At 33.3% G+C, this 53,791-nt stretch overlaps 2 protein-coding genes across 3 annotated transcripts; both read right to left on the reverse strand.

Moving 5' to 3' along the window:
* Positions 1–1,016: 1,016 nt before the first annotated feature.
* On the reverse strand, positions 1,017–11,454 carry CLECL1 (C-type lectin like 1). 2 transcript variants are annotated; one of them, XM_074326034.2, is made up of 7 exons: positions 11,412–11,454; positions 11,104–11,318; positions 8,743–8,829; positions 7,062–7,160; positions 5,016–5,185; positions 2,455–2,567; positions 1,017–1,787 (listed from the first exon to the last, which is right to left on the reverse strand). In XM_074326034.2, the coding sequence occupies exons 2-7, from the start codon at positions 11,183–11,185 to the stop codon at positions 1,673–1,675; spliced, it is 666 nt and encodes a 221-aa protein (XP_074182135.1). In that variant the 5' UTR covers positions 11,186–11,318; positions 11,412–11,454; the 3' UTR covers positions 1,017–1,672. The 2 variants fall into 2 exon arrangements, with proteins under 2 accessions (XP_074182135.1, XP_019569040.2); XM_019713481.3 differs by having other exon boundaries at positions 11,104–11,429.
* A 12,091-nt stretch (positions 11,455–23,545) lies between these two features.
* Positions 23,546–31,251, reverse strand: LOC109435536 (early activation antigen CD69). The gene is made up of 5 exons (XM_019713477.2): positions 31,094–31,251; positions 27,415–27,537; positions 26,217–26,416; positions 25,750–25,853; positions 23,546–24,628 (listed from the first exon to the last, which is right to left on the reverse strand). The coding sequence occupies exons 1-5, from the start codon at positions 31,155–31,157 to the stop codon at positions 24,520–24,522; spliced, it is 600 nt and encodes a 199-aa protein (XP_019569036.2). The 5' UTR covers positions 31,158–31,251; the 3' UTR covers positions 23,546–24,519.
* Positions 31,252–53,791: the final 22,540 nt, after the last annotated feature.

The following is a 53,791-nucleotide window of genomic DNA, read 5'->3' on the forward strand; positions in this document are numbered from 1 at the left end:
AAAATATAGTCAATGATATGGCAATAACTATGTGTAGTGCCAGGTGGGTACTAGACTAGTCAGAGGGATTCTTAAATTATATAAATGTCTAACCACTATGCCATACCCCTGAAATTAATATAAAATAATATTGAATGTCAACTGTAATTGAAAAATTAAAAAGGTGAGGGGAAAGGTGAAGGGCAATAAGTGGTCCAAATTTACAGGTATAAAACAAGTAAGTCACGGAGATGTAATGTGCAGCATGGGGAATACAGTCAATAATAATTGTGATAGTATGGTATGGTGTCAGACTTGCTGGACTTATCATACTGATCACTTCTTTGGGTATATAAGTGTTGAACAACTATGGTGTACCCCTAAAACTCATATAATGTTGTATGTTAGCTATATTTTTAATAAAAATCTTAAAAATAAAAAAAGGATGTTAATGAAATTTTTTTTTATATGTTGAGTTCGAAGTATCTGAGGTTTTAGATTTGCTGTATTAAATACACAGTATGGTATATAAGATTGGTGATCTGGGCTAGACATATAAATTTGATATGTATTGATTTGTATTTGGTAACTGAAACTGTCAGAATGTAAGAGATTAGCTGAGGATACAATGGAGGTAAGGTGTAGAGAACATTAAGACTGAAATTCCAAAAATACAGGTAAGATGAAACTGGTGATTAAATATTTGATAATTCTGATGAAAAAATACATTCAGCATATGTACTCATTTTATATAACAATTTTTTTTCTAGCACCCTTCCCGCACCTATGAGAAATAGTACTGTAACCATAAGAATCATAAATGAACACACACATACACACATACAAAGCTCTCTAGGACACAAATGACTCTCTGGACTACACTATTGTTGCGTCCAGCGCAACACAGGCAGTGAAGGAACGAGAAGCGGGCAGTTTTGGGTTAAGTTTTAAGAAAGAAAGAAGCAGAGATTTAATGCATTTAAATCTCAGAAGGCCAGGGGGTCTCCCAGCCTGAACAGAGAGACTGGAGCCTCGAATTGGGCCAACTGGTGGCTTTTATTGATATTCACATAAGGAATTAACATTATCTATTCCACGGTCTGTGAACCTCATACATCATTTTACAAAAGTGAATCAAACCAATTATCTTTGTCCCCAGGCAACCAAAGCAGAAAGTCTTGTGATGACTTAGGTGAGATAGTCACCTCTCTGGGGGGCAAGTCTCTCACTTTGTAACAGTCCCGTTCAGATAAGTGGAGAGAGCTGATATTTATTGCCCTCATGACTTCTCTCACAATCAGGTGAGAGAGGAAAGCCAGAGTCAGCAATGGCTTTTCCCAGGCAGGGGGGAAGGGGAGGCAAGGCTCTTTCCCGAATCTTCTAAGACAGCTCACTGGGGGTCCCCACTCGGTTCCACCTGGCTTGAGTTGTTCCCCGTGGGGAATCTTACTTGTCATTGGCTGCAAACCATCTTTTGGAGACCAGACAGAGAGACTTGAGCTGTAAAACATTGAGATAAGCAACGTCCCAAAAAGGCACAGTCTCACAGACTTTTCTTTCCACAAGGAAAGACATGGGGGGACAGCTAGGCTGCTGTGTGACACACCTATTATCTGAGTTCAAACTTCATGTGATGTTTTTCAGTCAGAGAAATGGAGACATAATAAATCCACTGTTTATTATGCAGAGTGGATTACAGTTGGCAAATCCACTGTTTATTATCCTCACATTTTTTTGGAGCTATGCCAGTCTGAGATACCTGGGCACATTTCATGTTCCGGGTCCATTGCTTGTTTTGTGTTGAAAACCTATAGAAAGAAAGCAAATGATTATCTTTACATCAGCCAGGAGCATATGCATATGTCCAGAGACTAAAGAGGATCTCAGAAAATATTTTATATTTTTTAATGAAAATATGATCATTAAAACAATTTAAGCAATATGCAATGATATGATAGGTAAAGTAATTCTTCCCACACTCAGTTTTATTTCTCAAAAACTCTATCTAGAGAAGTTAATAGTTAATGAGTATTAGTTAAAATGCATATGGATAATGCTTAAATATCAACTTTGATTTTTTTCACTTAACAATTATTGATCACTGTAAGAAATTCTTAGAAATGTGTATTTTGTGAACGAAACTTGCACTCTGATAAGAGAGTTTACATTTGCTGATTCTCCCCTTAAATAAAATAATAAAATAAATAGATAGTGACACCAACAAAAAAATTGATAATGAGGCAGCAGTGGCAAATCCCATTTCACACGTAAATCTTCTGAGTGGCTGGAGTAAGATTTCTTTTGTTTCTTAACTCTTGGTGTGAACTATTTTATGTGAATATTTATCTGATTATAAGAGTTAGTCAGGAAATCAATACTGGTTCACTCAGTTCAAGTCCAACAATATCAGACAGCTCTTTGTTATCACACAATATGGGATTAAACCACAAAAAAGCTAAAATCCAATAAACTTACAGACGGGAGTCAAAAGAGTTGTTGTCCACCCAGTTCCAAGATAGTCCTCCAGATGGAATGCTCAAGCCAATCCAAAAAGAGGCTGGATGACGTAGGTGCTGCCATAGGAAACTCTAAAAGGAATAGGACATGTTTTATGAAACAACTGATTGATTCTTATTGATACAAGAAAGCTGTCTTGAGTGTACTTTCTATGAGCTTGGCACTGCACTAGAAGCTGGGAATGACCGGTGAGTCAGACACTTCATGTTTTCTGATAGATGATTGTGGAAGTTCAAACTACTACAATGTGAGGACAGCTAAAGTAGAATTATGTACAGCAGTAGTAGATACTAAGGTTGTGGAGTCAGACAGCCTAATATGAGTCCAACTCTACTATTTATTACTGTGCATCTTTGCAGTTATTAAATCTTCTTACTTCTGTTTTCCCCAATCTCAAACTCAGATTATGATAGTATCTATCTCGAAGAACTATTATTGTTTTGTTATTTAGTAATATTATTAAACACTGCCTGGCACATAATAAATATTCTTTATATAAATGTAAGTGATTGTTATTAAATACAGGTATGAAATAATACATAAAAACAAGAGAATATACAGAAAAAAATTAAAGAAAAAAAGCAATGTCTGACCTGATGTGGTAAATATTGTTCATAGTTTCCTAATATCTCTTTTCTACAGTACTGTAACCCTTGAGCCAAAGTATATGACCAAACATAATAAAGGCTACATTCCCTAGCCTTCCTTTTGGCTAGGTATGGCAATGCTGCTGACCTAATTTCTGACTAATGGAAGAAAATGGAAGTGATACTGAAATTCTAATCAAGCATTTAAAGGGTAAGGCCATATCCTTTCATTTGTCATTTACTCTTCCCATGATGACACATGGGTATTTTAGATGGACTAATAATCATTTTTTTGGAGTTATTTAGCTTTAACTTATTTGAGAACTGGAGAAGTATTTGCTTGAAACTTATTTTGTTTCTTGGAATAATTATTCTCCTGTGATATAGATTTTATCTGACTTTTACTTGTTCTTTTTCGGAGAGGTTTAGAATGGAAATATTTATGCGTAAGTCCTATGCTGACTCCTATTAGATTCTTATCTATCCTAGAAAGGGAACAATTATGTCTAACCCATTCATTTGCTTAGGAATATTATAAAGAGTTATAACCGAAACTGGAGAAAAAATGTTTCCATCAAAATACATTTTCTCAGTCTACTGTTCTCCAAAATCTGGTTTATTGATTGTCTAAGAGACATGTCTTTTCTGCTTTCTAGCATTCTTTCCTTTGATGGCGAGGAGGAAATAGGTAGGTTCTTTGTGAAGTTTTTCATTGCACAGTTTCTTTATGCAATGATTTGTTTTTAATTCATTTCAGAACCTGCTTCCTTGTCTTGTCTTAAAATTGACCTCTAAAAGAAGAAAAAAGGTCTCTTTTCTATTCTTAATCCATCCTAGATTTGGTTCATATTTGAACCAATTTGAACTGCATCTGACAGAGTCTCACAATTTGGTATTTGGTGTTATGCTACCGTGTTTCCCCGAAAATAAGACCTAGCTGGACAATCAGCTCTAATGAGTCTTTTGGAGAAAAAATTAATATAAGACCCAGTCTTATTTTACTATAACATAAGACTGGGTCTTCTATAATATAAGACTGGCTATAATATAATATAATATAATATAATATAATATAATATAATATAATATAATATAATACTGGGTCTTATATTAATTTTTGCTCCAAAAGATGCATTAGAGCTGATTCTCCAACTAGGTTTTATTTTCGGGGAAACGCAGTAGTTACACTCAAGATAGTTTACATCTCTTTTTGTGTTTCTTGGTGTTGTGGATTTCTGTGAAACTTGGAAGGTTTTTCTTTTTTTTCTTTTTCTTTCTTAGAAATTTTAACAGCTGTCCTGTTGTATATCACCCCAGAGGGCTGTTCAACCAGGATTGTAAAGCACCACTATTCATTGGTTTTTCAGAAATGGAGCCTTTGACATATAGCTTGTGATTCCAACATCCCAATACTGAGGCTGAAAATCCTCATTTGATATTTGCCAATTAATGTCTACATTAGACTTATTAAGTATAAGATTTAGTGTCCAACCTTCATGCAGCAAAAATTCAAATTTAAATTTAGCCAGAGTTAGCAAAATAGTAGTTCTCTTCAAAGAACAAAATATTAATGAGAAGAACTATGCTGTATTTCTTTTCTCCCAACATCATCCTTAATTTGTGAGCGTTGCAATACACATGGGAAATGAGATAAGATATTTTATGTCTCACATTTTAAGATGGAATCTGGTATGCAATGGGGGGATCCCTTGTAAAGAATAATTTAGGTGTAGAATTCCAAATAAATTCCTCTGATCCTTTGCCAAACAGAGGCCTCATATAGTCATGTAGTTCAGTGATTCATTCAACCAATATTTTATAGTTAATAGCAATGTGGTTTCAGAAAATAATTTTACAGAAATTTTCAAATTTGTAGCACAAGAAATGCATTGTGATTGTGGGGGATGCTATAATCTCTGTTTTATATCTCACCATATCAATTAAGTCTTGAATCACCATAAGGTGTGAATTTTTCATTGCACAGTCATTTTTACTTTCATTCCAAGATTTCCTACGTTCAGCAGTCCAGTAACATTTCCCCCCATGTAGTTTCCAGTCATCAGAGGGGCATGACTTATGAGCGTTTGAAGAGTTGGAAGAAACTGGGAGAAAAAAGGTAATTAAATTAAGTAATTAAAAAAAACTTAGATCTGTAGCCCTAGTATAATTATACAAAAGTGCAACCGTGTGTTCATTCAGTCATTCATTCATTCATTCATTCATTCTTTTTTCTCCATTTAATTAATTCTCTTAGAAATATATCATGTTCTCTATGAGGGGCAAAACACCAGACACTATGAAAAAAAACAACAAAACTTCCAAGCCACAGGGAAATAAATTTTACAGGAAAAGTAGAAATTAGAGATTTTATTTAGTGGCCACCAATGAACCAGATGCTTTAGAAGTTATATATTACATTGGAAAAGTCTTTCTTGGAAAAATTTTGTGTAATCGGTAAAATTCAGATAGGTTAACCCTCCCATACACAAAAGGGTCTTCACATCCAAAAGCGTGCTGGTAGCAGATAGTTCTCATTTATAATATTTGTCAGTAGATTTAGATGGTGACACACAGGCATCCTAGATATGCGAACAATTTATTGTCCTGTCAAATAAATATTCTTTGAAAACACACACATATGTACATACACACAAGACATTGGAGAGTGAACAAAAACGGCCAATTTTGGAGTTGACACTTGAAAGGTATGGCAAGGTAAAAGTTGCCAATTTTTACAACTTTTAGCCTAAGACAGCCAATGTTGGTACCATGTAGAATGAATAAAATATAAGTAGACACTCTGTAGTATTTCTAGCCTGGATAACCAGAGAATAGAATTCGGGGAAACAACAGATGTTAGAAATGAAGAGTGAATCCCATAAAAGAGAAAACATAAACCTTTTTACCAATTTCTGCATGTAAAGTTTTCCAAGTCCTTGTGTGTGAAAGCTAGATTACAGCTAAGGATCAAAGAACTGAGTTGAGATTTGAGCTGCTGTCCAAAAAAGCAGAAATTTAAATTTGACTCAAACTATACCAAGTACCTGCTAAAACAGAAAAATCAACACTTTTTGGAGAAATATATCAGAATCCATAGACTTCTCGGCCTAACTTTCACAATGTCCAGAGCACAGTATCAAATCATTTCACATAAGAAAAACCAAGAAAATATGACTAATTCTAAAGAGAAAGGGAATCAATGCAGCCTATCAGGAAAATGATGCAGATGTTAGAATTATCAGACAAGTATTTTTAAGTAGCTTTTATAAATATACTCAAGGTTGTGAAAGAAAACATGCTTTTAATTCATGAAAAGATAGGATACTTCAGCTAAGAAATATAGACTATAAAAAAGAACTACATGAAATTTAGAATTGAAAAATATAATACAGCATATGATATACAAAACTTCATTGGATAAGCTTAAAAGCAGAGAATTAGTGGAAAATCTGGTTAGTGAACTTGAAATTGTCTAATATAAAACAAAACAAAAATGAAGTTGAAAAAGAATACAAAACCTCAAGGATTTGCAGGACAATATAAACATATCTAACATACATGAAATTAAAGTCCTAGAACCAGAGGAGAGAGTAAACAAAGCAAAAATAAGATAATGGCTACAGTTTCCCCAGATTGTTTAAATTAATAAATTTATACTTTCAAGAAGCTCAGCAAACCCAAAGCAAGATAAATATGAAAAAAATCATATGTAAGAATGAAAAAGTTAGACTTAAAACCAAAGATAGAGAAACAAAACTGTTACATAAGCTCATTTTTCTCATTTGCCTTTCCTCACTCTTCCGCTGTCACCCGCCCAGAGGGGTTTTCCCTTGCCTTTTACACATAAAATAGAACCTCACACTCTATACCTCTACATACTTTGATTTTTCTCTACTTCATTTGTCTGTACCTCACTGCTTAGGTTTGGTTACTCAATATAAAATACTAAAAAAAATAGGCAATATAAAGTAATGTTACCCGTTGGGGTGATTGATCCAGATTCACTTTTCCCAGGGCAGTATTTCTCTTTTGATTCATTATCCACTTCATCACGTCTTGCAGATTTGAAATGGATAACTAATGAAAGAAAAAAAAAACATATTTTCCTAATTAATTACAAAGCACAAAACCACTGGGTTCTAGTGACTGTGAGAATTTCACTGATGTGGAAAATTTGTAGTAAGTTAAATTATTAAAATTTATGGGGAAAACAACATTTTTCTTAAGATTTGGACTTACTTTTCACTTTTTATTAATCTTATTAATGTTAACTTGAGGGGGATTGGAAAAATACGACCTGGGATCAGAGGGATACTCACTTGATATTTCCCCGCCCTGGAGCTTTCATACTTATTTTAATAAACACAAAATAACCAGCTCTGGATATAAGTCTCATTTAGGTAGTTTACGTTTAGTGAGTTCCTGTTAATTATATCAGGTGTCACCTGATTCATTGACAGGGGATTTTATGTTTTGGTTTCGTTTCATGATTCTGTTCCTTTCGAGATTCTGCATGTAAAGGCTGCATATAGAAGGGTAGGGTGAGCCTTTTTCTGAAATGAAGAGGATATCTTTCTTATGGCCATTTAACTGAAATTACTTTTGGTAATTTATACAACTGAAATTACTTTTGGTAATGTACACAATGGTTTGTATTAAGCAATTAAATCTATTTTAGTAACAAACAAATATCTATTACTAACAAATTACTATTTTAGTAACAAATCTATGACCTTAACATAACACAAAGAAATATAAAAGAAAATTTTAATGCTAATTGTTTTTTTATTCCCTCTCCCTATTTTTAGAGCCTCAATTAGGCCACTGATTAGTTATTTTAAATAGTCAAAAATTTACCCCTTTGGGGTTTAGATTGTTCATCTCTATCAGAGGTTTGACCTTAACTTCTAGAGCTCTTTCCAGTTCTAGGATTCTATCACTCTGCCTATTTACTTATAATTAAATAATAATGATTCATGATTACTATCATTGGCAAGGGTTCAGACATGCTTTGGCTTGTTCTAGGGTTTAGTTATCTGGAAATCTAAATTCCTTTGGATATATATACTATCTGTATATTACCTTGGTTCTATAGATATTCATGAATAACTTTTCTCCAAGCATTTATTCAATAAAATATCAAAGTATTTGCCATGTGAATAATTAGATTATATTCAGTTATGTCTAAAGTACATGAGTACAATTTCAAAATGGTTGTTTGAATTAATTAATTAGAAACAAATTTCTCACTTATGGATACAAGATTGATAATGCCCAAGAGTACTTAATAGGAATATTTTCACAGAAGTACACTTTCTAATTTTATTTGCTTTCATCTGAATGTGGTTTTAGAGAAGCTTGTGCATAGCCCACTATCAAACTGCACTGGGAAATCCATTATGTGATCTTGATTATAAAATACATGTAAATGTAATCTTGACATCTCTTTTCTTTACTGATGAACTGAATTTATAATATATACTATGTCACATGCTGAAATTCTATGGAAAATCTCTAATTTTAATTGTGTTTCAAATTTCACACTTTTTGTGAAGTTGCACTGTACTGTTTAGGAATCACTTGAATAACAAACACAATTACAGCATGTCATGAAAGAATAATACCTTGGGATAAATGAACAGTATTGCCAATTACTTACCAAAAATGCTGAGCACAATTACTATTACAAGGAGGATAATGGTCATTGCACATCCAACTTTCAGGAAAATTCCATGATGGTGAGAATCTACAAAATCAGACAGATTTCACTAGTAAGTCCAGTAGATAATTCTTTAGGTGGTGAGAGGTGGGAAAGGGCTAAATAAACTTTCTCAGTTCTGCTCCTTAGTTACTTTCTTTTGAAATAGACCCAGATTCCTTTCACACACACACACACACACACACACACACACACACACACACACACACACACACATTTGCTTTTCTAGTTTGTGAAAAAGGGGACCAACAAATGAAAAATAATTACAGTATATCAGTTTCACTAGATATGTAATATCTAATACACACATATGTATGATGCTGAGAAAGTAGTAAAATAACAGATGTTAAAATATAATCAATTACAAAATCAAGTGTCAAGACTAATTAACCTGAACATTTATTTAGTGGAGTATTATTATAGAGTGCTTTGTCATATGTTCAAATCATCATTATTATTAGGTAAAACATTTTTACTGGAACTTTATTAATTCTCAGAACATAAAAGTGTCCATATATTCATCAGGTAAAACAATGAAAATTGTGCCAGTCACAATAATCATAAGAAAAAAGTGATGCTACCTCTTCACATGTGTTTAATGTAAAAAACTGAGGTTAGAGTCCTAAAAACTTACAAAATAAAATTTCACATTGGGTGAAAGAACTGACATAAGGGATATTAGGTCACTTTTTTTAGGACCCTGAGTAAGATTTAAGAAAAGCATGAATGTCTGAATCTTAGCCTGGGATATTCTCATTGGAACATTCCCTGATATTCTTCATTTGTATTCTTTTTTTTGTTTTCATTGATATTCTGCTAAATCTCATGGTGATAGCCATCTTTGTTTTATATCTTGCAGAACCAATGAACTTAAAATATTTTTGAGTATCTAATAAGATCCATTTATATATTCATCCATTTATACATTCCTTCACTTACCAAGTATCTATTAATGTCTTTTAATGCACCTAGTACTGTGTGAGGTGCTTGGAATACAAAGGTTAAGAGATTAGCAAGATGGTTTCAACACATATGAGGCTCTAAAAAGGTAAGTAATCTTTATATGCTTGTGTTTCCTCATCCTTAATGTTAGAATATTGAACTAGATAGCATTAAAGATGTCCCCAAATCTCTAAAGCAAGAAGAGTAAATTTCTATCCTTAAAAGGAAATTAAATCAACTCTCCCCCACCCCCCAAAAAAGGCAGAATCAAAAATATTGGTTTTATTGCTTGAACTGAGTGAAAATAACCTCTAGAAAAATGGACTAATTTGCATGAGATTTTTTAGGGGTGGAAGAATAAGAATGCAATTCTAATCCATGTTGCTTTTCAAATTAAATTCCTTCATCTCAGAAAGTAAAAGCACCCAGTCTAGGGAGAAAAGAAAGCAAATAAGCTTCTACTGGTTCAGTTAGAGAGGTAATGTTTAAAAATAGGAAATAACATGCTCCTGCAACTAAAGAAAAACATGCATCAGATTCACTTGATAACTACAAACTTAAAAATATAAAAGAAAAAAAGACATTCTTTGGAAACGTAAAAAAGCAAAACAGATTCGTTTCACAAGGGCAAGTGCAATGAAGAGACTAAATTATTGAAATATTTTATATAAATTTTATAACACAAAAAAAATTCTTAACCCAGAGGAAAGAATATAAATGCAAAATGGAAATTTCCCTAATGCTTCAGGGAATAGAAAATACACTGGATTTGAAAATCTGTCATTTTTGAGGTGGTATGTGATTAAGGTACAATGTTATCTTTAGCGATATGCCTAACTCTTCACATTCCAAAAATATTTCATTATTCAGATAGTCATTAATTCTAAACTTTATGAAATAAAATACTAGCATTTCATGTCTCCTTAAGTTAACATTTTTATACTATTAATATGCAAATATCAAAAAGATAAATAACAATGTGAATAATTGCCAGGGATATTTTCTTCAGTGTAAATGAATTTATCATCTTAGGAGGTCAGATTTGATCAGGGAGTGAATAAAGCTGTAGAGCAAAAAGGGGTCATGAGTACAGATGTCACTGTGTGACATGAAGGTTCACCTGGAGAAATATAAAGAAGATAGAGGCTATGAAAAGCAAAGTTCTATATATTAAAACTAAAGTTACAATTAGCTTTATGAATATTTTGTTTCATGAAAAAATTCACTCTTATTCTTGCATTCAATAAGTTTTACTTTGAATTCAGTTTCCTATTTCCAGTAAGACACAGACACAGGACAGAAATAAAAGAGATTTAAAGAAAAATATTAACTTTACAAGGAGTCTTAAATCCAACTTACCGGATGTTGGCTGTGGAGATGAATGTTTTAAAGGAAAAGCCCTAGCAGTTTTGATATCAGCATAGACTATATCTTCAGTCATTGCATATATTAAAAAGGCAGGAAAACCACAAATGATGAAGACCACTTAGGGAGTCTCGTATTCCTGCAAAAAACTTCTATTAACTAAGTTGAGACAGAAGACTTCCTTCTGCTCCCCCAGGTTTGATGTACTTCTACGAATAAGATAAAAAGGCAATATGTTCAGTGTTATCAATCAAGGTAATAGATTGTTGAACGCTTGCATGTTATGGAAGAAAACTACTAACCATACAGTAATTACTTGCTCTTTGGTTAGTTTTTTGTTTAAATTTGGAATACTTTCATAACTTTCAATATATACAGATGATATTGCATCACTTTCTTCTATAAACCACTTCCTCTCTTCGTTCAGCCGTACCTCTGACAGAAATGTAACCATCCAAAATTTTCTCTAAAGTAGAAAGCAATTCGGGAGGGTCAAGGAAAAGGAGAGATTTTCTTTGGGATTGTAACCCTGAGGCCTCTGTTGGAGCAGGAGGGGCATCAGGGATGATAAGACAGATGGGGCAGGTCTGAACTGTTGCTGATGTTTGAAGACTTTGCACAGGCTGACAACACAGCGTTGGGTCGTCAGTCTATTTGTTCAGGTGGGGTCCCCGCAGCAAGAACCACATTAACTTCTGGCCTATTTTTACTGGACCTTTTATGGGGATGGCTTTTTGGCTTTCTGAGCTCCCTCTCTGTCTCAGGTCTTTCCCACAGCCTGTCCCATTCCTGGGATTAGTCAGTTTCTCCCAGATCCTCAATGGATGGCCCAACAGCGTAACTTGTACCACAAGTCTTGTACCACAACTGGGCTCAGCATGGACATCCGTGTCCCATACCAGGTTTTGGGGGCAGACTTTAATTCCTGCAGTGAATGTGACCCGATCCAGGCATTTAAAGGCAGGGACATAGATGGCTTGTCTCATTTCCAATTCCCGAATTGTTTGTTGTACCTCTTCTATAAATTTCTAGGTTCCCATGTACCCAGAGGGAGGTCCCTCCCTGGGCCAAACCTCCCTGAATAATTCAACCTATAACAAAATATGTACCTTGAATCGCTTGCTCCCCACCGCCATGCAAGGTGTGTGATGACAATGCCCTTCCAGGTCATAAAATGCTACCACACTTCTTCTCCCCATATCCCATAGCCTCCATAACCATGCCTGAACACTTGCCCCGGACTTTTGCTGGAGCTTGGCAGCTGTATCAATCAACTAACTCAACAGGAGTATATTCTTTCATCATGAATGTTTCCTGAATTGGTGCTGCTCAGCTGGCTGGGGTTGTTATTGCTGAGTTTTTTCTTTCCTTTGCATTAGGGCTTGAGGGCATGGGACGTTTAGACCATTTCACTGTCAATAATCACAACATCCTCTTCTTCCTTCTCCCCACTTTCCCAGGGATCCCACCTCTTAATGTCACAATTAGTCTTTGTCACAAGCTTTTGGACCTTAATCCATGGCAATGTGTACCTTCTTAGGTTTGCAAAGCAGCTTACTAAGGTCTCCAGCTTATCCTGCTTTCTCACTTGTCTGTCAGCCCTGAAACTAGGAGACTAGTGGACAACCACACAATCTTCTCTAATCTTAGCTCTTCTTCCAACTTCCTGATTTCAGTTTCAGTTTCTAGTTTGGTTTCAGTGTTCAGCTGAACTACCCACAGTAGAAACCAGACCACTGTGGCCATCATCCATTAGCTTCTTAGGTACAGTATGCTCTGCACAGTCGCTTAAATAAGTGCATTAAAGCATCTGGTGTTTTCGGTGTGACCCTGTACTCATGTGGCAATCCATGAACATCTAACGTATGGGCCACGATTCCCCACATAGAGGTTGATGTCCAGTTGGTGACTTCCCCTGAAGATGACTCTTTTCCAAGATTCAGTTCATTGGTCTCCTGGCTGGCTCATCAGTTTTTAGTTGACAAACTGGTCCCTGTACACAGAGAACAAGGAGAGACTGAAGAAAGAGGCAGACACTCCAGATTGATAGGGGGCAAATTTAGTAAGCAAAGGAACTTACTTATAAGACTTATCTTGGGCAACTGAAAAACGAGTAGATTTTTGGACCTGTCCACCAGAATCCAGTTTATATAGAGACCTTATCTGAGTTCATTATGTATTCAGTCCAGATGGTCTCAACAACACCTGATTCTCTCAAGACTCTGTCCTTGGAACAGCACTCACTTTGGAACAATATAGGCAGAGCGTACATTCCAATGAAAGGAAAGGAGGGTGAGGAACCTGGAATTGACCAGGTCAAGCTTGAGGGTCAACCAGTGGTCGCATACTCTTGCTTACCATCTCTAACAAAGAGACATTTTTGTGTTTAGAAAAAGTACTTACAATAGTAATGTTTAAGGAGTAATGGTTAATAATAAATCGTAAGCATTCTTAAGAAGTTTGACAAGTTCCCTTTCCCCACCAAAATCTTTAAAGTACAATGCAGGAAAATAGGACACAACAGCACAATAAAAGATTAAAAGTCAATAGTGTTAAAATGTCAAAGACACAGAATAGACAATAGTATATTAAGTAACTATATTTAGAAAGGAGTCTAAGAAAAGGGAAGTTTTGCAAATAAGAGTGTCATACAGTTACGAAAAGGGGAAATATGATCTAAAATAAAGAGTAACATTTTAGCTTACAAGAACCATGCAGCCATTAACTTCATAGTCACATAAAGAAATTGATGCTTAAGCTAAAGTAGAGGAAACCAATATTCTCTAGCTAGTAAGTGATGTGAAAAGTAACTCAGAGACATTAACTTAGTTGTCAGCACAGACAGTTGTTCATATTAGGGGCAAGAGATTTTGGTCTAAAAGATATGATATAAAAGAGTGAGGGAAAGAGAGAGAAAGGGAGATAGGCTACAGTTTTCATTATTTAGTCTGACATGGGTTTTTATTATACTTGTGAACTTGAAATACATTTTGACTGAATGTAAAAGTTAAGCTTGGTAATCATATTTTCTCTTAATTTTAGTGGAACTTTCTGTCAGACGATATAATTGTTATTAAAACATACAATATTATTCCAGTTTCTGATCCTGTGTCTGGGGCCTAATTTTTCTATCTGGAAACTTTAAGAATCTTTAATTTATTTCTTGAATTCTGAAATTCCATAGTGCTGTGTCTTTTTGGTTATTTTCATTCTTTCTGTTTGGCATTCAGTGGAACATTTTAAACGGAAATATACTCTTAACATGTGAGAAAACTTCTTTCATATTTCTTTCATAATTTTCTTCCAATTTTTATTCTAATGTCTTTTTATGGCATCACTTTTAGTGAGATATTGGTGCTCTTGGGTTGATATTCTACTACCATTATACTTTTTCTTCCTTTTCAGTCTTTCTTTTTAGATTCAACTAGCTAGGACAGTTTCTCAAGTTTTTCCTTCACTCATTTTATAGAATTTGTTTTTCTTAATTTATTTTATTATAAGTTTAATTACCAAGCGTTCTTTCTTGTTCTTTAAATTTTTTTCTGGTTCACAATTTTTATTTAAGTAATGCATTTTTTTTCTCTACTTCTCCCCCTCAAGGTTATTAATTATAAAACTATTGAATTTTTTTTTGTTCTTTGTCATCAATATTACTGTGAACTTCCTCTTATATGTGCTTGCTTTGGTCTTTATTTTTTAGAGCTCTACCTGGATGGCCAATGATCACTAAGTGTCTATTAATATGTAACAGTTAGCAGTGGGAAGCTCTGTGTCTGGGACCAGTGGACATCACTTTGGATGTTCAGGTAGAGATTGTTCATATCTTCTTAATTTCAATATTTTTAGGTCTTTTATACTGGTCAGTTTTCTCAAAGAGTAATTCTCTATTATGCTAAGTGAAACAAGTCAGACAGAGAAAGACAAATACCATATGTTTTCACTTATATGTGGAATCTTAAAAAAAAAAAAAAAACCCAAAAAACAAAAAACAGACTCATGGATACAGAGAACAGATTACTGGTTGCCCAAAGTGGCGGTGGGAATGAGTGAAATGGGTGAAGGTAATCAAAGGGTACAAACCTCCAGTTATAAAATAAATAAACCATTGGGATATAATATACAGCATGGTGACTATAGTTAATAATATTGTGTTGTAAATATGAAAGTTGCTCAAAGTTCTCATCACAAAGGAAAAAAAGTTGTAACTATTATAGTGATGGATGTTAACTAGATATGTTATGGTGATCATTTCATAATTACACACATAGCTAATCATTTTGTTGTACATTTGAAACTAATGTAATGTTATATGTCAATTGTATCTCTCTAGCTCTAGCCAGAGAAATTTCTTTGTTTTTAAGAGCTCATGTGATTAGTTTGGGACTACCCAGACAATCAAGGATAATCTTTCTACCTGAATGTCTGCAACATTAATCACATCTGCAAATTCCCTTTTGCCAGGTAATATCACATATTCACGTTTTTCAAGGTTGTGGATATCTTTTGGGGGGCCATCTTACCTACCACAGATATCATTTATAATGGCATTACACATGTAATATATCTAGGAATAAATTCAAAGATACATATAAGACTTCTTGCAGGGGTTAAAAGACTTAATAAAGAATGTTAGTTTTTGTCAGCTTGGCTTATCAATTCATTGAATCTCAACTAAAATCTCAGCAGATTTCTTGCAAAAATTGTGAAGACAATTTTAAAGTTTTAATGGAAAAACAAAACAGTCCAGAATAATCAAGATATTCATAAAGAACAACAAAGTGGGGAAATGTTCTCCACTAAAAATCGAGGCTTATTATAAAGTAATGGTAATTAAGATAATGTAGTTTGGCAGAAAAATAGACAAATATATCAATAAAACAAAATTGACAGTCTAGAAAATGACTGTGCGTACAAAAAAACTTGATTAATGATTATAGGGACTCTGTAGTGCATTGGAGAAAGGGCAATTTGCCAAAAGATGTTGGTACAACTAGGCATTTGTTTGGAAAGAAGTATAAATTTACCCATGAACCATACACACACAAAAATAATTCAAGGTGGATTATCCATGTAAGTATGAATGAACCAAAAAACAATAAGCTCTAGAAGATAGCAGGAAAATACATGATCTCACGGTAGGAAAATATTTCTTTAAAAAGATAGAAGTACAAAAATAAAGAAAATGCCTACCTGTGTTACCTTGAAATTAGGCTTCTATTTCTCAAGAGAAACCATTAACAAAATGACAAGTTATAGAGTTGGAGATATTGTAACACATGAAACTGATAAAAGAATCTTTCTACCATCTATCTATCATTTATCTATCCATCTCTCTGAAAACTCACACAAATCAGTAATAAAAGACTGAAAGAAAGATATTCAAGAGACTTGATAAAGCATAACACAAAATATAATAGGCAAATGAATAATAAACCTACGAAAAGATGTTCAATCTCAGTAGTAATAAAGGAAATGCAAATGATTTAAACTACAATTAGATATCTCTATACACACATTAAAAATAGCTGAAAATCAAAAGGCCAAACTGTCAAATTTTGGCAAGGTATATGGAGCTACAAAAAATGATATACAATTGATTGGAATGCACATTCCCATCAAAAAACCACTTTGGAAATCTATTTAGGATTATCTATTATAATTAAACACACCTACACAATATGATGCAGACACTTAGGCAACAGAAATTAGTACATACATATACATTGAGAAGGGTACAAGAATACTAATAGCAGCATTATTTGCAATAGTAGAAAACAGGAAACAACCTACAAAGCTATCAATATTTCCTATTCATACAAACAAATACTATATAGTAATGAAAAGTAACTATAATAATAAAAAGTAACATAAGAGCATGGATGAAACTCACCCACATAATGTTGACCATGAGTTTAAACTTAAGATATTATATTGAAGGAAACTAGACACAGATAAATACACACCACATGATTCCATTCACAGAGGGCTCAAAAAAAAATCTGAAATATCAATTTCAGAAATTAGGAAATATATATCTTTATTTCTGTGAAAGACAAAAGGGGTAGAGATTAAGAAGAGGCAGGAGGGTGTGTTTAGTGCTAGCAATGCTCTGGTTCCTGATTTGGGTAGAGGTTTCACAGATGTTTGCTTTTAAAAAAAATCACTGAACTGTACAATTATATGTCAAGTACTTTTCTGTATGTTCATTGTATATATCATATATATATACACATATGTATGATAATAAAAAAAAATATATATATATATATACATATATATCATATCATATATAATAAGAGAACTGTGACCTTCAGGTCTCAAACACTAGAAATTCTGAGGTATGTCAGCTTACAGTAATATAGTGCTTTAGCATATACAAAGTGCGTTAGCATATATGTACATATAGATGACCATGTACAAGTAACTTTACATGTATTATTTTAATTAGGTTTTTTATTTATAACAAAAGATATTGAGAAATGTGGTTGGGTGAAATCTTATCAGGGTTAAGTTATTTTTTTGTAGGCTACAGATATTTCTTTTATAATAGAAAAATATGAAAGGTATTGTTGACAGAGTGTTGACTATTATTCCATTCATGAGTCTGAGATTGAGATATTACTGGTCATTACCCCCCACCACAGGATATATTGATGTAAAGAATAACCAAGATATCCTTTTTCAAAACCAAAGTGCATTTTTCTTTGGAGAAATGTCTGTTCAAGTTCTTTGCCTACTTTTTAAGCATGTTATTCCCTTTTATGTATGTATGTATGTATGTATGTATGTATTTACTTATTTATTGCTATCGAGTTTGAGGAATTCCTTATATATTTTGGAAATGAACCCCTATCAGACATATGCTTTGCAAATATTTTCTCATTCCATGAGTTGCTTTTTCATTCTGCTAGTTATTTCCTTTGCTGTGCATAGCTTTTTAGTTTGATGTATGTAATCCCATTTATGTAGTTTTGCTTTTGTTGCCTGTGATTTTGGTGTCACATTCAAGAAATCATTGTGAAGACCAATGTCAAGAAAGTTTTCTTTTAGGAGTTTTATGGCTTCGGATCTTGTGTTCAATTTTTAAATCTATTTTGAGTTAATTTTTGTGTATGGGAAATGATAAGGATTCAATTTCATTATTTTGGATGTCAAAATCCAGTTTTCCCAACACCATTTATTCAAGAGACTATCCTTGTCCATTGTGTATTCTTGATACCCTTGTCAAAGACCGGTAGACTATATATGTATGGGTTTATTTCTTGGCTCTTTATTCAGTTCTATTAGCTTATATGTCTATTTTTATTCCAGTATTGATTACTGTACCTTTTTGTATTACATTTTGAAATAAGGAAGTGTGAAGCTTCCATCTTTGTTCTTCTGATTTAAGATTGGGTCTTTTCTCATTCCATATAAATTTTAGTATTTTTAAACATTTCTGTAAAAAAATATCTAGGGATTTTGATAAGAATTACACTGAGTAATATGGACATTTAAATAATATTAATTCTTCTAATCCATGAACACAGAATACCTTTCTGTTCATTTATGTCTGCTCTGATTTCTTTCATCAGTGTTTTAAAATTTTCAATGTACAAGTCATTTACATCTTTGGTTAGGTTTATTTCTAAATATTTTATTCTTTTTGGTCCTGTTGTAAATGGAATTATTTTCTTAATTTCTAGTTCATTGTTGGTGTGTAGAACTGTAACTGATTTTTTGTATGTTGATTGTGTATACTGCAACCTTATTGAATTCAAAAAGAGGTTACATTTCATGTTGTTCTTCGCACAACACACACACGAACACAAGTAAACTTTTGGAGGTGATGGCTATGTGTATTACCGGAATTGTGGTGATGGTAACACATATATTCAAACTCATCAAATTGTACACCTTAATTATGTGCGGGTTTTGGTATAAAAATTATACCCCAGTAAAAAAAATAAAACAAAACAAAATAAAAATACATCTTAGGTATTACTGTTTTGGAGTGCAGATCATTTTCTTTTTGGTCTCTATTGTTGGGCATAAAGTAAGCACAATATCTCTATAATAAAATACAAAAACCTGATTAGATTATCCATAATACTCTGTTTACAAAGAAAACAATCAATTATTCTCAGTCTAAATATATCTCTGGACGAAGAAAGGACAAAACAAAACAAAAAGTGCAATGATTTATCCAGCCACTAGATGACACTGCAGCTTGTGAGTGGCCACACTTTACATGGGCAGAACCAAAAGATTTAATTTAGCATAGGACAGATTCTTGAAGCAAACGCATTTTCAATATTTGTAATTGATTACTAAAAAGTAAAGTTGTACTTTAAATCATGTAATTATGTTTTTAATGATCCTATATTTGTGTGTATTTAAAATAAGCTTTTCTTATTAAGAGTAAAATAACTATTTGTCATGGAATATTTTGAAACTATAAAGAAACATAGAGAAGAAAATAAATATTACCCATACTCTTACTACTCAGGGGAAACCATTGTGTTACCTCTGTAGCTTTTATTCCTTTCAGCATATAGACACACACAGCATATATTTAATATTCATGGAATGGAATCATAGTATGTATTATTTTATCTGTCTTAGAAAAAATAGTTTGAGTATTCTCCTATATTCATAAACATTCTCCTTTGTTATTATTTTTTGATGTTATCATATGCCACCATGTAGTAGAATCATATTTATTTAACTAAATTTTTAGTTTTGGACAATTAAAGTGGCTTTTGGCTTATCACTACTAAAAAGAGTCCTTTGATACACATTTTTATGAATACATTTTACACATCCAGACTATTCCTTTAAAATCCACCCCACCCCACAAAATAGTCACATCAAAGGAAATGCGTGAATCTTTTTATGATTTTTATAAACATTTTCAAACTATTTTCCAAAGATTGAACTAAACCAATTTATATCATCACCAGCAGTTGTTGGAAAATTTTCTTCAAACATTTTCTCCAAAAATTTTTTAGCAATTTAACTTCAGTTATGATATATTTTCATATGTGAAAATCTAGTCACATTTATAAAAATTGAGAACAAGCTTAGAAAAATCACTTCTATGTTCACATTATAAAAATTTTGAATCAGAAGATTGACTATAGTGTATAACTTTTTTTATTGGTTCTTTTTACTGGTCTTAATATTTTTTAAATTAAATTTATTGGGTGACAATGGTTAGTAAAATTACATAGCTTTCAACTATGCATTTCTATAAAGCATCATCTATATCTCATTGTGTGCTTACCACCTAGAGTCAGTTCCCCTTCTATCACCATATATTTGACACTATTTAGTCTCTTGTACCATCCCCCATCCTCATAACTACTAAACTGCTGTCTGTGTCTGAGTTTTTTGTTTCTTTGTTTGTTTGTCTTGTTCCATTGTTGCCTTCAGTTCTATAAGTGAAGTCATATGGTTCTTGACTTTTTCTGTCTGACTCATTTTGCTTAGCATAATAATCTCAAGATCCATCCATGTAGTTGCAAATGGCAGTATTTCATCTTTTCTTGTGGCAGAGTATTATTCTGTTGTGTATATATACCATATCTTCTTTATCCAATCATCTATTGAAAGATTTTGGTCGTTTCTATGTATTGGCCACCACAAATAATGCTGCAATGAACATTAGAGTACATGTATCTTTACAGATAAATGTTTTCAGTGTTTTTTGGTGGATGAATACCCAGGAGAGGGATTGCTGAGTATTATGGTAGTTCTATTCTTAATTTTTTGAGGAAACTCAAGGCTGTTTTCCATAGCAGCTGTGATTACATCCCACCAACAGTGTATGAGGGTTCCTTTTTCTCTGCAGCCTATCCAAAACTTGTTATTATTTGTCTTGTTGATGATAGCCATTCTAACAGGTGTGAGGTGATATCTCATCGTGGGTATTAGAAACAATAAATGAACACAGTAAAGTTGCTGGCTACAAAATCAATGTACAAAAATCCAAAGCTTTCTTATATATTAACAATGAAATTTCGAAAAAAGAAATGAAAAAAAATTTCTTTTGCAATTGCAACAGCAACAACAACAACAACAAAAATGCCTAGGAATAAACTTAACAAAGGATGTGAAGGACCTATAAGACATTTAAAAAAACTATAAGACATTTAAAAAAAAATTTAGAAGACACAAAGAAATGGAAAGACATTCCATATTCATGGATTGGAAGAAGCAACATAGTTAAAATGGCCATATCACCCAAGCAATATACAGATTTAATGCAATCCCCATCAAAATCCCAATGGCATTTTAAAAAGAAATAGAACAAAAAAAGTCATCAGATTTGTATGGAATCACAAAAGACCCCGAATAGCTAAAGCAATCCTAAGAAAAAAGAACAATGCTGGAGGTATCACACTCCCTGACTTCAGCTGATACTATAGGGCATCAATAATCAAAACAGCATGGTATTGGCAGAAAAACAGACACACAGACCAATGGAATAGAATTGAAAACCCGGAAATAAACTCACATAAATATGGGCAGTTAATTTTTGACAAAGGAGTGTATAACATTTTAATGGCATTTTATCCTTTAAAAAAATACTTTTCATTTTATTGAATTCCTATAATTCTGTGAAATAAGCAGATGAAGTATTATTTCCCTTTCCAGAGAATGAAATTGAAATTATGCTGAAAAGCAAAATAAAACACAGACAACAATAGATATCTTCAGCAAGTATTAATATAATTATCCAAGGTAAATAGAGCCTACTGATTTAACATTTAAAAAAAAATAGCTAAAAGCTTGACTACAGAGCAAATAAAGGCTATAGCTGTAATATACTTCGTTATCACCCCACATTTTCCTTACCATAGTCTTCATCACCACCATAATATAATTTCTTACTTTACTATTTGTTTTACAAATAGAACATAAACTCCACTAGGCTAAGTTTTCTTAGTATTTCAACCCTGTTGTCCACCACAGTAGTAGCTGCTTAATAATAACTCACTGAATAAAAATGTGTAAAAACCCCTCAAAAAATAGATAAGATATGCTACGTCGATATAGACATGTTATGTAGAAATGCTGCTGTTTTGCCAGTACTGGAAAATTGATGACATGGTGCTCCCCTTTATAATAATCATCATAAAATGTAATACGTCTTTGGAGTTTTCTTTGAGCCAAGTGCTGTTCTAAGTCCCTTCTCATATATTAACTCATTTAGTTTCTAGCTACTTCTAAGTAAATTTCTAACTATTTCTAACTTAAACAGCTGATCAATTAGTGAGTGGTACAGATGAAACTCAGGCAATATTTCTCCCATGCTCTGGCTCTTCACAGCAACAATTTCCACTTAGACATTTCATAGTACATGCATCACAAAACATTGTTTTCTAGCATCACTCAGGAGTATATTGTTGTTAGTTGAAGCTGAATAATATTGAATGTCAACTATAATGATGTATAATATATATAAATATATATATTATATATATACATATACATGTATATATACATATATATATACACACATACAGTCACTGGATATGGAGTAGAGCATGGGGAATAGAGTCAATTGAATTATAACAGCTATATTCGATGTCAGAGGGGTAGTAGATTGGGGGGTTATCACTTTGTGAGGGGTGTAAATGTCTAACCATTACATTGTTAGACATGAAACTAATTAAAAAAAAGTAGTGATAGTATATTAGACCTTGAAGGCCATTTGTTTCATTTTACAGCAGTGGGAACTGAGGGACATGGAGAGTAAAAAACTTCTGTATTGTTTATCACTAAGCAGTGTCTGGAATTCACATTTCTTTTCAATATGCCATACTAGTGACAAAAGTTTAAAGATACGACATACAGCATACATTTCCAACTTGCAGAGAAGGAGAATATTGAAAAATGCATTCATAAAATAATTTTGAAGGTATAGATTTTTCCTTGACTGAAATATATCATGAAAATTATGTAGTACCTTATTTCTATTTAATAAATTATTTTATTAAATAACTAAAATATGTATAGCATTTCTGAATTGAACAAGCTGCTTTCAGAAGCATCAGTTATGAGGATCAATTGTCCTCTTAGTGGAGAGAGGATGAGATCATAAGTAGGTTCTCATAAAATGACGTTAGGTGTCTCCCAATTTCTCTGTGATTCTTCAGTATGAGAGTGATAAACAACAAAGAAGAAGAAAATAATAGAGACAAAAACATTTTAAATGACATAAATTCCTCTCGATTAGAATATTTACTGAGCATCCACTATTATACAGAAAAATGGATATGGCCCTTTTGGAAACACACATGAAAATAATTTGAAAAGTAGAAACCATGTTATAAAGCTAAGGGTTTATGATAGATAAGTTCTATAAACATGTGATAATATCCTCTTTTTTGATTTCTAGTATGATATATAATTTTTAGTGTATTTTAAAGGAATGAACACTTCTTAGAAACCATTTTGTTGATTTTACTTTTATTTTAACATACATAACGCAACTTATAATTACACTGAATATGAAAGACAAACAAACAAAACACTTTATTGCACTAAGAAATACTTCACATGAAGTACTGCACATGATAGAATTGATTAGGAGAGGCACAGACTTATAATCCGATAACACTGGTATTATTCTTGGTTTGAACAATACAGAACTTTTCCTAATGGGGAATTGTCACATCATATATTGCACAATTTCCAACACTTACCTGTTTTACAAGTATTCCTCATATTTTTTGGTTTTGTCTTTATGTTTTTAAAACACTGTGTATAAGGTTTTAAAGGCAATTAATTATGTACCACTGAAAAAGACAAGTCTACATTGAAGAAGTAAAAACACAACAACATAAATACATGGTCATCCCATTCTTTTGTGGGGAAAAAAATGACAACATAACCCGGCAAACTTCTCCAAAAAAGAGAGAAATATTACAAAGCTTAGTTTCATAAGCATTTGCCCACTTATAAATGTTCTCTGTGTTCCCAGTTAAAATTCTGTTTGTTCACATTCAGTTTTTAATACCACCATCTAACACCTTCAAATAGTGCAAATGCATGAAAGGCACTCATTGTTGGTAGTCATTCAACAATAAATAACTCTTTACCTAGCTATTTTATTATTTCTGTATTTGGAAAAGTATAAAGTGCATTCAGAAAGTTCAAAGTCATTCTTCTCAGTCTTGAACATAATTATCAGTCAATCTGTGATGTTTTTAGCTCATGACAGGGGTATTCCTCATTGCCGAGATTCCTGAAATTTCTCTCCCTTTTTTCCACAGTCTTATTTGGAAGAAAATTTCCAAAATAATACAAAGTTTGTTCACAAAGTCTTTGTGGAAAACGTCTGACCATAGAGCAGCATCCATCAAAATAAATTTCCTTGAGTTCCATATGATAGTATTCTATAATCAAATGATTCATTCCTCATTATTTGAAGGGTTTGCTACATATCCAGTGTAAATTCTTTCCACATTCTGTACTGCTGACCTCTGTGCTATTCAGAAATGCACAGTTCTCAGATCCTGTAAGATTGAACCTGTCAAATAATAAAGAAACTGAGAATTATTTTCAGTTCATTTTCGTTTAGTTACATGAGAATAAACTGTGGTGGCAGAGGCCTCTGCATATTGTGTGTGTGTGTGTGTGTGTGTGTGTGTGTGTGTGTGTGTGTGTGTGTGCTGAGTAGGAATGTATGAGGCAGGTCTGCCAGTCTAATGATCATAGATTAATCTGGACAAAAGTAGACAAAGATCTAGAGGAACAGTATGTGGAAGGAAGGTGCAAAGCTAAACTAAGAGTGAAAAGCTCCATTTATTTGGTTGGCATGCCTCCAGAGGAATGAATTTTGGTCATTTTTGAGGTCACAAACCCTTCAAGAAACAATTCTCAGAAAGTATACACATTCAACAATTTTAGGGGGATTATGGCCCCTGAAGCTCATCTGTGGAGAGGGTACCATAAGACACATATTAAGAGTTCCTTTTCTAGAGATCTGAATTTATTCTCTGTATCAGTAATTAAAATAAAACTATTTCAATAGCTAGAAATTTAACTCTGAGTTTTCTGATGACAAAGATTTATACTAAACTTATAAAGTGTCCTCAACTTTAAAAAATGTAGTTTAATTATAGGTAATAAAATAAAGTCAGCATTTTTAATTTCAGGGCAAGATTTTTCTCAGGTTCATAGAAGCCTCTTATTAGGTATAAAAATATTGTTCTTGAAGGAAAAGAAAAGAGAATATTGCTCTTTATCCTTGTGGAGATGAGAACTGGGAAAGAGTAAGAGGAAATTATTTTCCAAAAATTAGCTCATCAGTAAAACATAAATATGAGATTTGAAATATTGGATTTTGTTTGCATCATCATCATTTTTTCTAGAATATTTCTGAGTCTATTATTCACATGAAATTTGGCTGAGATCAAATTACTAGAAGCATTTATTGTATGAATTCCAAATAGATAAAAAGAACAAAATGATAATATGAAATCCTTTCTTAAAAGAATTCCAAGGAGTATAAGCATACAAAAAAGGTAATTAAAGATCTGCTTATAAAGAGCACAACCTTCGTATTGAACAGTGCTTTGACAGAAAGAAAGGAAAGTGGTTTCCCTGAGTTGCCAGCCTGGGGAGCATAAAAGACATCTTGAAATTTACCAGTTATTAAACTCTTTGCCATTTGACCACTTCCATGTCTGTTCAGCTTCTTTTTTCAGCCCAATCCAGTGTTCAGCTCTACCCACATATCGTTTTAAAAAGATCTTGAAGAAAGCAGAAAGGACATGTGTATTAAACAATCCCTTTGGGGACGTATGTAATAAATCTTCAAAAGCAGTTTCTCAAAAGCTGCATCTGAAGAATGTAGCTAAGCTCATCATTTATTAATTCTATATAGGATCAACTCATTTGGATATCTGGCCTTTGAAAGTAAATATTCAAATCAAATTTACAAGATTAAATTGGGACTTCATTTTGACTGATCATACGGCTTCCTGTAACTAAATATTCCTACATGGAAGACATGTACAACGTCTTCACTTAGAAGGAAACAGAAGGAAACCACAAAGTAGCTAAAAAAATAAAATAGCAATATTTTATGAAATTATTTTTGAATAATACCTTACCATGTCCTTTTCTGAATCAAAGAGAGCGAGAGTAGCACCATGTTTGAGGCAAGATTTGTGGGCTAAGCTCCAGCTCCTTGTTAGATTGGAAATATAGTAGCATTTTCTCTTGTATCCAATCCAGTCATCCGGGCATGAAGAAACATGGCCGCTTGATGGTACTGAGGACATATATTGGACTGGACAATTGTATTGGCCGACTGTAAACAGAAAAATCATTTGTTTTAGTAACAAAAGAAACTAAATACCCACAGAATGCAAACCTAGTTCAGGAGATGTTGTGCTGTGCTTGGTAACAAAGTAAAGGATGAAAGGCAAGAAGGCAAATTCTGAGAAGAGAAGAAGGCAAGTTCTCATCTTATCTGATCTGCCATTGTGCCTAACTGTCATTGTACAAGGTATAAGAAAAAAGAGGGTGGCTCTTTGGCCATAATATCAGAAAGTGGTAGGAAAATAGGAAAATCTTAAAAATACCTTTTGACTAGAAAGGGTAAAGTGCATTATAAATTCTAAGTAAGGTTTAGAATCTGAATGCAGAAGTGAAGGAATTTGAGGATACAGTAGATAAAACACTATATTGGGAGATGAAAGATTTGTACCGCCAGATGTTTCATAAAATTGTGAAATTTCATGTTTGTAAAATACACAAATGATTTTTGGTATAGCTGTATATTTTGAATACCATATGACAATTAACTCTCTAGGAGCTTATAGCTATATTCTTAATTATCCATAACCACCATTCTGTGGCCTTTGAGATAAAAGACAAGAGACTGACCAAATCCTGATTAATCTATGGCTTAGATATTATTTTGTCTATCAACAATGAATGTGAAACCCACATTTTCTTTCAAACATAAATATTAATTTATGTAGAATCTAAATCAGCCCCTTTCATTCCAGATTTAAATGTTTGCTCAAATGTCACTTCCTCCCACAGTAATGTATAAGTCATAGACAATTTAAAAAGTTATAAAGAAGCTCTCGAAAACTCAAAAGTATTATATTAAGTATCCAAGGAACTTGGAATTATATTTAACATTTTTTTTACTAAATAATCAGCCATGTATGATGTATGGGATGATCCTAAATTAATCAGAATTTCTGATTAATTGGATCGAGTGATTCCTGGTGATTTCAGCTGGGCATGAATGCTTACAGCAAAGAGACTCAATGAATTCATGAAGTGCAGACCTACCTGATAAAGCAATGAGAGCCATGATTAAAACAGTGATGATGACCACATTCAGTACAGCACATGGAACAGGAACTTGAAGGGACCCTTCACGATGTGTTGCAAAGTGAGAGCTGGTGGCATGATCTGAAGAAAGAAAGCTGGTGGTGAATTCAGGCATACTACAGAAGTCAGATAGGGACATTTGATATTCTCTTGAGGCACTTAAATTATAAAAACTAGTTATGAGTCTCCCTATCTTCTTACATACAATTTATATGTTAACTTTCCCCAATTTTTGAGTGATTTTGGATAGTTTCTTATTGGCTAGAAATAAAACAATCCAGGCATAATAATGAGAACATAAAATATCTTTCTAATATGTGCACTTAGTAGCTATGATCATTCTACATATATCATAATTTTATTGTTTTATCATAAGAACTTTTATTAAATACCTGATTACCCTAAAAGACATGTAAAACATCCTAAGCATAATTCCTTAACTTCTCTGTGTTTGAGATGATAAAAATGGAGATAAATGTGGATAGTGTAATAAAAAATATTGAATTAATACATAAATATCTATAAATAGCATGGCTGAAAAAAAAAAAAGATTGATAGTACCAGATGTGAAGCAATTGAAATTTTCATATATTGCTGATGGGAGAGTAGAATGAAAAAAATACTTTAGAAAACTGTTTCTTAAATAATTAAAGATACACCTACCCTATAATTCAGCAATTCTACTGCTATGTATTTTCTCAAAAGAAATGCAAATATGTCTTTAAAATGCTTTGTATAGGAAGGTTCATAGCAGCTTTATTCTTAAGAGCCAATTCTTAGAAATAACCCAAATGCCCATCAGCAGGAAAAATGGATAAACACATTATGCTATATCCACACAAAGAAATTCTACTCAGTAACCAAAAAAAAAAAAAAAAAGTTGATTGTAAAATATCCAACTACAGTTACACACTGTATATTTCAATTTATCTGACATTCAAGTAAAGATGTACTAAACTATGGTGACAGAAATCAGAAAAGTGATTGTTTTATGTGTGTAGGAAAGGTAGTTTGAGTGGAAAGGAACAGGGAGGGGAAACTTTCTAGAGTGATGAAAATTTCAAATATTGATTGAAGTTGTAGTTGTAACTCATTAAACTACATTTGGGATCTATGCATCCCTTGTATGGATATTCTACCTCAATTATAAATGACATGTAAATGGATAAAATATTTGAATTTTTGAAGAGAAGTTAAAATAATAAAAGAAACATAACAGTATTATAAACCAAATATTGGGTGGAAGTTTCATTTATCCTCTGTATAATGTTGAAACAAAGTAAGAATCTGATTTCACCAATAAGAAATATTTTTATAGAAGGATTTAGAATATGAATATAATGTGAATCACGAATCTTAGTCACACACACAAAAACTGGAAGAATATCTGTTTTAGAATATAAATAAATAATTGAGAAGAGAGAAGGGGATTTTGCGACTCAGAGTTTGAATTTCAGTTTTTGCTAGGATGAGCTATCAGGAGTTTTACAATTTGCCTCACAAGAAATATAGAGTTCTCTATTGTGTTCTCTAAAAATGAAATGCAAAATTGCTACTTGAATGATATTAAGATTTACCATAAAAAAGCCTCACAATGGAAAAATATCTTGTCTTTCAGTATGGATGACTTTCATAATTAAAAGAACGTATCTTGAAATGCATGTATTTTTGCCTTAAAACACTTCTCTAAAGTTAAACTGAGCAAAGAGATGTTGCTTTCTTTCATAGTAATTTACCATGTACTGGATCTCAGCATCAGCTTTTGCTTCTTCTGGGAATTGTCTTTCCTAGTGTAGATCTGCATTTAGATTTCCCAAGAGATGCCTTTACTTCACTCCCACGTAGTTCTATTTCTTTCAGCTTCTCAAAACTAATCTTCCCTTTTTCACTGGTATACAATTGTCACCAGAAACAGACCTTGGTAGATAAGGTAGCAAGTTCAGAGCTCTTTGTCTAGTTTCACTTCTCCTCATGCTGCTTAGTTAGACTCAATGCAGCTCTCAATCCTGAGCCAGTACTAACTCATGCAAATACCTCATGTACTCCAAAGCCTATGTCAATCTGTTGGCTGACATTGCCCATTATCCAATGGATAAACTGTGGGGATGATTCTCAGATTATATTTTATATCCATTAGTGAGAGCTATTGTTACTCAGTTTGATTTATCACCTAGGTAACAAAACACTCCCCCAACAGTATACTTCCGCTCTGATTATGGGCCTTGTCCATTAACGGAGAAATTGAAAATAAACCTGCCCTTACATATTGAGTTACCTAAGGGTGATGCCTAATGATTGTCCATACAAATGAATCAAGGGCAGCATAAACTAAGCATTCAATACAAAATTGGGATGATCTAAGGAAAAGTTAAGAATTCCTGAATTAGGTCCTTCTTCTTTCAACTATGCCCTCTGTTTATTTAGTAGTTTTATTATTATAATTGTTGTTCTTTTTAGCACCTCATCTGGGCCATAAAGTTATGGTTACCTAATTACCAAAAAATTTGTGTGGCTTGCACTTGATCTCCACAAGTGATTTTTTGTTCTTAAGTTATAGATGGGTTTATTGGAGGTAATTGAAGCTTTTCTGATGCAAAGCAGTCTAGTAGACACATACTCCAAAAACAATGCCTTCCTCTAGATTGTTTCAGCTCTGCTGTTCATAACACATCCCTTTAATACTGTATAGATTTCTTACAAATAAACTCCACTTCCTACATGCTAGGTTTGGGGGGTACCTCAATAAGTAGAGAGGAAGAGGCATAAATGAAAAAACTCAAGGAAGTCTCACAGAAACAAGTTAAAGGAAAACAATGGAAAAATTCTGGTAATAAGAAATAGAATAGGTCTATGGATAGACTAGACAAATAGAAGAGAGGAAAAAGTATAGTATTGCTAAAATGATCATATTTTGATGAAAAATAAAAGAAAGAATAATGTCTCATTTATGTAGAATTTGAAGTCAGTGATTGGAAAGGTGAGAGAGAAGGATGAAATGGCACTAAAGAGTTCTGTAAGAATACAGAGGCAGAAAATGTCATTTTCAAGAATTGTTTCATGACATTCTCCTGATAAATTATTGTTGGACGCTGTACATGTTTAGATGCTCATATGGCTGCTTTCTCAAAGATTGGAAACCTTCATTTCCAGCAACTGGAAGATGCTGTCATGAGAACGCAAGATAAGGCACACAGGAAGCACACAAAGATACAAGGTGAAGACAATCAAGAATGTAATTGTTTATGTGGAAAATAATTTTTGTAAAGAGAGGCAATGCTTCCTGGAGGATGGACAGTTGGATATGGAAAAATGATGGAGAGTGTACTGTGCAAGTGCAGGGAATTTTCTAGTTAAATCTGAAAAATTGAGATGGAATAAATTGAAACAAAGAAACAGATCTTTGAATATCTTTTAAAATTCTCCTTTCTGTTTCCCTCTAGTCTCTGGAATCATATCTTCTCATATATGAAGAAATATATAATTTTTCTCATTTTCTCCTTTATCCTGACTGAAATAGGATATAACTAAGTTCTTGAAAAGACAAAGCCTCATTTTCTTCCCGAAGTATTGTTATATATCATCTGTTATAGTTAGATAGGTAGTTATTACCAGTACATAAAAATAAGATCTGACTTACTTTGTTGTCCTCTCTCCAGATGCAAGGAGCTGTTCTCTGTTAGGGAACAATCTTCTGAATTCATCTTTATTCTAGTCAAGAATCTCTGGTTAATCTCAGGTAAAGCCAATCTACAGTGAAAGTCTTTGCTGGAGCTCTTGCTCAGTGTCTGAGCCTCTGAATATCTCAGCATTTATAGTCAGTTATGTCGTCCCCACCCCCTTCCTCTTGCCTTCCAATCACTCAACTACTCCAGTTCGCTTTAATTTATGCTCTAGTAGCTCAGACAATTTACAACATGTTGTTGTGGTGAGCTACGGGTTTTCCCTGCTGTCTGAAATATGCTTTCTCACAACTGTAGGTGTAGTATGCAGAGACAGATGGGATTTTCCCAGAATTGGTGACATCCTTCCTTAAATTTGTAGAAAACAAAACATAGTTATGGAGACAGCATATCTAAGTAAAGAATTAACAGTTAGGGATTCTTATCTTTGAGATGGAAATAATTTGGAGAGTAATATTTCCCTGGAATCCCATTCATTCATTTATTTTACTAATATTTATTGAACATCCACTATGACCCTGACACTGTTTGGGGCTAGATAATTTATCATTGAATACAAATTTTAAGATCTCTATCCTCATGGATCTCTCTTCAGTGTGGAAGAGTTTTCTTAGGAAGCTATAAATTGGCTTTCAGAAGTTTGTCATTCATGTCTTCCCTGGGGACTAGTTTTTTTTAAGGTCTCATTTGGTAAGTAGCTGCTTTAGTGCAGGAAATAGAAACCCTGTGGTCTGGAACTTCCTTTCTATGTTCTAAAATTGTTTATCTTGAGTTATCGCTTTCATTTACCTCCTGTTAATTTTTTGTCATACTTTACTGTCATTTAGATCACTCTTATTTCCCCTCAGTTGTATTTTATTCTGCTGTTTTTTCCCTATCTTCTGGATTATTTTTTTATACTATACCTCTGAAGTTTAAGACATTTGGTATATAATTACGATAAAAATACATTGCCATGTCAATATCATCCAGATCAGTCATTAAGCTCAACACAAAGTGAATGTAGAACACCCACGTATGATGATTTAAGGAGGGGATCAAAATGCCACTCTGGTTAATAATCTTGGTATGAAAATTTTATCATTAAGATGATTTCTTTAGAGTAAAAACACTCTGTTTTCAGAATAAAGCCTTTGTGAAAATATTATGCTTAGCTGGATTGTAAATTATCATCAGTTACAGGTTAGTTAGGCCATCATATTTATTTGTTTACCTAAGACATGAAGAGGTACATGTTGGTCCCAAAGGCTATATTTGCTTCCATTCTATTTTTCAGTCAATTTCCTAGTGTGTTTTCCAAATAGCAGCTAAAAGTTTTGTTATAATTAAATGACATCATTTTGGTGAGATGTTCAACTCTTCCGCCCTTCTATCCTCAAATGCTTCTTATCAAACCTTCTTATAGTTGAGGAGGTCCATGACCTGGCCCCATTTTCCCTATTGGCCACTTCTCTCTCTAACAGTAACTTCTTTGCTGTCTGACAAAAATCTCAAGTATTCTCCCACTACAGGGTCTTTGCTTTTTCTCTAAAAGGTTCTTCCTTCATCTGCTTGCATGTCTTGCTCTCCCTTTAATTCAACTCACTGCCCAGAGAGGTCTTCCCTTGCCTTTTATATGTAAAATAGAACCTCACACTCTATGTCTCCACATACTGTTATCCTTCTTTCCCTCACTTGTCAACATCTGATATTATATTATTGCTTGTCATCTATTTTCCTTATGAAACTATAAGCTGCTTGGGGGCAAGGCCTTTTTCTGACTTGTCCCATCTGTCCCTAACACCTGACGTAATAACTGGAACTTAGTATATACTCGGTACAAACTTGTTGAATGAGTGAATAAATAAATAAATATGAATTAATGAAATAATATATATAAAAACATAAAAGTTACAAAATATAGAGTGCTACTTGGAGAGGCTTGTGGGATTGTAGGGCTCAGAAATATATGACTTTACACTGTCACTGGAGAGCAAGTGCACACTTGAGTATTCCTGATGAGTGCTGAAGGAGTTCAGTTTAGTACTTAACGGAATAGCTGATGCTTTTGCTAATTTCTTTGGGTTAAAGCAACTTAGATCTTTTAAGTGTTTATTTATCCTTCTACAATTGGGAGATCTGGGTTCATATCCACACTCTGACACTAATTTTGCACACTGTATTGTGAAGAATGCATGAGATAATATCTCTGCTATAAATCTGTAACGTTTTTTGAAATCGTCCAAGTCTAAGGGTGGGGTGGAGTGGTGGGGAGGCGAGGGAGGGAGAGAGAGAGAGAGAGAGAGAGAGAGAGAGAGAGAGAGAGAGAGAGAGAGAGAGAGAGAGAGAGAGAGAGATTGAGAATCCTTATACAGCAGCTGATTGGGCTAACATAGAAATTATGGTCCAGTTATACCATGTACTTTTCCTGCTGCTGATTCCCATGTAAGTGTGGAAATTAATTTTCATAGCTGGACACAAACTAACTTTGAAGTTTGAATATTCCAGAAGTTAGGCAGGTTAACATAATGAAAATAGTCCAGTTTTTACAGAGAGATAATCATCTCCCACAAATTTCCCTCTACTCCCTATAGGCCAGCTATGTTGACCTTCATTCTATTCTTTGAAAAAGCTAAACTTATTTTTACTTTATAGGGTGTTTTCTTGCTTTTGTTCTCCCTGCTCTCAGATTTTTCCAATTTTAGTATATGCGCTGCCGAAGCGAGCACTGATTTTTCATAGCTAACTGTTCTTGTTTATATTCACTTCACATGTTCCACCTCACCAGAACTTTCCACCTGTATAAAACTTCCTATTAGTCACCATTTATTACCTCACTCTATTCTTTTAGTTTATAGAACATATCATCATTAGAAACCTTGTAGTTCATATATTTTATATATCTGTATTGATATATATGGTTTTTAAAATCATCATTATTATTTATTTCCCTACCTAGAAAGTAAGGTCTTTAATGTAGGAATATGGAATTCATGTTATTCAACAAGGAATCTCTAGAACCTGTAATAGGGCCTAGAACGTAGGAGTTCAACGGGTAGTTGTTGGGTGGATACATGACACAATGTATGTGAATATCCACTCAAGCATTTGTTAACTGTGAGCTTTGGGAAACTTACACAGCTCCAGGGAGCGTTGGCTTTATCTGTAAATGAAACTATTAGTGTCCAACTTATACGTTTTTTTTGGTGAAGAAAACATTATAAATCAGAAAATTAGTTTTCTACCATAGTGACTGGTATATATTAGGTATTTAATGATATGTAGAGAAATAGCAGTTTGATACAAGTCATGAAAAGGGAAAGTTCCTCATTTGATGTAGTGCACTAAGAGATAAAACTGAGAAGCTGCAGCATAATTTCTGATATGGTGCAGCATGGCTCTAGTCTGTCTAGGATACAGACAGACAGAAGAAGCTGCAGTCTCCTACAACCGCCTCTGACAGCTTTCATGAAACTAAGATACTTGCTTATGTGCTCAAGCTTTCTTGCTTCTTCAGCCCCAATCAGGTGGATAAATATTACATATATATATATTTATACCGGAGGTGCCAAAAAATGTATACACACGACTTGTATTCATCTTTTATTCTCAGTATATATGGAGTATTATAATTTTAATACATTTTTTCCCCTTTTTTAAAAATGTATATTTTCTTGGCACCCATTGGGCACAGAAACATATCTAGAGATCGGACTGTAAGAAAATAAAAATCTTTAAACATTATTAAATTGATCAAAATCTGTTACCTTTGTTCTGAAGTCATTTTTCTCTATCTGTCTTTATGGGAGCAGCCAGTATTTTGTTGAAATCAGCACTTGTGTAGTTGGGAGTAGGCAGACACTGCAAACATAAAAACCAATCAGATTCTCAGGAATATATGTTATCAGTAGGCCTACTAGGTATCCACTCGCCCTCATGTGATTCAAGTCCTCTACAATAGCCTAAACTTTATTTCAAAATGAATAAATTGTTCATTAATTCTCTATTGTCTCCCACAGTCATTTTTCAAAGTGTAAGAAATCTCCCTTAGATTTGGGGAAGCAGTCAAATTTAATTCCTGTAAAGGTGTGAACAATAATAGGGGTTGCCCAACATGGCCCTGGATGACACCCGTTGTCCTGATATAATTATTAAAAGCATGTCATTTCACTTGCAAGAGTGTCTTCCTGTCACAATAATTTATTTGCTCACATTACTAATCAGTGTTTGTTATATGAAAGAAAGCTATCTCTACATGTGAAATTATACAGCAAATAGGACAAAGCAAAGTGTAGAGGGTCAGGATGCAGTGTGGGAGAGATTTTGGGGTCAGAGGGTTTTTCAATTGTCCCTTATTCATGTAAATATGGAAACAAACTTCTTTTGTGGTCAGCCCTGAAAGATTCAGTTCTCTAAAGCAAAGAAACACATGTATTGAACTGAAGAAACAAAACCAGTGCATATAAACTCTTTTCAATCTTCTTATAAAACACACATGGCAATAATGTATCCCTTTCAACTTTTTCAGAGATATTTTATGTCTTACTTCATAAATTATACATCAAAAATTAAGGGATAACCACAGGACAGAAATTAGCATTAACATGTGATAGTTCAGTTAAGAAAACTGAGGCTTAGAGAAATTAGTGGACAAAGTTGGAAGAAGCCACTCAGGACACAGAATTGATCAACGCCCTTCTCCTTCATGCTTGTTTGACCTTATATGGAGAATCCGGGGGAAGGCCCCAGGAAGGAAATTAAGTAATGTGAGCTAGAAGCAAAGTGATGCAGTGAAGACAGGATATACGGTCCTTATCAGGCAGCAGCTCAGCAGGATGCTTTTCGTGGCACCTGTCACAGAAACCGCAAACTTCCGACCTAACGCAGTTTCCGGACACAACCTGTTCACCTTTTATTTTTTTTATTTTTTTATTTCCTTTCTCTTTCAACAGGTGAATTAGGTTTCTGAATGGCTTTTCATCTTCTTGAGAATCAAAGCTTCAATTTATAATGTTTTTATCTTCTAATAAATTAATATGAATTATGAAAATTGGTAAAATTTATTTTTAAATCACAGATGTGTGTGTGCTTTCAGTTAATTATCACTAAGGGCCAACATAATCGAGGTAGCCACAAGTAAGTGGGGAATTTCCAATTCTAAACACTTTCCAATCTTCTTTCCTCTTTGAATTGATTCTTCGAACTTTCTAATTTTCCCCTTGAGTGGAAGATCTCCTAAAACACAGAAATGAGTTGGTTTGGAAAGTATGAGCTGGTGTATTTCTTCTTCCTGACTTGAGATGGTAAAGGTAAAATACAGTATTCACTTATACAGAAACTTGGAATCTGAAAAATTTGACAATTTTTGAAAGTAAAAGACATAAAAGAACTATATTAAAGATGAGATACAATGTTTTACTATACCTTTACATAAAGTACTTGTAGGTCCAGGCTCCTTACTTGCAGAAAACATTTTTGGGAAATATTTCCAAAGACAATGGCATGAAAACGGCAAATGTAACAGAAAATTTAGGGGGGCCAGGGCCTGTGTTGCTAAGTAATTTGAAATATATCTATTTGTATCTGAATCTTGCTAAACTTGCAATGAACTTGAACAGAACTGCTTTTCCCACCCCCTGTGGACCTATTTGCACCTACTTGGGTACTGAGAGAAAAGCTTCCAGTTAGAAGACATTCAAAGATTGTTTCCATTCTTTTGCCCAATCAATCTGAAGTTTAAATATATTAAAACATTTCTAATGGATTTGATTGGCCTTTACTGAGGCAAGATGTTAGGAAAGGAAAATGAGACCTATGAAAGAAAGTAGGAAGGTCTAGGCAGATATGAAAAAAATCATAATAGTGTATTACGAACAATTGTAGGCTACCATACTTGACAATTTAAGTAAAATGAACATATTTTAAGTAAAAGAAACACATCCCAGACAAATACCTCTTCCAAAATTGAAACAAATTTTAAAAATCTTGAATAGTTCTACAACTATTAAACAAATTGAATCCATATTAAATGCATCCTCTTGGGAAGGAAAACAAAATTAACAAAAACTCCATGCCCAGATAGTTTTATGTTCCAATCTACCAAACATTTAAGGAAGAAATAAGAAATTACAAATTATTCCAGATTGTATTAAAAAATCAGGCCAGGAAACATTGCAATCAAAACCTGACCAGCCAATCTACTCGTGAACATAGATGAACAATTTTTAAAAATAAGTTTACAAAACTGAACTCAGTAAAAAAAAAATAAACTGAACTCAGTAACAAAAATAAAATACCACAGCAATATTGGGTTTACTGCAGGAATACAATGTTGATTTTTCATTTAAAAACCAATCAATACAATTTGCCATATTAACAAATGAAAAGAAAAAAAATAACTTGAAAGATATAAAATACAGTATTTGATAAATTTAACCATATATTCATAATGAAAGTCCGCAACACACTAAGAATCATATGAACTTCCTTGATCTGTAAATTATCTATAATAAGAAGGGTATCTATAAAATATATCATACTTACAGATGAATAATTGAGAATACTTTCTTATGAAATCAGAAATGAAACATGATGTAGTAATGCATTAAGAAGAAATAAATAAATGTAAAAAAATAAAGATAAAGATCTAACAGAAGAGTCAAACATTTTAAATTAGTTTTTTAAAATTTTGAGATAATTGTAGATTTAATTGCAATTGTAAAGGATCCCTTTAAGCTTTAACCAATTTCTCCCAATGACAATATGTTATAAAATTATAGTACAATATCACAACCAGGATATTGACACTGATATAGTTAAGGTAGAGAACAAACCAATTAACACATGCATCCTTTCGGTTGTCTTTCTAGAAGGAAGTCCATTTCCCTCTTGCCTATCTCTCCCCATATCTGCCCTGGCCCCTGTCCTTAAGCCCTGGCAACCAATAACCTGTTCCTCATTTATATGATTTTCCTCATTTCAAGAAAGTTATATAAATGGTCTCATACAATATGAAAGCTTTGGGAATTGGCTTTTTTTTTCTCAGCATAATTCTCTACAGATTGATCTATGTAGTTGCGAGTATCAGTACTTTGTTCTTTATTGCTGAATAATATTCCATGATATGGATGGTCCACAGATGACTTAACCATTCACTCCTTGAAGGATATTTGGCTTTTTTCCAGTTTGGGGCTGTTGAGAATAAAAGTAGTTGATATGAACATCCTTGTATAAATATGTTTTTGTTTTTCTGGAATAAATGTCCAGGGAAGCTATTAAGAGTTTGTTTGGTAGCTGCATGTTTGTTTTTTAAAGAAATTGACAATTCTTTTAGAGTGATCGTACCATTTTCCAGTCCCATTAGCAATGTATGGGTGATCCAGTTTTTCCACATCCTTCCCAATATTGGTGTTGTCATTATTTTTTAAAATTTTATTTTATTCATACTGATAGGTGTACAGTGACATCTCATTGTGGTTTAAACTTGTATTTTCATAATGGCTAATGCTGTTGAACATCTTTTTACATGCTTGGTTGCCACTTATATGTCCTCTGCAATGGAATATCTGCATCTTTTGCTCAAACTTAATTGGATTTTTTGTTCAATATGTGTTTGCAAATATTTAATATCCAGTCTGCAGCTTGCCTTTGGATACTCTTCACAGAGTCTTTTAAAGAGCAAAAGTTTTTAACTTTTCCTTTAGTTGAGCGTCTATTGTTTTTCTGGTTTCAATTTCATTGATTTCTGCTCTTATGTTTATTATGTCTTTCTTTCTGCTTGCTGTGGGTTTGTTTTACTTTCCTTTTTCTAATTTCTTGAGGTATATGCTTGGATCATTGATTTGAGACTCTCCCTCTTTTATAATAAATGCATTTAGTGCTAGGAACTTCCCTCTCACCTCTGCCTTAGTTGTATCCCACAGATATTGATATACTATATTTTCATTTTCATTCAGTTCAATATGCTTTCAAGGTTTTCATAACACTCTGTTTGATCTATGGGTGATTTAGAAATGTGTTATTTCATTTTCAAGCGTTTGGAGATCTTCATATTCTCTTTCTGTTATCAATTTCTAGTTTGATTCCATTGTGGTCAAAGTCTCTGAATTCTTTCCATACTTTTCAATTTACTGAAGTTTGTTTTATTGCTCAGGATATGGTCTATAATACTTCGACATATGTTTATCCGGTTCTATAACAGAATATATATTCTGTTAAGTTGGGTGTTATATAAATGTCTATTAGATTTTATTGGTTGATGGTGTTATTTTTCTATATTATTATGTCTAGTATTCTACCCATTGTAGAGAGAGGATTGTTAACATCATTTACTATGATTATGGATATGTTTTTGTTTGTTTGTTTGTTTTGTTTTGTTTTTAAGAGTTTATTTGAGCCAAACTGACGACAATGCTGAGAAACAAAATCTCAACGCATGGAGAAAATGGTCCAATTGTGAACATGTTTTTGTCTCTTTTCATTTCTATAAGTTTTTGCTTCACATATTTTACAACTCTGTTTTTGTTGCATTTATATTTTAAGATTGCCATGTCTCCTTGGTGAATAAACTTTTTATCATTATGTAACTTTTCCTGTCTGTCTCTGGTTATTTTTTTTTTTTTAATTTGTAAATCTATTTTATCTCTTATTATTATAGCCACTCCTGCTCTACATTTTAGTTAAGGTTTTCATAATATATCTCTTTCTATAATTTTACTTTCAATCTATATAGCGTATATAACATATAAAACATATATAACATATATAACAGCCTATATAATATAATAATTAAAATTAATTTCTTTCTTACAGCATATTTGGATCATGTTATTTAATCCACTCTGTCAATCTCTGTTTTTTAAATGTATTTAGACTATTTACATTCAGTGTAATTACTGATATGTTAGGGCTTAACTTTGCCACTTTATTTTTTGATATTAGTTTGTTCTCTATGTTTTATATTTCACTGTTTTCTTTTTCCTGCCTTCCTATGGACTACTTGAATATTTTAAAATTGTCGTTTGATTTCTCTATAGTGTTTTTGAATGAATGTCTTTATAGCTTTAGTAGTGATTGCTGTAGATATTGCATTATATGTACATAACAACATAGTCTACTGGGGTTGACATTTCACCAGTTTGAGTGAAGTGTAGAAACCATACTTCTCTTTATATTTCTTTGTCCTCCCCTACTTAAATATAATTAAAACATATTTCCTCTACATACGTTCAGTACCACATCAACTATAGAATGATTTGAAAAATTCAAGAGGAGAATTAAAGTCTATTGTATTTACCCATATTTCGGCTCTTTCTGTGTTCTTTTTTCCTGCCTTACGTTCAAATGTTCCTTCTTGAAGTGTTTCCTTTCTATTTAAAACTTCCTTTAACTATTCTTTCAGTGAAAGTCTGTTGGTAACAAAATCTCTTAGTTTACGTACTTTTAACAGAGGACTAGATTTCCCTTTAATACCTGAAGGATATTTTCACTAAGTGTAGGATTCTTAATTTTTGGTCTTTTATTTCAGCACTTGAAAAATGTAATAGCACTTCCATCTATCATCCACGGTTTATCATGAAAAGTCTTATCATTCAATTTGTGTCTCTCTATAGGTAAAGTTTTGTTTCTGTCTCACTTGCTTTCAAAATTTTGTTTTTAGTGCTCAAAAATTTGATTATGATGTGCCTTGCCATGGATTTCTTTTTATTTGCCCTATTTAGGGTTTGGTCAACTTGAATATGAAAGTTTATATCTTTTGTCAAATTTGAGATTTCAATGTTTAATTCTTAGAATACTGTATGAGCTCCACCCTTTTCCCTCTTCTTCTGGAACTCCAATGATATGGATGTTAGATCTTTTGCTATAGACCCACAAATATCTGAGGCTTTATTCTTTATTTTCCTGGTCTCTATTCCCTCTTGTTCTGTATGATTAATTTCTATTTTTCTAGCTTCAAATTCTTTGATTTTTTTCCCCTCTATCCCTTGCATTCATCTATTGAGCCTATCTATTAAAATTTTTGTTTGGTTATTGTAATATTCAGTTATAGAAATTCCATTTGGTTCTTCTTTACATCATGTTCTTATTTGTTGAGACTTTCTATTTATTTGTTGAGAATTTATCCATTTGTTTCAAATGTATCCATTATCACTTGTTGAAGCACTTTTATGGTGGTTATCTAAAACTCTTTGTCAGGTAATTCTAATATTTAATACCTCTAATCATTCTAACTTTTCTGTCCTCTTAGTGATTATATATATTGATTGTCTTTTCTTGTGTGAGATATTTTTGGTTTTATTTTTTTGAATAATGAGTGATTTTTACATTAAAACCTTGTTTTAGGGGCATTATAGTTTTGACTCTAGATCTTGTTTGAACCTTTTGTTCTAGCTGGTTTCCTCTGATACCTCTTAAGCATGGTTCTAGCTGGTTTCCTCTGATACCTCTTAAGCATGGGAAGTGGGCCACTGCTTCACTACTGCCAGTTTCTCTACTCAGCCTCTGTTGACACCCAAGGGAAGAAGGGCTACTTCTTACCACTGGGTGGATATGGGAGTTACAGCTCCTCATTGGACTTCTGGTGATACTATATTGTCTGGAAGGGGCAGGAGTACCTCATTATTGTTCCTCACTGTACAACCTACCACCATGGGCAATGGTAAAAGTCCTGACTCCACATTAAGTTTCCTTTAACACCAACAAGGGTGTTGGGGGTGGGTTGTGGAGTTCTCTTATTACTGCTGGGTAGGGAAAGAAGTCCAGGTGGCAGTTGGAGGGTCTTATTACAGCCTGGCAAGTGAAGAAGTTCAATTCAGGTTTACCCTTCGGAGTTTGCTGGTATGAAGAGGGTAGGGACACAACTTTTTCTATGGTATTTGGCTGAAGTGATACAGTTATTATCTAAATGTTTTCTATTTTGCTAGGCTAACTCTTTCCTGGTCCTTTGGAAAGCAAGTTTTTGTGATATGGCATTTTTCTGTTCATACTTGTTGACATTCCTGGGTTGGTGGCTCCTTTAGAGAGCTCCCTTAGAGAGCATCTGGGATAAATGAGACACAAATAAAACCCAGGGAACTCACCACTGTGTCATACTCTAGTCTTGAGTACACTAGTTAGCCTGCCTTATTCTCACCACCTTTCAGTCTTTTTATGTTTGTCTTATACATAATTTCCAGGGTTTTTGTTGTGGTTAGTGTGACAAATAGGGAAAATACTTTTACTTCATCTTCTCAGAAGCAGATTTATAACTTTTAGTTTTCACAGTTGATCTTGTTGTGTGCAAACAAAATCCCAATGAGTCCATAAACTATGAGAATTTTAGATAGCTCGGGAAATTTTCTTGACAACAGATGAATATAGTAAAATAATTGCATTTATATATACCAGCAAGAGATAAAATAAAAATTTAAAAAGGAAACAATTTTAAATGTATAAAAAATCAAATATTAAAGAATAAGTCAAACAAAAGACTTATTTGTAACAAAACTATGAAATATTGATGCAAATATGAAGATATATCATGTTTAAGGATTAAAGAACTAAGCCTAGTGTTATGTTAAGTCATAATTTCAAGGATTTTGGCAATTTCACTTAAGTTGTTGAATTTGATGGCTCATTATATGCTTTTACTATCCTTTTAATGTCTACACAAGAGGTAGCAACAGTTCCTTTTACATTCTTAATATTGATGATTTGTATTCTCTCTCTCCATGTTTTTTTCAAATTATCATTATTGATTAGTCTAGGTAGGGAATTGTCAATTAAAAAGCAACAGTTCTTTATTTTGTTAATTATATTTGTGTTTTCTATTTTGCTTACTTCTGCTTTTTTATTATTTCCTTACTTTCTACTTGTCTACTTACCTGGAGATAACTCACATTCTAGTTCTTAAAGTATTTCCTCTCAGGTTCTTCATGCATGAACCAGAACCTTTAGTAATTTCAATGTTTTAGCCCAGATACATCATATCTCTGAAAAGTCTGTTTCAGATAACCTACCCAATTCCTCTTTATCAGAAATTGTCAAGGCTAGAATAATTAAATTCAAGTTATTTTAACTATCTCTCAATTTTACTAACTTTAAAATGAAAATAATATCTGTGTTTGTCATATAAGGGAGTTGTAAAAGTTTAATGACTTAATATATTTAACACACTTAAAATAGTGCACGGCTGACAGTTGGTACTAAACAAATGTTAGCTATCATACCTCATTGGACTTTCATAACCCAATTGCTGGGAAAGGATTAAAATCACCATAATTACAAAGACCAATTAGGATTCATTTTCTAGTTAAAGGGTGGTATCTACTGCCCCCTGAAACACCATGGCCACATGGAAGACAGTGAATGCCATGCCTGAATAGACTGTAATTTCTATTAGGAAGGATGAAGGATGAAGTAGGAATTGCCTACTGGGTAGGAAATCATCATAACCTGTAACTAATATTGAAAATGATTTGCTAAAAAGAAGTCTTTGTTACTGATCTTTGTGCTCATGTTCTGGAAATTTATACCCCAAGCTTACATTTATCTTAGTCTCCTAACAGGAAATTTTAAAACCACATCAGATAGCTTGAATTTTTTTTTTAAACGTGCTATTGTCCAAGCACCATAGAGGTTTTCTATGATATAGAAATTAAAGAAGTGGGTGGGGAGTAACAAGATCAGATAAAAAAGGAAACAAAACAGAGCTAGTTCACATCAGTAGTAAAAGCTTGAAATGTTTAACATTATTAGGTATCACAAATGTTTGAGCCTTGTGTTGGAAATCATGAATGGATGCAACTTAAAGATTGACTGCTACCATAAACTTAGACAAATTGCTGTATATCACTGAGTTATACTCATTCATCTATTCATTCATTCATTCATTTAATATTTAATACTTTGTGCCAAACACTGAAATAGATACTGGACATACAGAACTGGACAAAACAGCCATGATACCCATGCTTGTAAAGAGTGTGAAGTCTAACAAGTATGTCAGACAATCAATAATTCAGTCTTTCTTTTTCTCTTCATCATTCTAACTAAAGTTTTAATATTTTGTTGATTAAAAAAACCCCTTCTGATATCACTAATATTCTATAGTGTTATTCTGTTCTTTATTTCCTCTCACATTTTATTATTTCCTTCCATCTTCTTGTTTAGGTTTAATTTATTCTTTTATTTCTAGTTTCTTAAGGTAGAAGGTTAGGTTATTGATGTGGATATCTCTGCCTTTTGATTGGATTGTTTAATCCATGTACAATTAATAAAATAAAATAGTTTGTTGGGGTTTAGGTCTTCCATTTTGTTGTTTGTTTTCTATATGTCTGTGTCTTGTCATGCCTCTATTATTCTATTACTGCCTTTCTTTGTGCTAAATTGATACTTTTTAGTGTACAATTTAATATCTTCTTTCATTTTACTACATTTTTAAAGTTACTAGTGGTTTCTCAGAGGATTGTAATTAACATCCTAATGTATAACAATACAGTTCACATTAATGCAAACTTATGTTCAATAGTATCCATAAACTTTACTGTTATAGCTCTGTTCCATCTCCCTTCCTTTGTGCTGTTGTTGTTTTATATATGTATATATTACATCTGTATACATTAAACATCCTATAAAAATTTACAAATTATACATGTACACAAATTATAATTATTGCTGTATGTAATTGTTTTTAAATAAGATTAGATAAAATAGTTATAAAGTAAAAGTTAACTTATACTGTCTTTTATATTTACACATAGTTGCCTTTAACAATTCTCTTTATTTTTTTCACATGAATTCAAGTTACTGTATAGTGTCCTTTCATTTTATCTTGAAAGACTCTCTTTAGCCTTGTAGGGAAGGTCTGCTAGCAAGCAATTGTTTCAGTTTATACGTATCTGGAAATGTCTTCCTTTCTCTGTTATTTTTGATAGATAGCTTTTATGGATATAAAATTCTTGGCTTACAGTCCTTTCAGCACTTTGGATTTTGAACATGTCATTCCACTGTCTTCTGGCATACATACCTTCTAATGAAAAATTTAATTGAGAATCACTTGTTTCTTGAGTCACTCTTCTCACTGAATTCAAGGTTCTCTTTTTTTTTATTGTTTTTGATCGTTTGATTATAATGTATTTAGTAGATCTCTTTAAATTTATCCTATTTGAAGTTCATCAACCTTGATAGATGTGTAGATTAATGTTTTCATCAAATTTAGGGATTTTTGGCCATTACTTTTACAAATATTCTTTCTACCCCATTTCCTTTCTCCTCTCCTCTGGGACTCCTATTATGCATAGGTTGAATGCTTGATAGTGTCCTACAGTTCTCTGAAGCTCTGTTTCTTTTTCTACATTTCTTTTGTCCCCAGACTTGATAATGTCAATTAATTTATTTTAAACTTCTGATTCTGTCTTCAGCCAACTCAAAGCTGCTGTTGAGCTCTTCTAGTAAATTTTTTATTTCACTTATTGTAACTTTCAAATTCATAATTTCTATTTGGGTCTTTTTTATGACTTTTGTGTCTCTGTTGATATTTTCTATTTGGTCAGACATTATTGTCATACATTTTTTTATTTCTTTAAACATGGTAGCTCTAGTCCTTTGAAAATTGTAAAATAGCTGATTAAAAATCTGTTTTCATCTCTGCTTGTGCAGAGTCTTAAGATCAATCAGAAGGGAGAACTGAAGGCCTTTTCAGGTTTTTCTTGGGCATCACACAACACTACACATGCACATAGCATCCTATGTTCCTAGCAATATGTGTTAGATTTCTTCAGAGTTCATCTATGAACATTGTATCCCCCAAGTTTTCCTCTTAGGTTTTTTTTTTTTAATCAGCCATTTCTTTGCCAGAACTTGTATTGCCACTTCGGGAAGCCAAATTGTTCAAGCGGTGCTGATTGTTTTGAAAAATGCCCCTGGGGTAAAGGCTGCTTATACTAAACAAACTTTGTTTGACTACTTTGGTTCAAATAAAGACATGCCCTACAGATGGGATTTTCCAGTGTAATGTCAGATAGTTCAAATAATGACTACTCTGAGATTTATCTTTTAAGGACTTCCAAATACTTTCTGCCCTCTTTAGTTCCTGTTATGCTGCTGTTTCCCACAGCTATTGTAGTTGCAAGACTGTTAGATTTCAAGGTTACTGTGAAGCTGAGAAGAAGGGAATGGGGAATAGAGCAAGTGAAAACTCCACAATTGTCACTATTCTTAATGAGTTTTAGCTATTTTGTTGAATAAACTACTGTAGATTTTTTAAAGTCTTTGGTTAATTTTCAGCATTCTAGAAAGTTGGTTTTGACTTTTTTGTCAGTGTTCTTGTTGATTTTATAAAGGAACAGCTATTTGTAAGTCATAATGCCACCATCATTCCTACTGATGACAAGTAAACATGCAATTACAATGAAGTATGTTAATTATTTTAATAGGAAAAATAAAGTTAACTATAGGAACATATTGGAAAATTTAGTATGAGGATAGCATTTGTATAAAAAGTAATGTCTATTATGAGAAGTAAAGATGAACAGAAATTTTCCAGATGAACGAGGCAAAAGAAGAGCTTTTTAGCTAGGAACAAATAGTACAAGTCTCAGAGATGAAAGTAAGGATGGTCAATCCGAGGAATTGAAAGAAATTCAATAAGCTGAGATAAAGTGAGACTAGAGAGTGCAGTGGTAGAAAAAGACAGATTACAAAGGACCAAACAAATGCTGTTAAGTGGTTTAGAATTATTCTAAGTACAGTGAGAAGTCTGGAAAACATTATAAATTGTGAATAACTTGGATGAATTATTCATTTTTAGAAGTATTACTCAGGTTGACTAATCCAAGATGGACTGGAGTGAACTGTTAACCTTAAATGGTTATTGTATTCAAGACTAGTGTGGTAGAAGTAGAGGTATAGGAAAGTTATTAAATTAAATACGATTAGTCGATATAATCCATGATTAATTAGATGAGGGAATTCAAGGAGATGAGATGGAGAGAAAGAGAGAGAGACAGAGAGAGAGAGAGAGAGAGAGAGAGAGAGAGAGAGAGAGAGAGAGACAGAGAGAGACAGAGACAGAGAGACAGAGATGGTCTTCATGTTTTGATTTAGAAAACTATGGGCAGTATTCCTTAAACAAGACAGATAATAAAGATTGGATTTAAGAGAAAATAAAAATGATGAAGTTAGTTTCTGGAACTTGTGCAGTGATTCAACTAGGTATTTTTAACAGACATTTGTTTGTATGGTTCTAGTCCTAAGCAAAGGAGTCTCGTCAAGTGTGCGTGTGTGTGTGTGTGTGTGTGTGTGTGTGTGTGTGTGTGACTTTTCTATCTTTTGATTTAGAAAATGATTTTTGCATCTGCAGTGAATGCAGTGGTATGTCACCTCTCTGGACTGAAGCAATCATCTGATACAGAGTTGTTTCCAGCTGAATTTCTACAGTGTGGCTTTCAGCAAAAGAGTACCATCTTTTTCAAAGTCACACTCTCTCAGACCAATTGCATGAAATTATTATTTCGTGTGACACAATAAAAGTCTAGACCTCTTGATTTATATGAGGGCAAACTTAAAGGGCCACTCATCTCTGGTGCTCTCTAACACTTTTGTTGGGAATGAATCACAGTTCAAAGTTTCCCTTTGCCAGGACAAAAGCTTCTCTTTTTTACACACACACTTGATTTTGAGATACCTCCCTAATTAACATCCTGTATGTAAACCTCTATCTCAGAGTCTGTTTCCTAAAGAACTTGAACAGCAACACAGTCTGAAGAAATATGGGGGGGGGGGGGGGGGGCATATCTTAGCCAAACAGTGAATTTTCATCCTTGACCTTTTCAGTTTTTTGGATAGTACATGTATATTTTACTCCCTACATGCAATACTACAAAAGAATGAGCAGATATAGAATTTCTCTGTAGCCTGTATCTTCAAAACAGCTGCTTCTCCAATTTCTCTTTGCATATGACATTTTTGAAGAATGATTATAATGAATATTTTGACTCTCCAATTAACACATGGAAATTCATATTTTGCATGAAATATATCACATTTGTAGAAACCATGAAATGACTCATACAAAAACAAACAAACATGGTTCTACTTACTGAGGTTAGAGTACATAGATCCATATTTTATTTTATCAGCATCTTCATTGCCCATTTTTAAAGTGATCATTTTAAGCAGGGGAATGGTGTAGTCTGGCTGACAACCTCCCAAAACCATATTATTTCAGCATATGATTTTCCAAAAAAAAAAAAAAAAAATAGAAAGGTGCTGAGAAGACAAAATTTATAATTATGACTAGTATGGCTGAGGTTATGTATCTATATTTTTTCATTGACCTAATAATTGGCTTGAGTGGTAGGTGTACTGAATTGAATATGATGAAATGATAAAATCAATGAGCATCTAGTATCCAGAAATATAATAGAGCATACCAAATATTAAATTGATGAATAAAATAGGAAATATCTTTATTTATCCAGACTTTCAACTTCAAAACACTAGTGTTCCATGCTTCTCAATGAATATCAGAAAAGCAAGAGCCATGAGAGGTAAAAAGATGAATGCCATGATCCCTTCCCTGGATGTCTGCAGTCTGATTTTAGGCTTAAGCGTCATAAATAATTCATTTTATTTGCAAAAATGTAGTTGAAAATGATATAAGTATATAATTACACAAGATAATAAAAGGGAGAGATTTAATAATAAACCTTTAATAGTAATAAGCCTTAAATGTATGTTAAACTAGTTGTAGAGACTATACTTCTCATTCTTGCTTTCAATATTGAAATAATTTTTCAGGTGGCCAGGTTTTAGAAAACTAATCTTTCACTTTTCATTAAAGTCTCAATTCATTTGCAAGCAAATAAGCATGTAACTCCCACACATCTGTTTCCTTTACACGTTTCTCTTTATTTCACCACAAAAGCTACATAATTTATAGGAAGTCAATTTAACTTTTTTATTTAGAAACAAGAAGTTACAAAATTCAAGGCTATTTTTAGGGGTACTGCAAGTTTATAATTTCATTCAATGTTTAAGAAAAAGAATTACTTAATTGAGGTCACAGTTTGTACCTCTGGTTAATATAAAAAAAATAAACAACCTAATACAAAAAATAGGTCAAACTAGCAAATAATTGAATTAATCCAAAAGGAGATAAAACGAGAACGAATGAGTGTAAACATAGAACCCAATGTACCTTAAAATCCAGTGAAGCAAAAAAACAATCTGAGCACCAAGTGGGTTGGAATTGTAAAATTTTTTTAGTAAGCGGAATCACCTTTGCATCACAATGATAGTGAAATTAGTGTCTCTTGTCACCGCTATGTGACTTGACTAATATAATTTGGCTATTTTTCTGCAATTAAATCCACTTTTCTGCCTACACTATACCTGCACTTGAATAGACCTACCTAATTGGGGAATAACACAAAATCATGTTGAAATGTCCCATTGTAAAAGTATTTACAACCCTAAATATCTATTCCCCTCCTTCCTTCCTCCTACCCTCTCCTTCCTTATTCAATTTCTCTTGCATGGAACCCTCCTAAGTCACTGGTGGTTCCTTCTGTCTCCCCTGCAGAATCCTTCTTTCCTCTCTTGTTTTCTTCTACCTACTTTATCTACATGAGCTTCTTAGATGATCCCATCCAGCCCCATGGCATTAATGGTAGCCATATTCTTAGAACCTATATATTTTTGTACCCTGACCTTCTTCTTACATTCTGTACCTATCAACTCCTTACCCAAAATATGTACTTCTATGTCAAATAGGGATCTTAAACTTAAAATACGCAAAACTAAACTTCCAATTCTGCCTTTTTTTTTTACCAGGTTATCCTCCAGTTTTTTTATGTCTCTAATGGTAATTTCATCTCAGTAACTCAGAAAAAAAAAATCCTAAATCATCTGTTTCCTCTTTTTTCTAAAACACTACATCTAACCCATCTGTGTGCATCCTTGAGTTCTTCCTTCATACATATGAAATCATCACTTCCACGGTTACTACTGTATTTCAATCTAACACTAACTCTTGCATGCCATTGTTACAAGGTTTTAATTGTGATCTTTCTGCTTCTGCGCTTGAAGACTTTGCAAAGCAACCCCATTTTAATGCCTGGATATTGCTTTATTTTTCTTCCAGGTACTTCCTTACCAACTGAACTGTTATATAGTTTTTGTTTGTTTGTTTTTTGTGCATCTTTCTCTATTCAAATGTAAGCAGCATAAAAATATCACTGTTGTTGTATTCATTGCTATATCCCAGTGCCTAAAACACTGCCAGGCAGATAACAATGTTCAATAATTTTTTGTTGAATGAATGAGTAAATCAATGTGTGCATATGATAGTGAGTGACAAAGTGAGTAGATCGAGGGTGGTAGTATTGAAAAAGGTGGTCGGAGAGGACTTCTCTGAATAATTCAGGAGATTTCCTCTAAGGCTTTGCATTTGTAGCTACAATAGTGCCCAGGAAAGAATCAGACACTACAGAAGTGATGTGTAGATATCAACTCCAAGAAAAAAGACACAGAAATCCTTATAACTTTAGGGTGTCATGTATTCTCTTTACCTGCATTCTGCTTTGAAAGATGCCATGACTCAGTAGCTGTCAAAAAATTTCATTACCAATCGTCCATTAGATACCCAGCTTGCTGAAAATATCTCCTGCTCTTTTTGTTTCTAGGCCGATGACATTGGTGATATCTTGGTAGGGAGTCTAGTCTCAGCAATCAGTTTTTTATACACTTTGTATTGCACTGATTCTTTTTCTTGGATCAGTCAACCATGAAATATTTATCATCATTTAAGTTTGCATCCTCAAGACTTTGCATATCTATGCTGGAGAAGAATGATGGAAATGTAAAGAGCGGTGGAGTGCAGACGTTTGCAGCACTGTGAGGATGAACACGTTTTTACATGGGCTTTAGGTAGATCCACCTGATTGACAATGTTAGTCTTCACATTCAGCTGGACTATTCAAATATTAAAAATTGAGCTGAGATCTAGATGGTGATTGTGTTTTAGTTTGGGAAGATATTAATATTGTTGCCATTGTTACTATTTAATATCTGATAGTTGAAGATACCACAAAATTCTTTCTTTAGGGGGAAAGAAATTTTGGCACTTCTGCTGTATTCTTCGGACTAAATCTTAAAATTATTTTTCCAATATTTTCAAGGTCATTATTGACCCATTGCTATATTCTTTATTCAGTACTCAATTTTCCCCTTAACGGACTTGTGAGAAGAATTAGACACAATTGATATTTTCCTTTCTTTCATGAACTTTCTTCTTTTGGCTGCTAGAGAAATAGTACTAGTAATACCATTAATATTGAAATCATCATCTTCACTACTGTAGCACTTCCACTGACTCCACCACTACCAATCTTCTCCTGTGAAATAAGCATAAAAGTTGTTCTTTGTCTCATATTAACTCTCTTGTGTGTTTTTTTAATTATTCATATTTGTGACTACTATATGTAGCTTCCTATGTGATCTGATTTGACAGTGGAAAACTTGTGTAGAATGTTATTTTTATGAGCTTGTATTGAAGTTCCATACTCATGGTGAAATTTCTTGTGTTAATATATACATAGAAAGAAATATTTATGGGAGGAAATTAACAAAAGATATATATATATATATATATATATATATATATATATATATATAGTCTTATATATATGTATATATATGTGTATACACATAATAATTAGTCCATTGACAAAATTATGTCTTCATTCAATGGGATAGTCCTAGTTTTTATTTCTTTTCAAACATACAAAGGAGATAAAAATGTCAGATTCCAGGATATTGCATAAATTAGAGCTAAACACAAATTTGTTTTCATTTTTCACTGCACCTTTGATCTCAATTCAAAGCAATATAAAACATTCAGATATTTTCTCTGGGAACCCACCTTCTACTTTGTTTTCTCAGCATAATTTAAGACAACGACGTCTCAGGAAAAAAAAATCATGTTATCATTTTTTGCAATATTTGAAATGTAACTTTTTAACAGAAGTTTACACAGATCTTAGTGTGACTTACTTTGACACATGCCTAACACACAATTCATTAATTCCATTTTTTACTCCTTAAAAAAGAAAATTAATTAATTTTACAGTAATATTAGAATTTTCAGGCCTATGAAGGGCTGTGTCATGCGGGGTGGCCTGCGGGGTCTCTGGTCCTCCTCCCCACATAAGAACGCAGGATATGGTGAGGCCAAAAAGGAACACCCAAGGAGCCATAGAGAGGGGAGTCATCTCACTACAATCTCATTGGTGGCTGGGTTGGAGACACAGGAAGCAGGAGCCACATGATCTGCAATCCACACTCAGCCATACCACGTGCTTGCCAGCCACCATCTTCTTGCTGGCCCTATTTACTGCTAGCATAGCCACGGCAGTTATATTAGTGGCCAATGTCTCACTGGTTACAGCTGATGGCCAACTAGCCACAGCTGAAGGCCATGCAATCACAGTTGATGGCCATTTACTACCTGAGCCAGCACCTTTCTATGTGAGGCCGAGAGCCTGGAAACTGCTCTCTGGGGCTCTCCCCACAGATTGTTTGACACGGGGTATTCAAAACAGATTGGCATTGCGAATATTTCAACTTAAACTTTTGTAAGTTATTTTTGCTGGGCATTCTTAAGAGGAAATATGTTTACAAAGCAATAAAATTTGTTTATTTGTGGCATATGTGTTTTTCATATAATAAAAATGAAACCAAAAACCTCTAGTTTTATTACAGATTTCAGGGGCGTTGACTTTAGTACACTGAAATTACAGATCAACAGCGTAGATGTTCATTGTTTTCAGCTATCATTTTTTTTTATTAGTTTCAGGTGCACAAAACAAAGTAATACTTAGACGTTTATCATTTATATCCCTCACACTGTGTCAACCCCCCTCCCCCCATCCACTATCCCTCTGACATTGCACACAGCCATTACATTTCCACTGTCTCTATTCAGCTATCATTTTTAAACCTTCAATTCCACTTGTGAACTGGTGCTCTCTGGTGGTTGTTTGAGGACTTAGACAAAGAGCCTGCTACTGTGTGATCGGCAGATGGACAAATCTGTGCAAACAATGAAGTACAAATCTTCCACGCTGCTCTCCCGGCAAATATTTCTCTTCCCCTAATTGAATACCTTCACCAAATTCTACCTTCTCATTCAGTCTTTTGCCAAATAATAGTGGACTCTGGTGGCTAAAGTTATGGGTTTTCATTTCAGATTTGCTACAGCTGCCAGAGATTTGGGAGCTGGCTGCCAAAACTTTAAACCACTTTATCTCAACATATCAAGTTAGTGGTTCCTGAATTATATTACTCTTTTTAGTTGGGGCTGAAGGAAACATTTTAGAGAAATAGAAAAATGCTAAACTAGGTTTGGTGATGGTTGCACACATCTATATATTTGCTAAAGTTTAACCAATCATATACATACAATAGGTGAATTTCATGATATCTAGATTAGGCCTCATCAAAGGTAAAGAAAAAAAATTTCTACCCTGCCTTATGAATATTGGGCATTCTCTTCAAATACCAGTAAAGGTCGTTGGAAAATATGGTTTCTTTCCTACATTTTCTCCAAACTTTTATTTTACATTTAGAATGTTTTTAGAATGCCAAAAATTGCCAGTATTTTTCTTCAAATTGCATAATTATATTATTAGCATAAT

Source organism: Rhinolophus sinicus, chromosome 1 (genome assembly GCF_057876585.1).
Source record: "Rhinolophus sinicus isolate RSI-liver-muscle chromosome 1, RSI-T2T, whole genome shotgun sequence".
Classification (NCBI taxonomy): domain Eukaryota; kingdom Metazoa; phylum Chordata; class Mammalia; order Chiroptera; family Rhinolophidae; genus Rhinolophus; species Rhinolophus sinicus.

Coding starts and splice junctions, on each gene's coding strand:
- CLECL1 (XM_074326034.2), bottom strand. CDS start 11,185: ATGACTGAAGATATAGTCTATGCTGATATCAAAACTGCTAGGGCTTTT. Junction 5,186..7,061: donor TGGATCAATCACCCCAACGG/GTAACATTACTT, acceptor TTTTTCTCCCAG/TTTCTTCCAACTCTTCAAAC. Junction 2,568..5,015: donor TTCAAGACTTAATTGATATG/GTGAGATATAAA, acceptor TATTCCTTTTAG/AGTTTCCTATGGCAGCACCT.
- LOC109435536 (XM_019713477.2), bottom strand. CDS start 31,157: ATGAATTCAGAAGATTGTTCCCTAACAGAGAACAGCTCCTTGCATCTG. Junction 27,538..31,093: donor TCTGGAGAGAGGACAACAAA/GTAAGTCAGATC, acceptor TTCTTTCTTCAG/ATCATGCCACCAGCTCTCAC. Junction 24,629..25,749: donor GGCAAAGAGTTTAATAACTG/GTAAATTTCAAG, acceptor ATTATTTGACAG/GTTCAATCTTACAGGATCTG.